At 36.4% G+C, this 72,089-nt stretch overlaps 1 protein-coding gene across 5 annotated transcripts; it reads left to right on the top strand.

Moving 5' to 3' along the window:
• Positions 1 to 31,991: 31,991 nt before the first annotated feature.
• Positions 31,992 to 44,854, top strand: LOC141506638 (phosphorylase b kinase regulatory subunit alpha, liver isoform-like). Of its 5 annotated transcripts, none has more exons than XR_012473933.1 (4): positions 31,992 to 37,398; positions 41,299 to 41,974; positions 42,910 to 43,053; positions 43,585 to 44,845. XR_012473933.1 is itself a non-coding variant. In XM_074213582.1 (4 exons), the coding sequence occupies exons 1-4, from the start codon at positions 37,386 to 37,388 to the stop codon at positions 43,654 to 43,656; spliced, it is 231 nt and encodes a 76-aa protein (XP_074069683.1). In that variant the 5' UTR covers positions 31,996 to 37,385; the 3' UTR covers positions 43,657 to 44,854. The 5 variants fall into 5 exon arrangements, 2 of the variants coding, with proteins under 2 accessions (XP_074069683.1, XP_074069684.1); XR_012473931.1 differs by having other exon boundaries at positions 31,995 to 37,398; positions 41,299 to 41,381; positions 41,878 to 41,974; positions 42,910 to 44,824; XM_074213582.1 differs by lacking the exon at positions 42,910 to 43,053 and having other exon boundaries at positions 31,996 to 37,398; positions 41,299 to 41,381; positions 41,912 to 41,974; positions 43,585 to 44,854.
• The last annotated feature ends 27,235 nt before the right edge of the window (positions 44,855 to 72,089 follow it).

The following is a 72,089-nucleotide window of genomic DNA, read 5'->3' as shown; positions in this document are numbered from 1 at the left end:
TTCTATTCTTTCATTTGTTCTCTCTGGAACATGTGTTCCATAAATAACAAATCTGTTTTTATCTTAGACCTCTCCTTTTCTGTCTTTCTATCTTCTGACTCTCACTGAGAAAACACCAAAAGCTTATCTAACTTTGAAAGTGTACACATAGAATAAGAGGGCTTTTGGAGCAGATGGGAAGCCAAAAAGTCACGCAGGGCAGGGTGACAGGAAAAAAAAAAAACATTAACTTAATGTTTTGAATCGTTCTAATCCCACAATACAGCCCAGAGATTTTCAACTGTAGGTTTTTAGAAAGATAAAATCAATTAACTTAGTTGAGCTTTGTTAAACGATCATGTGAACATCTGTCCAAGATCTAGTAGGTTCCGCTGTATCTAGGGAAGACATCAGAATTAGAGTTTTTCCCTACTTTCCTATTTTTAAGAAATCATAGGAAGCTGAATTTGGAAAAGTTGGCCCAGACACCCCAGAACAGCAAATGTTGAAAAATTCCAGAGCACTTTTCACTTAAGTCCTTTATAGAAAGTCTAATGGTTTCATGACTTATGAATTTATTGCCAAGAATTTTTATTTTGCTTGCGTGTGTACATGTATATATGTATATGTTTTATATATATATATATATATATATATATATATATATATATATATATATATATATATATGAAAATATATGTCCATTCATTGTGACTCTCCTAGAGAGGAACAGAGGGCAATGTGCTAAGAAATTCTCAACGAAATCTACATTCTCACACTCACAATAAAACCATGCAAACATCACTTGTACAAAAATAAAGCAGCCCTGTTTGTAGTAGCAAAGAACTGGAAATTAAGTGAATGTCCTTCATCTGGGGAATAGCTTAACAAACTGTGGTATATGCATGTCGTGGAACACAAATGTTCTATTAGAAACCTGGAAGGATGGGAATTCAGGGAATCCTTGAGGGGATTTGCATGAACTGATGCTGAGTGAGATAAGGTGGAACAGAAATACAGTCTACATCCTAACAGCAACATGGGGGTGATGATCAACCTTGATAGACTTGCTCATTCCATCAGTGCAACAATCAGGGACAATTTTGGGGTATCTGCTATGGAGAATACCATCTGTTTCCAGAGAAAGAATTGTGGAGTTTGAACAAAGACCAAAGATTATTACCTTCAATTTTGGGGGAAAAAACTTATTTTATTATGTAATTTTGCTAACTCATACTTTATTTTTCTTTCTTAAGAATATGATGTCTCTCTCATCACATTCAACTGAGATCAATGTATACCATGGAAACAATGTAAAGACTGACAGACTGCCTTCTGGGGGCGGGGGAAGCAAGAATAGGAGGGAAAATTGGAAAATTCAAAATAAATAATATCTTTCTTTAAAAAAAAAAAAGGGTTGGCTAGGCGGTACAGTGGATAGAGCACTGGCTCTGGAGTCAGGAGGACCTGAGTTCAAATCAGACTTCAGACATGGAATCATTACCTAAGTGTGTGGCCTTGGGCAAGCCACTTAACCCCATTGCCTTGCGGGGAAAAAAACCAAAAAACAGGCAAGAAGGCCTGCTTCTGAGGGCCAGCAGAGGCAGGGCTGGAGAAAACTCCACAGTCTGAAAGGTATTTGCCACCCATCAGGCCTCAAGCCCCAGGGAGACTGGGGGGGGGGAGAGGAGGGGAAAAGTACAATTCTATTTAGGAAGGCTTTTGCTCCCTGGAATTTGCATCTGTTTTGCACTTATGGGATGGACCAGTGGGATTTCTAGGCCCCGGCACACTGACTGGGCTGAGTCCATGCTGACTTCTGTTTCATGACTACAAATGTCTATCCAGCCGCAACCCCAGCCTCAGTGGAGCATGTCTTTACCTGCTCCTGCCCCTGCAAGATGACAGAACTCTTACCATAGTTTTGTAAATTAATTTTCTGCAGGAAAAGTGACTTGACGTGGCTGAAACAGGAGGGAGGAGACAGGTTCCCCTGCCTTCGTTACTGCACAGGTTTAATGGGCACAATGCCTCCCAAAGAGCACAATGGGCACAACACTGCGGGCTCCCCTGCTCTGGGCACCGGGGGGCCTCCCAGCTCCCCGCCCCGCTTTCTCCCTCCTGCCCCTTGTCTGCTCGGCAGTGGCACCTCTGCCTCCTCCTCTCTCTGTCTCTGCCCAGAGCCACACCCGGGGAGGCCTCCACAGTCCTGGGAAAGGCCGGCCTGTGTGCAGCCTGGCCAGGGCCGGGGCAGGCTGAGCCGGGGTGAGGGGGTGCCGAGCCTTGTGGGGGCCACAGAGTCTGAATCACGGAGCTCCCCGGCCTCTCTCCATGGGCCTCATGGGCCTTTTAAACCCTGCCCTTGACTCCTGTCAGGGACCCTGCCCCCCCCCCCCCCAGCCCGGGCAACAAGCACTGTTCCAAGTGGGCTATTTTGGGTTGAAAGAATCAAGGAACCGAATGAGTTTTGCTCATTTTATCCTTCAGAAACCCCTTCATTGGGGCATCCAGGTGGCACTTACTAGCTGTGTGACCTTGGGGGAGTCACCAAACACCTGCGTCACCATACAAAAAAGCCCCAAACACTCACGATTTTTAGATTGCCAGACTTGGGGGGGCCTTTGATGCCAGCAGGCAGCCCCAGTATTTCTGTCAAGACACTGGTAAATTCAGTCATCTTCCGTTTTCCACACCTTGCTGATAATAATTGAAGTAGACAGTAAATTTAAGACTGAACTTCATTTTGAAATAACTTACTTTTAGAGTTGCTAAAGTGGCACAGGAAGACCGGAGATCAAATGTGGCCCCTGAGCTTAATAATAGTACTCTTTGACTCAGAAGGAGTCACTTAATCCTTTGCCTCAGCTTCCTTATCTGCAAAATAGGCTGGAAAAGGACATTGTAGTCCACTCCAATGTTTTTGCCAAATGTAAGAGAACTGAACAACATATTTGTGTGACTGCTTTTTCTGGCTTGCAGCACATGGGGCTGTGGAAGGAATGTTGGGCTCTGGCGTCACCTTAGCACATGCTAGCAAACTATTAGTCTAATAAAATGAATTGTCCAATGAGAACTAAGAGGGAAAGAAAGGCTCTACGAATGTCAGAGCAGAATGAAATGAGTTTTTGTTAAGCTGTGATGTGACCCACGTTTTCTAGATGAAGAAACTTGAGCCTCAAGAAGGCTGAGTACCTTGGAAAAATTGCTCAGGTCTTCAGTGGCAGGGTCTGGGCTCCACTTATACTAGAAGGGGCTTGACTGTATTTGCATGAAAAAGGAATATGTTGATTGCAATCATAAATTTAGATCTGGATAGAAACTTGGAAGCCATTGGTTTCATTAAGATAAAGGTGAAGAAACTCAGGCCTAGAAAAGTGAAGTAAATTGATCAGGGTTGCCCAGCTAGAAACCTTCTAAAGAACAATTTCAGTCTCTGCTTTCCTGACTACAACTTCTCAGTCCTATTCACCCACCATACTATGCTACTAGGAAAGCAAGCAGGGATGTAGGTAGCTGATACTGATGGCATCCTAGTTGTTGCCTAAGCCCCAAAGTGCTGACTCCCTCATAGGCTTCACTAGAATAGACAAGTTGGCTTTGACCTAACCACACCACCTGGCCTTATCATGCCTTTAGATATACCTTTGAAACCAGCCAAGAAGATGTGGACAAAAACTCTAGATCCTAAGTCCCAGAAGGGACTCTCCAAAACCCCACTCTAGCTAGATGCATAAACAATTCCATCAAGGTTACTTAGCTCCCTCATAGTAACAGACTTCTTCCTCTTCTGTAAAATTTGCATATGGTCATAGAAACACAGCACTTCTTGCCCTTTATAACCTCCTAGTTTAACCCAGCTCAGCACCTTCCTAGGGAGCAGGCCAGGAGTGAAACCTCCAAATAAATACCCTCTCCATTCTGTGAGCTGAAATTCTTTGGAGAGGGCTTGAAGCATAATTCTTTAGAGCAAACACCACAAAGCACTCCCCACCAAACCTCATTTTGTAGCCCATTTGGGGAGAATCTCTGACTCCCACTCCATCCTATGGGATTCCCCAATCTCAATTAGGGGAGGATCTTCAGTTTGGTCCTCTCCAGGCAATGTAAGTCTATCCTCTTCTTCGGCAGGCAGCCCTCAAGCATTTAGGAAGGTTTGATGGGACTTTCTGGGTCCTAACCATTCATAGGTTCAAGCACCTTGTAAAAACACCCTATGGAAGGAGGAAATTAACTCAACCTCTGCCCTCATTTTGTCTCTCTTCAAGAGGCTAAGTATTGAGGCTAGTGACCAGGAAGGAATTCCTCAGGCTAATGGCAAAATAAGCCTCCCCCTTCTTCTCAGTAAGGTAAACTCCTCATTGATGAATTGAAAACTGGGGGGAAGCTTGGTGGTGCAGGGGAAAGACCACCGACCCTGGAGTCAGAAGGATCTGAGTTCAAATTTGACCTCAGATATTTATTACTGAGCTGTATGACCTTGGGCGAATCACTTAACCCAGTTGATCAAAAAAAAAATGTTTGGGGTTATTGTTGTAGCTGCTTTTCTTTCTGTCTGAAGCTTCTCCATGGCTAGTAAATGCTGTTTCACTTTGAAACTTGCAGCTATTTCTTTCTGTGTTATTTTATTTGTGCTATTAAATATTAAGCTTCTCTTTGTTTTGGTAGTTAATTTTTGAAGTTTTTCCTATTATTCCCAGCCTTCGAATGACTGGATTATTGTTTTATATCAACAGAAGAAGGTTATTTCATTAATTTTAGAGAGGTAAATTTGGGGTCTGTGTGGGTACACTTAACCCTTTCCTAGGTCATGAAAAGCAGGGAAAGTCTTTTGTGAAGTGTAACTTTTTAAATTCTGGTCTTCCTTATTGGAATAATGAGCAAGGTGGGGAAAATGTATGGCGCAAATTATATCAGTTAGATTTAGACCCCCCAAAATAGTAAAACTCAAAAATGAATAAAGTCTTTCTTTTAAAAAATGATTTAGACCCCAACCAATGATTGGCATGAAGGGTCAGGAACAAAGCCTTTCAAAAGTCTGGATTTTGGTGCACCTCTCCTCTTGAGGGAGGTGTGACCATTTATTAAGATGTCTTAATAAAAAAAAATTTTTTAAACACTCTGGAATAAGTATTCATGAGCCTTTTATAATGAGTTTCAAGGTATCCAGGTAGCATCCTTCAGTTATGAAAGGTCCTACATTCTTTTCTGTACTTGCCTGTGTTAAGTGAAGTCAATTAGATTACTATTTAAGTGAATTAATGTATATGGGAATACATTCAACTGAATTGGAGTTACCTAGTCACTAATGTCTTTATTTTGAGTTTAAGATACATAATATTGTTCTTGTGTTGTTATGCTCCTCAGTTTTCTTATCTTGTGAAATTTGGTAAACAGTTCTATCAGCTATGATTATTAGTAAGGGCAATTTAAGAAATTTTAAAAACTTGCTGATCCTATGCCATAATCTATTTCAAGATAAATTTTAAGTTGGTTTTAAGAAAGAGAAATATTTTTAGCTAGTTTACTGCAGTCATCGTTTGATAATCCAATCATCCAACTTACTGGGGTTAATGGGACTCTTAAGACCCTGAATATTCTTTTTGGAGTTTCATGCCTAGGCATGTTGTACTCATGGACCATCCTTAAATGGGAGCATGAAGACAAACTGAATCAAAAGATAAGCAGTTCACAAGAATGAAGTACTATATCAATATTTGTGTAATCCCTGTATAGAAGGGGTCCTTGACACCTTTCTGGGCCCTGAGAAGCTCCTCAGAAATATACCTTTGGCTAGGTGCCTTTGGATCTGAACATTATCTGACAGAATTCAAATGCTTGACTCTGGGGGTCACAGATATACCATAAATTTGTCTAAGATTCACAAAGCATCCTTGCTAGCCTAATTATCTTGCTGTATCTGTAAAATTCCTGCTTCATCCCAGGACTGCCTCCCCTTCCCCATATGCAGCTGGAACTGTAAGACAGTAAATTTTCACTCCCTCAAAGCATGGGAAGCTCAAGATTGGGTGACTCCCTCCATCTCAGGAAACATGTTTAGACATAGCCCAAAGACCCTGACCCTTTCCCACTGTCTAGTCCCATATCTATACTGAATCATATGTTTACATATGTTTGTAGTAGTTTGACAAGAAAATACATCTAACAGCTGTCTTTGCTTCTGTATCTTGCTTGCTCTCAATACCTCCCCCCACAAAAAGGCACTATAAAAACCCTATCACCTGAACACTCAGGTACTGTCTTATTTGGGTACTCTTCATCCCCAGGCAGTCCCCATGAAATTAAGGATCTCCAAATTTAATAAATTTTGGTCTCCATTTCACTCTTTGGGTTCAGCAGAAGTCCAATGACTGTTCTAAAATGATCTAGGGTCTATATTTAATAATAGGGAAGAAATCCAAAGTAAAAAAGGGAAAGTGCAGAAAATGAAAATGCTGTTGACTTTTTCTCTTCCCCACTTCTTTGTTATGATTCTGTGTTGCCAGAATGCTTTTTTCTCCTCCTCCTCCTCCTCCTCCTCCTCTCTCTCTCTCTCTCTCTCTCTCTCTCTCTCTCTCTCTCTCTCTCTCTCTCTCTCTCTCTCCCTCTCCCTCCCCCTCCCTGCTTCTTTTCTCTGGGGTGCTTGCCTGGTAGTTTTTTCTTTTTGATTTGTTCTTTTGTTTGTTTGTTTTTTGGTTTGGTTTGCTATCTCTGGACCTTGGGAGGAAAATGGGAGCAAAAAGGGAATTTATTTTTAAATTTTTTTCTTTAGTAGGAAATTATTTATTTTATTTATTTTGTAATAAATTTATCTGTTTTGAATTTTACAATTTTTCCCCCCAAATCTCACTTCCCTCCCCCACCCCTCACAAAGGGCAGTCTGTTAGTTTTTACACTGCTTCCATTGTATACACTTAGCTAAATTGAATGTGATGAGAGAGAAATCATATCCTTAAGGAAGAAAAACAAAGTATAAAGATGCAGAGAAAACTGGACTTGGGAGTGAAGAGATCAGCTGGAGACAAACTTTGTAAATCTTTTGTTCTCATTGTAAAGGAAATCTTCCTTTATCATCTAATTTAGACCACACCTGAGGGCCTGACCTTCAAAGTGATTTGGGTTGCATTCTCTTTTGATAGGGCAGACAGGGAGCATAGGTCCTGGAATCCCACCCAAAAGAGAACCCTCATTAAGGGACAAAATCTCCAAGGAGGGACTTGGCTCATGTCAGGTCACTAGGCAGCCCCTTTGACCTTCCAGTCTCCTGTGGACTCCTGGCCAACTGGCCTGGCCAAAATTTAATCAGCAATCCACAGGTTCTTCTCTTAAAACTCTTTCTAACTTTTCTAACCCCTTCTTCATATGTTGTAACTTCCTTGAATAAATCTCTATTTTCTTTCCAAACCTGCATTTCCGAGTCTGAGTCTCGATTCCTCACAGGGTAGAACTGAACCCAAGAAACACATCAGTGGCAACAATAAGAGACAGCAAAATTATATAAGATATTTTCTGGATACAGATGGTATTCTCCATTACAGATACCCCCAATTGTGCTTGATTTTTGCATTGCTGGAATGAGCAAGTCCTTTAAGGTTGCTCAACAACCCCATGTTGCTGTTAGGGTGTACACTGTTCTGGTTCTGCTTAAATTGCTCAGCATCAGTTCATGCAAATCCTTCCAGGGTTCCCAGAATTCCCATCTCTCCTGGTTTCTGATAGAACAATAGTGTTCCTCCAATACCACAGTTTATTAAGCCATTCTCCAATTAATGTACATTCACTTAATTTCCAATTCTTTGCCATGACAAACAAGGTTGCTATTAATAGTTTTGTAAAAGTGATGTTTTTACACTTTTTCATAATCTCTTCAGGGTATAGAACCAATAGTGGTATTGCTGGATCAAAGGGTATGCACATATTTGTTGCTCGTTGTGCATAATTCCAAATTGTTCTCCAGAAAGGTTGGTTGAGTTCACAGCTCCACCAACAATATATTAGTGTCCCGGATTTCCCACATGCTTCCAGCATTGATTATTGTCCTTTCTGGTCATATTGGCAGTCTGAGAGGTGTGAGATGGTACCTCAGAGATACTTTACTTTGATTTTGTATAATAAGTAATTATTTAGAGCAATTTTTCAAGACTATGGATTGCTTTGATTTCTCATCTGTAAATTGCCTTTGCATTTCCTTTGACCATTTGTCAATTGGGGAATGGCTTGTCTTTTTTAAAAATTTGACTCAGTTCTCTGTATATTTTAGAAATGAGTCCTTTGTCAGAAATATTACTTGTAAAAATTGTTTCCCAATTTAGTACATTTCTTTTGATCTTGGTTACAGTGATTGTGTCTGTGCAAAAGCTTATTAATTTAATGTAATCAAAATTATAGTTTAAATGATGTTTTCCAGCTTTTCCTTGGTCATCAACTGCTTCCGTTCCATAGATCTCACAAGTAAACTATTCCTAAATCTTCTAGTTTGCTTATAATGTCTTTTATGTCTAAATCCTATATCCATTCTGATCTTATATTAGTATAGGATGTGAAGTGTTAGTTAATCCAAATTTCTGCCATACTAACTTTCAATTTTCCTAACAGTTTATCAAAGAGAGAGTTTTTATCCCAATAGCTGGACTCTGGGTTTGTCAAACAGCAGATTAGTGTTATCATTTCCTGCTTTTGTACCTAGTCTATTCCACTGATCCACCACTTTATTTCTTAGCCAATTCCAGACAGTTTTGATGACTTTGATGACTTTAGAATATAATTTTAGATCTACTAATGCTAAACCACCTTCTTTTGCAATTTGTATCATTGACACCCTGGAAATTCTAAACTTTTTATTTCTGCATATGAATTTACTTACAATTTTTTCTAATTCGGGGCGGCTAGGTGGCATAGTGGATAAAGCACTGGCCCTGGAGTCAGGAGTACCTGGGTTCAAATCTGGTCTCAGACACTTAATAATTACCTAGCTGTGTGGCCTTGGGCAAGCCACTTAACTATCTGCGTTTACAAAAACCAAAAAAAAATAAAATAAAATCAATTTTTTCTAACTCATTAAAGTAATTTTTTGGAATTTTGATCGATAGGGCACTAAATACGTAGTTTAATTTTGGTAGAATTGTTACTTTTCTTATATTAGTTCAGTCTGTCCATGAGCAGTTGATATTTGCCCAGTCATTTAAATCTGATTTTATTTATGTGAGAAGTGTTTTGTAATTGTTTTCAAAAAGTTTCTGAGTTTGCCTTGGCAGGTAGACTCCCAAGTATTTTATATTGTCTGAAATTACTTTGAATGGGCTTTCTCTTTCTAGTTCATTATGCTACATCTTGCTATACATGTATATATATATATATATATATATATATATATATATATATATATATATATATGACTCCTGAGGATTTATGAGAGTTTATTTTAGATTCTGCAACGTTGCCAAAGTTGCTAATTATCTCTAGTATTTTTTTGGATGATATTTTGGGATTCTCTAGGTATACCATCATGTCATCTGGAAAGGGTGAGAGTTTTGTTTCTTCCTTCCCTTTTCTAATTGCTTCAATTTCTTTTTCTTCTCTTATTGCTGAAGCTAACATTTCTAAAACAATATTGAATAGTAGTGATGATAATGGGCATCCTTGTTTCACTCCTGATCTTACTGGGAATGCCTCTCACTTTTCCCTATTGCTTGTTGATGGTTTCAGATAGATACAGCTTATTATTCTCAGGAACAATCCATTTATCCCTATTCTCTCTAGTATTTTTTAGTAAGAATGAGGGTTGTATTTTGTAAAAAGCTTTTTCAGTATCTATTGATATAATCATGTGTTTAATATAATCCTATAATTCAACAATCTTTAAGATAAGAGACAACCTGAATGAGCAGAGAAAATCCCATTTTTGTTTGTAAACATTTATTCTTCACCATAAGTAAAATTCTTGTCAATAGGAATTTTCAGTAAATATTATAAGATTCGAGAGAATCGTATTATAAACCCATGTCATCTATGTGAAATCTCATTGGTTGGCTGCCTAAAGTTTTATTATTCTTTGTTCAAATTGTATAAAAATTTCCCAATTAAGAGAATTAAGCTTCATTTATAAAATTAATTTTGTCATTTCATTTTAGCCAAGGGAAAATTATGATTAACAGACATTAGAATGAAAGTGAGCTATGAGCGATGAATTATCTTCTTCATAAAAGACAGTTCTATACAGGATCTTGTCTCTACATGCCCATGCTACAACACTGCCTTTGGTATCTGGACTGAATGACTTCCTAGCAGTGAATCTCCCCAGGGACTAGGGAGGAGATGTTAAAACAAGTGCCAAGACCCAGAGAAGGTGTTTGGGGCACCTTTCAATGTATGGCCATATAGGAGCCTAGAGTGGGGATTTGGTGTATTTGGAGCTGTAGGGTAGGGAGGGCTCTGCAAATAATACCATACTTTCTTTCCTTGGTGCCAGTTTTTCCTCTTTTCTCATGTATGATGCATCACTCTCTCTTTTTGGCTCTCTGTTGATCCTTTTATAAAAATCTCTGACTCTTGTTCAAGTTCTTGCTTGAAAAACACATCCAGTTCATCCTCTGAGCTGCTTGACTGTGATTTCTCTTGGTTTTTTTCCCCTTTTGTGACTGGCCACTGCAAAGAGGGAGGATACAAACAATTACCTGCTGTAATGATCCATGGAGATCCCCAAGAAACCTAGGAAAGATTAAAGGGAAATACAGAAAAAAAAATTCCAACCACCTTCAGTTTCTCTTGAGGCTTTGGTTATAGTCCCTGCCCACCTCTCCAAACTTTATATGTGAAAAAATATCAATAGCCCTTGTGTACTCTAGCTTTAAGAAAATTTCATGGTTTGGCCTCTCTTTTCCCACTTGGGGATCTTTCCAAATTTCCATATCCCTTAATTCCAGGACTCAATATTTGAAAGATTTGTCTATGGTGTTTTTATTCGACACTTCAGAAATCATTTTATACAAGAGTTTATCCACTTGGAATTAGCTGTTATATTTTAGAGCAGAATTAGTATTCTCTCACTTCAAAATTGGGGAGAGGCAATTGTTATTAAACAAGATACAGTGAGCACAAATATGACTAGTCTTCTATTAGGACTGATTGATATTATGTTTATTTTTAGGTAACACTTCTTCAAAATAAATGGGTTTGTGTGAATTTGCCAATCATGTATACTAACTTATTAGAGCAATTGCACCATTTACTACTGAGGACCAATGAAGTACCTGAAGACAGAGATGACATCAAAGACATCTATTCTCCTTAGATCATGATATAGGTTGCTTATTTTGGTAATCATTTAACATTACATTGTTTCCCAATATATACCCATCAGACTAACGTTGCATGACATTTTTTTTTCTTGCATAGTATCAGAGTATAATCCTGATATCAAGATTGCATATGGTCACATTGCTATTTTTAGGTAGAAGTGAGATTGGGACCCAGTTCTAATGACTATAATTCCATTACACCAAAATTCTTGTCCATATGATAACCTTATTTTTAAATTAGATTTTGAGTGGTAATGGTCTTAAAACCCCCTTAACCTATTTTCAAGATTCCTTGCTCATTCTATGTTAACTGGAACAAAAGATTAAAAAAAGATGGGTAAATCCTTGAATCAACCCCTAACCAGGTAACAGAACTGTCCACAAACCTCAGATTGTGCTTGTTGTGTTTAATACTTTTATTTTAGCCATTTAAGCATCTTCTGTTTGAAAGTCAATACTTCGACTCTGCTAATGCTGCTACAACAAATTTTCATTAAGATCACATGCTAAATGAAGTCTTTTATTTCTGATCATTTCAACTTATGTACATATTTTAGATCTTTAAGTTACAGATTTCTCAAAGGCAAGGATATTTATTTTGTTAAGACCCTCTCTTATTCATCATATTCTCTGTGCAAGGCTAGGTTTTGGAGGGCAAAGAAGTTTGGATTTCATTTATCAGGAAATAGGAAGTTCTTGGATAGCTATGGAGATGGGAGGTTATTGCTAAAGTTAATAAACTATTGACAAATGACATTTATTTAGCAAAACTTTTCATATCTATGATTTCATTTAAGATTCCTGACAACCATACTATAGAAGACAGATGCTACAGATAATGATATTCATATTTTTTAGAGGAGAAAATAGATTGGGAGACTGAATGATTTGCCTAAAGGCAAAGCTAAGTAAGTGATGGAGGTAGGAGGTAAAGGTGATATTCCTGAACTACAGTGAAATAGCACAGTATCTTAAGAGTAGTTAAGATAGAAACTGCATTAAATAACTAGGAAGCATTTGTGAGGAAGTCAGTTTAGTTCTTAACTGGGTTCAATGAGCTCGGGTTGTTCAATAGAATCACTTTACTTTGAATTGATATGTATTTTACTTTTAATATTTCTCTGAAAAAGGATTCATAATTTTGGCTCAGATTGCCAAAGATCTCCGTGACACAAAAAAAGTGTAAGATCCACTGCTATAAAATTTTGGAGTATGTTCTGCAGTAATGGGAAGAGGAGAATATGTTGGTTTAAATTGAGAAAATATTTTTTGTTCAAGTTTTTGCAAGGCATTGGGGTTAAGTGGCTTTGCCAAAGGTCACACAACTAGGTAATTATTAAGTGTCTGAGGCCAGATTTGAACTCAGGTACTCCTGACTCTAGGGTCAATGCTCTCCACTGTGCCACCTAGCCTCCTCCAAGGAAAAATCTTTTTTTAAGGGATTGAAGAAAGCTATGGTTCCAAATGATCAAATGTCAGGTCTAGGCTATGACCTCCTAGTACAGTCTCTCAACCACATTTATCAATCCAGGTACAAAAACCAATTTCAAAGCACTTTTCTTTTTTTAATTAATTTATTTTCATCCATATGCACACGTCTATTTCCAAGTTATGAAATTTCCCTCCACCCTTCCTTTCCACTCCCCTCCCCTCAGCAGGGAACAGTCAGGTTAGAATTTGACATGCATATTTTGAGAAAATGTTACAAATTAGTAATTTTTGGCATGAGGAATTAGGAGTAACAGAAAGAGATACATAAGAGATAATTTTTATAAAGTGTTCATCAGATTTGGAAGGGGTGTTTTCATGTGTTTTGCATTGTTTTGTTTTTGTTCCTCTGGTGGGCAATAATATATGCCATTACAGTCTAATACAGTTGTCCAAGTTCTCTGGACTGTTGAGAGGAGTTGCTTCCATCTAGGTTGTTCATCTCATAATGTTGTTGATGTGTACATTGTTCTCTTGGTTCTACTCCCTTCTACTCCCTTCTCCCAGCATCAGATCCCAGAAGTCATTCCAAGCTTCTCTAGAGTCTGACCCTTTATGATTTCTTATAGAACAAGAGAATTTCATAATATCCATGTGCCATAACTTGTTTAGCCATTCCCTAATTGATGGGCATCCCCTCAATTTCCCATTCTTTGCCTCTACAAAAAGAGCTGCTGTGAATATTTTGGAACATGTACGACTTTTCCCATTTTTAATAATTTCTTCTGGGTATAGACCTAGAATTGGGATTTCTGGGTCCAAGGGTATGAGCAGTTGTTTTGTTCTTTGGGCATAGTTCCATATTGCTCTCCAGAGAAAGATTGTATCCATTCACAACTCCACCAGCAATGCATCAATGTCCCAATCCTCCCACAACCTCTCCAACATTGATTATCTTCCCTTTTTCTCATCCTGGATAATTTAATAGGTATGAAATGATATCTCGTTGTTGTTTTAATTTGCATTTCCCTAATCAATAGTGATTTGGAGCATTTTTCCAATGATTTCATTTAGCTTTCTTCATTTGAAAACTGTCTATTCATATCATTTGACCATTCATCAGTTGGGAATAATTTGTGAGCTTATAAATTTGATGCAATTCTCTATTTATTTTAGAAATGAGATTTTTATCAGAACTCCTAGTTTTGATTCTTGTTTCCCAGTTTTCTGCTTTACTTCTAATTTTGGCAGCATTGATTTTATTAGTGCAAAACCTTTTTGATGTAATATAATCAAAATCATTCATTTTGCAGTTTAAAATGTGCTCTAGGGGCAGCTAGGTGATGTAGTGGATAGAGCACTGGCCCTGGAGTCAGGAGTACCTGAGTTCAAATCCAACCTCAGACACTTAATAATTACCTAGCTGTGTGGCTTTGGGCAAGCCACTTAACCCCATTGCCTTGCAAAAACTAAAAAAAAAAGTGCTCTAATTCTTGTTTAATCATAAATTTATCCCTTTCCATAGATCAGATAGAGTATTTCTTGATCTATTTATCTATGGCATTGCTCTTTATGTCTAAATCCTGTACCCATTTTGACCTTATTTTAGTATAGGGTGGCACATGTGGATCTATGCCTAGTTTTTGCCAACCTATTTTCCAATTTTCCCATCAAAGCACTTTTCAAGGCAAGAGTCACAAGTAGCTGATTCTGTGTGAAGTTAAACAAAAAATTGGTCAGTTTTGTCCATGATTTAAAAGTTCTTTCCAGAAACAATGCAAAACATATGTATGAAACAGGTACAGAGAACAAAATGTGAAAGCAAAACCCAAACAAAACTAAAGAATACAGTGGATAATCAGAGCTCAGGGAGATGCAAGTTACACTACAGAAAGTCAACCATGAAAGAATTCTCAATGATAGGAATGGCAAAGGAACCCTATCCTAAATAAAAACAGAAATACTAGTGTTTTATCAACTTCTCCAAATATAAAATTCTACCTTAAACACCTTTGCCGAATTGTACTGTGTTGCATATGTTGCATTTAAACTGATACACAATGTGCAACAGTAGGACTATGGGTTTAACTTAGCTACAGACTAAGACACTCAAGTATATTTGGGTTTATTTTTGTCAGATTGTTAAACTTAACTCCTTTCAATATACTAGCATCATACTTGGTATAATTAAGGAAGTACCTTTATTTCGGGTCATTTGATTTTATAATGTTGAATATTCTGTTCTTGACCCCATTTTTTTTAGTTTTTGCAAGGCAAAGAGGTTAAGTGACCTGTAACAAGTGCACACAGCCAAGTAATTAATAAGCGTCTGAGGCCAGATTTGACCTTAGGTCCTCCTGACTCCAGGGCTGGTGCTCTATCCACTGCACCACATACCTAGCAGCTCCTTGACTCCATTCTCATACTTCATCTTAAAGCAGCCAGGGTTAATTTTGACTCACTATATGTTAAAACTGCTACCAGTTTAGTAATTACTTCTGTAATGAGTAGTATCATGAAACAGAAAAATGGAGACCATCATTTTACTGTTTGGCAAAAGCTCTTATTGTACAATGAGGGTAAGAAGGGGCTAGCAATCTTTACGATAAGGCTGATTTTGAAATTTCATTTTTCAACTTTGAGGAAATTAATTTTCAAAATTAAGGATCTGATCCTCCTGTCACACCTCTTTTTTTGACACATGGCTAAATGCTTTATGACTTAAAAAACCTGGGAGATCATACCATGCTCTTTCTCCTGAAGGTCTGCTTTTAAAAATAACAAGAACCAGCAGAAAAACCTTTAATAGTATTGATCTGTTTAAAATACTCTTCAAAGAAAATTTACAGCACAGGTCAATGAATTTGGAATTTACAAGAATGGGGGATTTCTGCAGATTAGGCAGCAGCAATATGGACAACAGTCTTCAGTCTTCCTGCTGTCCATTAGGGACAGCACAGCATCCACTAGTGACAGGACCTAAGGATAGACATGCCCATTTCCCTTGTTGTGCAATATCAGTATAGATTTGTTTGTATCAGAAAGTGCTTCATACCCCTTTGATACAAGAATAAAAATTAAAGACAAAGGGAGAAGACTAATAGACAAGATACCCGGTTAGCACAACAGAACAGCAAGGAAATGTTGTTTACTCAAAGAGTATAGAGCCTCACCAAGAGGAAGGGGAGTAACTGAGAAATAGAAGAAAACTAACTTGCAAGAGACTGATTTTTACTAGACACAGTTCACAGGAATCTGTAAAACCAGTTCCATGAGTGGTCCTAAATATTTAATTTACTTAGTGCTTTTAAAAATATTGCTAAAATTAAAGCTTCTCTGAGATACTACCACAAACCTCTCAGACTGGCCAATATGACCAGAAAGGATAATGATAATTGTTGGAAGGGTTGTGGGAAATTTGGGACACTACTACATTGTTGGTGGAGTTGTAAACTCATCCAACCATGAAGTTACAGTTAACCTGTCAGATCTTTGGAAAGGGGAGCAGTTTATGACCATGGAAGAGATGAAGAACATCATTAAAAACAAAATAGATAATTTTGCTTACATTAAATTAGAAAGCTTTTTGCACAGATAAAAACACTGTAACCAAGATCAAAAGAAATTGAGTAAATTGGGAAACAATTTTTACATCTAGTACTTCTGATAAAGGACTCATTTCTAAAGTATACAGAGAACTGAGTCAAATTGTTAAAAAGACAAGCCATTCCCCTATTGACATATGGTCAAAGTATATTCAAAGGCAATTTACAGATAAGGAAATCAAAGCAATCCATAGTCATATGAAAAATTGCTCTAAATCACTAATTATTAGAAAAATGCAAATTAAAGTATCTCTGAGATACCACCTCACACCTCTCAGACTAGCCAACATGACCAGAAAGGAAAATGATGCATGTTGGAAGGGATGTGGGAAATCTGGGACACTAATCCATTGTTGGTGGAGCTGTGAACTCCTCCAACCTTTCTGGAGAGCAATTTGGAACTATGCCCAAAGGGCAACAAAAATGTGCATACTCTTTGATCAAACAATACCACTCCTGGATCTATACCCTGAACAGGTGATGAAAAAGAATAAAAACATCATTCTACAAAATTATTCATAGTAGCCCTGTTTGTGGTGGCAAAGAATTGGAAATTAAGTAAATGTCCTTCAGTTGGGGAATGGCTTAGCAAACTGTGGTATATATATGTGATGGAACACTATTGTTCTATTAGAAACCAGGAGGGAAGCCTGGAGGTATATGCATGAACTGATGCTGAATGAGATGAGCAGAACCAGAAAAAAACATTGTACACCCTAACAGCAACATGGAGGCAATGATCAACCTTGATGGACTTGCTCATTCCATTAATGCTTCAGGGACAATTTGGTGCTTTCTGCAATGGAGAATGCCATCTGTATCCAGAGAAACAAGTGTGGAGTTTGAACAAAGACCAAGGACTATTAACTTTAATTTAGAAAAAAAATTTTGATATCTTATTGTCTGATCTTGCTATCTCTTATACATTATGTTTCTTCCTTAAGGATATGATTTCTCTCTCATCACACTCAATTTGGATCAATGTATACTATGGAAACAATGTAAAGACTGACAAATTGCCTTCTGTGTGGGGGGGATTAAGATTAGGTGAAAATTGTAAAACTCAAAATAAAAAAAAAATCTTTAATAAAGGAAAAAAAAGCATTGCTGAGGGGTAGCTAGGTGACTTATAAGATAGAGTACTAGCCCTAGACTCAGGAGGATGTGAATTCAAATCTACCTGCAGGCCCTTAATAATTGCCTAGCTGTGTGACCTTAGTCACTTAACTCCATTACTTTAAATAAGTTTTTTTAAAAAAAGATAAAATGTATTGCCAGCCTTGGGGATTGTAGTGATTTTTATTGTGTAGAAGGTCATACTTTCTGCCATCAAAGCAACCACATACTCAGTGGCATTAATTTGTTTTTACCATGTGATGACATTTATAACAATAACTGTGAATAAATAAAACAGGGCCATGCATGCTCATTTCCCCTCATAATTTCCAAATCTGACAGACTTGTCACAAGCATTCCAATCACTGCAAGACACTCAAGATTATCAGAAAAAGGAGAATCAGTTTATTAGTGGAAAGGAAAAAAACAAGGAGAAAAAGTTGATCAGAGTGAATAATTACTTAATTTGGTCTTTCATTGTAATACAATCCAGTAATTTTTCTAACCTACAGATTAACAATGCCCTTGCAAAGATATCTGATACATCTCCAGGAGATATGCCCATCCTTCCAATGTTGGTAAGTAAATGATCCATATTTGGCACTGCCTAAGATTCTACTGTGTTTTCCTGCTGAACTGTTGTTTAGGGTTAATAAACAAAGATGCTTTCAACATTACTTTGAAGTTATTTCATTATATTTTTAACAATATTTAGAAAAGTGAAAACACTTAAGAGTATTTTTTTACCACATACTTTAATTTTCTACATTGCTTTGACTTAAAATAAAAAAAAAACCTAGTACAACATTCTTAACTACTGGAATTTTCATTACAACAAATTCAGAAGCGAGAAACTTACATCTGAAACCCAGAGCTAATAATGGCAAATGATGGACCATGGTCACATCATTAAAACTCAGGACTGTGTGTGTTTGTCTCAAATCAAAACAAAGGCCACAAATTCAAAAGAAAAAAAGGAACTTACAAGAGGATGTTCTTCTGCACCTTTTGTGAAAAAAGTCATGCTAAAAATTTAAAACAAGAAAGAAATGATGGGAAAACCCTCCAAATTGACATTAGTATGGAGAACAGGATAGAGAGAGAAGATCTGTGTAAAAAAAGGAGAAGGAATTTAAATACAATCTGTCTTTTACTCAAAGAGTCTTCCAAAAGCCTAGTCACCCACTTAAGTGTTGGATAAAGGTTTCTACAATTTTGTATTGGTCAGGCATGTGAGTCATCATATTTGTCATTTTATATTCTGTTGTTTGCACAAGTTTTGGACCAAAAATAATAGCTAGATTTCTTGGTTCCATATGAAATAAAGTGATGAAAAAGGGTGGAGAGAGGGAGAAAAGATGCATCATGTTATTTAAAAATATCAGAAGTTTTCTGGCACAAAAATGATGTAACTAATAAGAGGCTTAAATTTAAATTTAAGAGGCTTAAATTTCCAAAAGCAAACCAAACAATCTGAAAGGTTTTCTAGAAGGAAAATACCAGCTTTAGTAAGCCCATTTAACTGGTACTGCCATACTTGCACATTTATCCTCCCTGCCCCCAGCTTGTGTCTTCTCACTGTCATTTCTCCTTTGCTTCAGTACCAATTCTTATCCATTTTATATCCTTCACCTTCTTTAAAATTTAGGTCAAAACACATATTTCAGGAAGGTATTAATATTAATAGTCTTAACTCTGAGTGCTTTCAGCAAATATATACTTGGTACTCTTTTAATTACATTCATTTAATCATTGTTATGTAAAAATTTCTAAGTCTTAGAACTGGGTGGGCTGGTTCCTCCAATTTGATTAATAAGGGCCTCAAGGACATGAATATTGTGTGCAGTTTCTTGGTAGCTCATAACAATGTAAAGATGCACTGCTCAGAAATTAAGAGGACTTGAATAATATTTATTTTATTTCATTTGTTGTTCAAAGAACTTTCCCTTAGAAAAGAGCAACCCTTGAAACCAAATGGAATTGTGTAAATCCAATCAATTTTTCATCAACCATTGATTAAGTACTTATGTTCCAGAACCTCTACAAGGAGCTGAATAAGTCCCTGTCCTCAAGAGCTTATATTCTATCGGGCATAACAGGTAAGTCTACAAAGTCCTGCAGAGTAAATGCATGGTAACCAGACAGTAGCTCAGGAATCATCACAGGACAGATATAATTTAAAACAGAGCTGAGAAGGAATTTGACGCAGAACTGCATTTCAAGAACGCTAGATGACCTGGGCAAAGGCAGAGAGATGGACCAGACAAGGTCTCGTCTCAAGGAGCTAGGATGGAGGTCAGTGGGGCTAGAGTGGCCAGTGCCTGAAAGGGGGCAGAAGGTAGAACAATCAACTGGAGTCAGACTGGAAGGGCTTTCAATGCAGAAGAATTGAGCTTTTGCTTTTCTTTGCTTTTTTTGAGCAGGAGAAGGCCTTAGTTCTACCTCTACTTTAGGAGAACCATTTTGAATGCTGTGTGGAATATAGTGTTCACATGAGGGCGACTATATAACCATAAGGACACAGTAATCCTGATGAAAGATAGGGAGGAGATGGAGATAAGAGATGTTGTGGAGAAAGAGAAGTTGTGATGGATGGGCCAAGGTGAACAGGGCTGTCAGAGGTTTCTGAGGCTGTCCAGGCACACTCTATTCCCAAACTGGATCATCTGCAGGGATATTTGGTCATTAAGACTATAGAAAGAAGAGACTGCCTGGGACTAGAGTGTTGTGGACAGTTTCAGATACTGCAGAGATCAAGTGAGAGCTCCCATTATTAATGAGGCTGGGATGAGGGGAGACACAATATTAAGGAAGATGAGGGAAGGATTCTTGCAGAAGGTAGGATTTTAGCTGAAGGAAGCATGAAGACCTGGAAAGAATTTGATAAACAGGTCACCTGCAACTCTAGATTGTGATGAAGAGGAAAGGATATTTGAGTGCAGACAACCTTTCCTAGGAGTTTGCTTCTTAAAGGGAGCACAGATAAAATACCAATGGTTTTGAGGGATGTTGGGTACAAGTGTTTTTTTTTTTTGTCTCCTTAAGGGGAGGGAGAAGGAAATACATTGTAGACAGGAGATTAAATGAGAAGATTTTTTTAAAAATAACAATCAAGTCTTAAAGTTCTGTGACTCCTTTGAGTCATCAGCAGAATTCAGATTGATACTCAAGTTTTCAAATTAATGCTGTTGTTCATTTTAAATGAAACCAAATTACTATTTTCTGGTATAAAACAGCAGCAAATCAACTTCTCTTACCTCAGAAAAAATTTCATGCACCCAATATGTAAACTGCTTCCATATCTGTATACACACACATATGTGTTTTTATGTGTGTGAGTGTGTGTGTGTGTGAGTTTTTGTGTGTGTGTGTGTACATACCAAATGAAAAAGCAGCATAGTGAGTATAGGCCAGTCAAGTAAAAAAGGGAAAGGAGTTCTGGGAAATACCAGAGACAGAAAGAAAACAAAACTGAAGTGTCCCATGTATCCAGGGTCTGTAAGCATATCATCTAAATTGCAAACTCTTTTTAAACTACTATAATTTTAAGGGTTCAAAGTAATTTATCACCTCACAATTCTTTCTTTCAATCTTTCCAACAGTGACCCTGAAATTTATATGAAGGCAAGGAGAAGAGAAAGACATGTCTGAGGACATGAAGGCAGCAGGACAACTGAGTCAAGTTCTTGCAAAAGAAAACTATCTGAACTATCAGAACTTATTTCCATCTAGGCCCCATCTTTTACTGCTTCTGGATCTGGAGAGCTACTGAAGCATTAAGCCAGGTAGACAAATCTGGACTTGTTCCTCCTCATTATAAGGCTATTTTTTTATTTTGTTACATATACCATAGTTTTCATTAAAAATCTTAAAAAATATTTCTTGACACTTTTACTGACATACCTTGATTTTCCTGAAGTTTTTGCTATTGTCTTCAGATGAGCAGAGAGAACCTTGAGGGTTTCATAATGAGGTTCAGGTAAATCATGAATCTGAAAAATATCATTTCTGTGGTGGATTTAAAATCTCTAAAACTTTTATTTGTAATCCCCAAACACCTAATAATTTATACTTCCTAGCATTTTTAATGTTTTTGAAGTTCTAGGGGATCTTCTTTTCCATTTACTTCAATAAATTCTGCATATTTATCTGTTAACAGAAAAACATTCTTTTCCTAAACTGATTAGGTACATTGTATTCTTTTTATTAACTACATTACTTATATTTTTATTTTTATGGAAAGATTTTCTTTGTTTTACAATTTCCTCCCCATTCTTGCTTCCCTACCTCCACCCCCCACAGAAAGCATTCTGTTAGTCTTTACATTGTTTTCATGGTATACATTGATCTCAGTTGAATGTGATGAGAGAGAAATCATATCCTTAAGGAAGAAAAAATAAAGTATGAGATAGCAAAATTACATAATAAGATAATGATTATTTTTCTAATTTGAAGGTAATACTCTTTGGTCTTTGTTTCAATTCCACAATTCTTTCTCTGGATACAGTTGGTATTCTCCACTGCAGATAGTACCAGATTGTCCTTGGTTGTTGCACTGATGGGATGAGAAAATTCATCAAGGTTGATCATCACCCCCATGTTGCTCTGTGGGTTATATATACCACAGTTTACTAAGCCATTCCCCAAATGAAGGACATTCACTTAATTTCCAGTTCTTTGCCACCACAAACAGGGATGCCATGAATGTTTTTGTACAAGTGATGTTTTTACCCTTTTTCTTAATCTCTTCAGGGTATAGACCCAATAGTGATACCGCTGGATCAAAGAGTATGCACATAATCACACATATTTTTAAACAGTAGAGTTTAAGAACTACTTAAAGTAACTCGGAGAGAGTGAAAACAGGAACTTTGTCTTATATCTATACCTCCCTTGCCTATCCCAAACACCAAGAATAAGGTCTTTTATATCTCTTTGTATAGCTAGATCTAAGAGACATGCTAAGCAAGGATTTCCAGATTTATTAAAAATATGTAAACACAAGAAACGTATACCAACATGTGCCAGAAACAAGGAAGGACACAATAATGTAGTTTAGTTGAATGTAAATAATTTGAATATAAACATTTTCATAGATTCTAATCAGTAAAATTTGACAAAAAGAAAAATAATTACAAGTATAGAACCTAGGATCTCATTTTTTGGGCGGGGCAGTCTTCATTTTCTAGGGAGTAGAAGCTAAAATCTATTTGTACTGAACTCTTTCTAGCAGCTAGTTTCATGCTCGATAATATTTGGACATTGAAGGAATGCCCATCGCTTCAGGTAATGTTTGAACAAATTGTTGTATTTGATTGTAAAGCAATGTTAGGCTAGAAGAAATGGAAGTCCGATGGTGATTTCACAAACATCTGAAGAGACCTAATATGATATAAATGTCAGTAAGCAGAACCATAAAAACTTTTTAAAAATAACAGCGATATTGTGTGAGGATTAACTGGGAATGACTTACTTCATTTCAATTCGATGAATTCTTCTCCATTGTTGAGGATTGTTTTATTTAGGATCATTTAAATTTTTAATTTAATTTTAAGAATTTTTGAACTCGTGGCGAGATTGAATTTACATAGATTGGTCTTTACAGGCCATTCAGCATAGTCTTACCTTCTACCTCCTTCATAGCACTTATATCCTCCCCCAAACTTCTTCTTATGATCTCCCCGTTCGTATTGAAGTTTTCCCCAAAGTCTCCTGAAATTGCGCCTTTCCTATTCAATAGTACAGGGTTTGGTCACATTCAAAATTAGAATTCCGTTTTGGAATTCAAAGATTTGAGAATCTTATGTGATCTTAGGGGAATTATTTAACTTCACTGGGTCACAGATTCTTTATCTATCTCACAAAGTTGTTGTCCAGTTGGACTAATAGGATCCTTTCTTTATATCCCTAATCCAGTGATGTTGAGTTTGCTTGTTATGAGAAATGAAGGAATGGAAGCAGTGACTTACTGAATAGAGTCATTGTATTTAAGGACAAGGCTTCCCAAGACAGAGAATTGATAGAGGAGGAACTGGGATTCAGGGCGAGAAGGAACGAGACTTCTAATTTGCAGAGCCGTTGATTTGTTGGTTTCCGTGCTAGGGAGAGGTAGAAACGGATAGATACATGATAAAGAAAGTCTTTGCGTGTGAAAGCATTCTAAGAAGTCTTGGTTTTCAAGACTACTTCATATGTGGAATCTGTTCATAATGGATGGCAATGATTCTGGAGAAGATGTCTGTGATTTAGGGGCCTACAATCTCAGTATGAGTCAAAACGGTATGACTGTACCAAAAGTTAATGGGATGGATGGGGGCTTGTTTGAGGAGCATAATTGCTGTAGTTGTGGATGCTCAATAGATAGCCCTGCTCGTTAGGGATTGAATTAGAGCACCTGGGTACAGTGTGCCCGGACGCATATGGCTTCAACCATGCTTGACTCAATTTCCTCAATTCGGAAATGCGTCTCCAAAGTACCAATTTCCCATATTTTATTCATGCTGATATTAAAAGAACCCATCGGAGACATGGAGAACTCCCTATTCACATCCATCCTCCTTTGACCTGTTTTGTTTAGGCCCCTTGTCTATTATTGAGTTGAGTTTTTAGAATAATACTTATAGAGGATGCTAATAATAATGTTTGCCCTTCACTTTGAAGAAGACCATGGCATCTGCCTGGTGATGTCATAATGATGCAAGTGACTTGGATCTGAGAACAGGAGTTCTGGTGCTAAGTCACCAGCGTCCTTTCTCCTACAGCATCATCTGCGTCCTTAGGGCAAATATGAATCAGGAAATCTGGAGATGTCAGTGGATGATGGGCTGAGGCAATCAGTGTTAAGTAACTTTTCCAAGGTCACACATCACATCTCGTAAATGGTAGAGGTTGGATTTGAAATCACATCCTCCTTGTTTCACGGCCAGTTCTTTACTCAATGTAACATAGAGGATAGTGAAAAGGTAAAGCCTCTCTGAAGAAGCGAATTTGAAAAGATCAAAGTGGTCCATGAGGATGTACCATTAATGGTCATAGGAAAGAATCTTAGAAATTGAATCTAGAGGGGAGAATGCAGGAGGATTTGTGACAATTATTTTATATAGTTTGAGAGGTTGGCATGTGGAAGTATGTTCGGCAGTGTTTGGAGACACGAGACATATAGAAAAAACAAAACAGGACAGCCTGCAATGAATAAAACGATATGAAGTCAAAGAGAACCTCAAAAATTATTCCTTTCTGTTGGTGGGTGTACTCCCTCAGGATAAATAGTTGATTCCTACTCACTCGAAAAGCATTAGGAATGTTGAGATAATCACTTGGTTGCCTTGTAGACCTGCAGGTTTTGTTATCGGTTGGGTTAAATGAGCGCTGAGGGCTCTTTGACCTCTAACATTCTGTGACAAATTGGTATGCTAGGTCACCAACTTCTCAAACAACAAGATGGAACTGTTGAGGACTCTGTCTTACATCTGAAGGGGAGATATGCTTTCTAGTTGAACCTTATGTAACATATGGGAAACTTTGGAAAATTCTGAGTCTTTCTTCTCCCAATCACTTGAGCTGAAGTAACAATGGTGGATAATTGAGAGATGGAAAGAAGGAATTCAAAGTGAAACAGATTTTAGGGAACAGTGGGGAAGAGAAGGGGCAGAGAGACCTGGTGATGGGGGAGCTGTAGGACCAGCTGATCACATCCAAAGACTTGCTGGTAGTAGCCTTTTCCTTTTACAACTCAACACTTTAGGAGATTCAATTTTATATTAAGGTGAGTATAAGACGCTTCATCATACCCTCCTTCTTTAAATTATTTTTCTTCCCTATCTTCTCCTAGAGCACAATATTAACTTCCACAGTCAATTTTTTCTACCTATCTTAAGTTCAAATATCTTAAGTTACCTCAGTTCCTTTGGTATGCTCCTGTTTTAGGGATTGGCTGCATTTTTTTCAGGCCTTCTTTCTTTTGCTTTCCAAATGTATGACAAGATAATTTTCAACTTCTATTTTTACCCACATTGGGTTTTCCAATTGAAAGGAAGGATAGTTGTTAATATTCTTTTTCGGAAGATTTTGAATCTTGCATTTTTCTCCCTCCCTCACTTCTCGCTTCCCTCCCCTTGAAAGCAAGTGATATAAGATATACTTGAGGTACAGTGTTAAACACAATTCAATGTAAGTGATGTTGTGACCGAAGAATCAGGACAAAAGGAAATCATTGAAGAAGTCAAAACATAAAACGTTTAAAAAGGGTTAATTTTGTGCTATAGTACGTTTTGCTCAGTTTACAGACTCCAACATCCTCTGTATTTGGATGCCATTATCCATCGCCAGTTATTTTAGAATTGTCTTTGATCACTGGTTTCCGGAGAAGAGTTTGATTTCTCATACTGGATCATCACACAAGGTTGATGTTGCTGGGTACAGTGTAGTCCTGGTAAGACTCACTTCACTCAGTATCAGGTCTGCATTAGAGTGCTTTGCTTGCCATCATATATTTTTAGGTTCATAGAACAACCATATGACCAACCTAAGGTTTGATTATAGATTTCATATATTGAGAAGAAACCTCTTGATGGCACTTAGGTCTCCTCTGTGGTTTTACATATTGGGAAATTGAGGACCAGAAATTTTTCGGGTGAAAGGTCTTATAAAATAGCAAACACTGCATTATAATCACACCAAAAAGGGAGACCTTCAGAGCACCCCCATATTTTGGCTTCTGAGCCCCTTGTCTGTACTTGTCCCATGTGATTTCTCTATAAAAGGGTCTTTGGGGCTAGTATATTTCTGGCATTCCACCATTATGCCCAGTTCATCATATCTGTCCTTTTCGTAGTAACATGTGAATCATTGGCAGTTTAGCTGAGAAAGGATCTCAGTGTCTCTTCACTTCTCCTAAGACGGGGTCTTCAGAATCTTCCTAAGACATTCTAAATGGAAGCGAATCGGTTTCCTGACATGAGCCTGGCAGACTGTTCAGATTTCACATGCCAACATGAGACTAACAGACAATACTGATGAACTTGTCCGGGCTAAACAATTTTGACATACACCTGCCTAAACGCTGAAGGTATCTAATGAATGACAATATCAAAGTTCTTGGTGAGATCCACAAATGTTGTATACAGACCCCTGTAGTTGGTGGGCAGCAAGCACAGTGTCTACTGATCTTCCACCCTTTCTGAAGCCACACTGGCTCTCAGGTTGTTGACCATCACCCAGGTGAAGAATCAGCCTATTGACAGGGAATCTGGCAAGAATCTTGCCAGCAACGACTAAAAGAGGACCACCCCTGTAATTGTCACAGAACAGTCTATTCCCTTTACCCTTAGAATCATCAAACATACAGATAACTCAGTGGCATCTTGTGTTGTCTATGAGTGTGTCCCCATGATTCAGTGTGGCAAGACAGAATCGAGAAACCTATGGATGTCTCTGGATGCAGTGATGTCTGAACAAACTCTAAGTGTTTCCTGATATCTGCTTCAGGTGGCTACTTCATGGTTGGTGTAACAAAATTTCCACTTGCACCCATTCCAGCAGTTGAAAGCTTCATAAGCCTAGATGAGACAAACCTCCCAAACTCCGCAACGAGTTTCAGATACCCTTTCTTATCCTAAGAATGGGTTAACCCAAGTAAACTGAAAGTGGCAGAGTGACCGCGGTGGCTCCCACTACTTCCTGGAGCCACAGGTGAAATTTAGGTGCCTCAGGTGGAAATGAAAGGTGGAAATAGCCTTGGAAAGGGCTCAGTAGCCCTCACACTTGGTGTCCATGAGGGAATTCTACATCTCTCAGGAAGGCAGAAGAGTAGAGTGCAGCAGAGATGAGCAGAGCGCAGAAAGAGGGCATCACTTGTCAGCTGACTACTATAGAGTAGAGCAGATTGCAGTAGACGGAAGCAGAAGAGCAGAGAACTGCAGAGGGTAGCAGGGAACAGCAGAGGGCAGCACAGGATTGCAGAGTACTGCAGAGGACAAAAGAAGGAAGCAGAAGAACAGGGAACTGCCAGGGAAGCATGGACCAGCAGAGGGCAGCAGGGAACAGCACAACTCAACAGCTGGCTGCAAAGAAATGCAGGTTTGTTGAGTGTCATTTGGTTCTTGTCCTTCATTGTCGAAGAAAAACAGATTGCATGAAACTTGAGACTAATCCCAGACCAATACGAGCTCAGAATGCTCATCCATTGTTCAGGCACAAATCACCCCTGTGAATACCCATGGTACTCTGCCTAGAACATATATGTCATGTTTCCTTTGAGCTGCTGCCCTGCTGCCCAAAACATAGAGAACAACACCCTCTGTGAGGGTAGCACACCATGCTGGGCAGTCGTGGGCCAGTGTGTCGAAATGTTGTACACACAATTCTTATGTGCTTCAGATAGTCCTTCAGCGTGTCCAGGCATTGCTTCTGCTGCCTTATGAATGTGAACCCTGTTTGAGTTCTCCATAGAATAGTCTTTCTGGCAAGAGTGTTTCTGGCATTCTAACAATATGATAGTCCATTGCCGTTGCACTCTCTGCAGTCGTGTTGGAATGCTCGACAGTTTAAATTAAGAAAGGATAGGAGGGAAGGGGAGGCACCCTGTGTTTGTGCTAGCCAGCAACTTCCTTCTAGCACCTGTGGTTATTGACGGCTTTGCAGCTTCATTGTCAGGCAAAGAGAGTTATGCCGACCTGTTGTCCTCTGATGAAAACCAAGAAGTAGAAGAATTGGGGAAACGTTTTATAATTATAAAGCTAGGTTTGAGGGAAGGGGTAATCTGGAGTGATTAGTGCTATCTAAACTTGGACAGTTCTGTCACTGTCATGGAGTTATTTTGTTCTGGAACTGTCATCGTCAACGAATATGGCGACTTTGTAAATGGAATACTCATTCTCATAACTTTTCTACCAAATTCCCGCTCTCTGCTTCTTGCCAACTCCAAGACCCTGTGATTGTCTAATTCTGCCCTATTTAGCTTTGGAAACGCTAAGAAAACCATGATCTCTCATCTTTCAACTGTTCTTGTCTTGGAGATAATTGTTCTGCCACTTGTGAAAGTTTTGTTATCAAAAGACAGTTGATGCAAATGTTGTTCTTATTGTGTCACCCAGCATGACTTTTAAAAAGTGAATTCACATAGGATCTCATTTTTTGGGCGGGGGAATCTTCATTTTCTAGGGAGTAGAAGCTAAAATCTATTTGTACTGAACTCTTTCTAGCAGCTATTTTCATGCTGGATAATATTTGGACATTGAAGGAATGCCCATCGCTTCAGGTAATGTTTGAACAAATTGTTGTATTTGATTGTAAAGCAATGTTAGGCTAGAAGAAATGGAAGTCAGATGGTGATTTCACAAACATCTGAAGAGACCTAATATGATATAAATGTCAGTAAGCAGAACCATAAAAACTTTTTAAAAATAACAGCGATATTGTGTGAGGATTAACTGGGAATGACTTACTTCATTTCAATTCGATGAATTCTTCTCCAATGTTGAGGATTGTTTTATTTAGGATCATTTAAATTTTTAATTTAATTTAAGAATTTTTGAACTCGGGGCGAGATTGAATTTACATAGATTGGTCTTTAAAGAACTTTCAGCATAGTCTTACCTTCTACTTCCTTCATAGCACTTATATCCACCCCCAAAATTCTTCTTATGATCTCCCCGTTCCCATTGAAGTTTTCCCCAAAGTCTCCTGACATTGCTCCTTTCCTATTCAATAGTACAGGGTTTGGTCACATTCAAAATTAGAATTCCGTTTTGGAATTGAAAGATTTGAGCATCTTATGTGATCTTAGGCTAATTACTTAACTTCACTGGGTCACAGATTCTTTATCTATCTCACAAAGTTGTTCTCCAGTTGTACTAATAGGATCCTTTCTTTATATCCCTAATCCAGTGATGTTGATTTTGCTTGTTAGGAGAAATGAATGAATGAAAGCAGTGACTTACTGAATAGAGTCAATGTATTTAAGGACAAGGCTTCCCAAGAGAGAGCAGTGATAGAGGAGGAACTGTGATTCAGGGAGAGAAGGAACGAGACTTCTAATTTGCAGAGCTGTTGATTTGTTGTTTCCCATGCTAGGGACAGGTAGAAAGGGATAGATACATGATAAAGTATGTCTTTGCGTGGGAAAGCATTCTAAGAAGTCTTGGTTTTCAAGACTACTTCATATGTGGAGTCTGTTCATAATGGATGGCAATGATTCTGGAGAAGATGTCTGTGATTTAGAAGTCTACAGACTCAGTATGAGTCAAAACTGTATGACAGTGCCAAAAGTTAATGGTATGGATGGGGGCTTGTTTGAGGAGCATAATTGCTGTAGTTGTGGATGCTCAATAGATAGCCCTGCTCGTTAGGGATTGAATTAGAGCACCTGGGTACAGTGTGCCCGGACGCATATGTCTTCAACCACGCTTGACTCAATTTCCTCAATTCGGAATTGCGTCTCCAAAGTACCAATTTCCCATACTTTATTCATGCTGATATTAAAAGACCCCATCGGAGACATGGAGAACTGCCTATTCACATCCATCCTCCTTTGACCTGTTTTGTTTATGCCCCTTGTCTATTATTGAGTTGAGTTTTTAGAATGATATTTATAGAGGATGCTAATACTAAGGTTTGCCCTTCACTTTGAAGAAGACCATGGCACCCGGCTGGTGATGTCACAATGATGCAAGTGACTTGGATCTGAGAAAAGGAGTTCTGGTGCTAAGTCACCAGCCTCCTTTCTCCTGCAGCTTCATCTGCGTCCTTAGGGCAAATATGAATCAGGAATCCTGGAGATGTCAGTGGATGATGGGCTGAGGCAATCAGTGTTAAGTAACTTTTCCAAGGTCACACATCACATCTCGTAAATGGTAGAGGTTGCATTTGAAATCACATCCTCCTTGTTCCACGGCCAGTTGTTTACTCAATGTAACATAGAGGATAGTGAAAAGGTAAAGCCTCTCTGAAGAAGCGAATTTGAAAAGATCAAAGTGGTCCATGAGGATGTACCATTTATGGTCATAGGAACGAATCTTAGAAATTGAATCTAGAGGGGAGAATGCAGGAGGATTTGTGACAATTATTTTATATAGTTTGAGAGGTTGGCATGTGGAAGTATGTTCGGCAGTGTTTGGAGCCACGAGACATATAGAAAAAACTAAACAGCACAGGCTGCAATGAATAAAAAGTAATGAAGTCAAAAACAACCTCAAAAATTATTTGTTTCTCTTGGTGGGTGTACTGCCTCAGGATAAATAGTTGATTCCTACTCACTCGAAAAGCATTAGGAATGTTGAGATAATCACTTGGTTGCCTTGTAGACCTGCAGGTTTTGTTATCGGTTGGGTTAAATGAGCGCTGAGGGCTCTTTGACCTCTAACATTCTGTGACAAATTGGTATGCTAGGTCACCAACTTCTCAAACAACAAGATGGAACTGTTGAGGACTCTGTCTTACATCTGAAGGGGAGATATGCTTTCTAGTTGAACCTTATGTAACATATGGGAAACTTTGGAAAATTCTGAGTCTTTCTTCTCCCAATCACTTGAGCTGAAGTAACAATGGTGGATAATTGAGAGATGGAAGGAAGGAATTCAAAGTGAAACAGATTTTAGGGAACAGTGGGGAAGAGAAGGGGCAGAGAGACCTGGTGATGGGGGAGCTGTAGGACCAGCTGATCACATCCAAAGACTTGCTGGTAGTAGCCTTTTCCTTTTACAACTCAACACTTTAGGAGATTCAATTTTATATTAAGGTGAGTATAAGACGCTTCATCATACCCTCCTTCTTTAAATTATTTTTCTTCCCTATCTTCTCTATAGATGCTTTAATTTGCATTTCTCTAATAAGTAGTGATTTAATACAGTTTTTCAGATGACTATGGATCGCTTTGATTTCCTCATCTATAAATTGTCTTTGCATATCCTTTGACCATTTGTCAATTGGGGAATGGCTTGTTTTTTTAATTTGCTTCAGTTCTTTTTATATTTTTAGAAATGAATCATTTGTGAGAAATACTAGTTGTAAAAATTGTTTCCCAAATTACTACATTTCTTTTGATCTTGGTTACAGTGAGTTTTGTCTATGCAAAAGCTTTTTAATTTAATGTATTCAAAATTATCTAGTTTGTTTTTAATGATATTCTCCATCTCTTCCTTGGCCATAAACTGCTTCCCTTTCCATCGATCTGATAGGTAAACTATTCCTTGATCTTCTATTATGCTTACAATATTGTTTTTTATGTCTAAACTCTGTATTCATTTTGATCTTATCTTGGGATAGGGTGTGAGGTGTTGGTCTAATCCTATTTTCCCAATAGTTTTTATCAAAGAGAGAGGTTTTTATCCCAATAGCTGGACTCTTTGGGTTTATCAAACAGCATATTACTTTAATCATTTCCTGCTATTGCACCTAGTCTATTCTACTGATCCACCCCTCTATTTCTTAGCCAATACCAGACAATTTTGATGACTGATGCCTCATAATATAATTTTTGATCTAAAAGGGCTAGGGCACCTTCTTTTGCGCTTTTTTGATTTTTTTAAAGAATGATTTTATTTATTTTGAATTTTACAATTTTCCCCCCTAATCTTGCTTCCCCTGCCCCACCAGAAAGCGGTCTGTTAGTTTTTATGTTGTGTTTCCATGGTATCCATTGATCTAAGTTGAATGTGATAAGAGAGAAATCATATCCTTAAGGATGAAAAATAAAATATAAGAGATAGAAAAATTATATAATAAGGTAATGGTTTTTTTTTTAAATTAAAGGTAATAGTCCTTGGTTTTTGTTCAAACTCCACAATTCTTTCTCTTGGTACAGATGGTATTCTCCATCATAGATACCCCAAAATTGTGCCTGATTGTTGCACTGATGGAATGAGCAAGTCCATTAAGATGGTTCATCACCCCCATGTTGCTGTTGTACATTGTTCTTCTGGTTCTGCTCATCATCAGTTCATGCAAATCCTTCCAGGCTTCCCTGAATTCTCACCCTTCCTGGTTTCTTTCTTTTTTTAAAAAAATTATTATATTTGTTTTTATTTTTGTGCAAATGATGTTTTTTTATACATTACTAAAATATTCTTGTTTAAGAGTAAACATGATACCCCCTACCCCCAAAATAGACCCTCATGAGAAATAAAGTAAAGAGGAAAAAATTAAAATTAAAAAAATAATAATAGGGGCAGCTAGGTGTCATAGTGGACAGAACACCTGCCCTGGAGTCAGGAGCACCCGAGTTCGAATCCGGCCCCAGATACCCCACAATCACCCAGCTGTGTGACCCTGGGCAAGCCACCCCAACCCCTTGCCCTTCAAAAATCAAAAACAAATAAAATAATAATAATAATAACAATAACGATAATAAAAAATGTGCATCGCTCTTTGTTCCACTACCAGCTCTGTCTCAGGTAGATCACATTCTTTATGATAAGTCATGACAAAAGTTACTTCCATATTTTTCCACTGTTGCCATTGCTGATATTTGTGCTAAGTTTTCCTCACTGAATTCAACTTCCTATGTTACGGTATCATGAGTAAGGGAAAACACTGACTTTTGAGAGTTTCTGCAGCATCCAGTCCTCAGTGAAGTAAGAGTTGAATAAAAGCTTCTATGGGTGGGCGAATTTAAACTGACAATAAACCTAGCACTGAGCCTAATCCTGACCCTATCCCTAAAACTAAACCAAAACCACATCTTAACTCTAACCCTAACCCTAAATCTGACTCTAAAGATAACCCAAACCTGATACTAACCCTAACCATAACCTCAAACCTAACCTTAAAACTAACCCTGATAATAACATCAAGCCTCACCCCAACCCCAAACCTAAATCAACCCTAACCAAAAACCCAACCCTAATAGCAACCCTAAGCTTAAGGCCAAATCAAACCCTAACCCAAACCCTAACCCTTTCCCTATCCCTAACCCTAACCCTCACTCTAACCCTAACCCTAAGCCAAACCTTAAACCTAAACCTCATCCTAGCCCTATCCTCAAATCTAACCCCAACCCTAACCCTAACTAACTGAAACTGAACAGGGAATTTCTAATTCTGGCATCAAAGTTGAGATAACAAGGGTGACTAGACTATACAGCAACAAGCACCTGTGGTATAGTATACTCTACCTGTGATAGAGTATGAAAGTGGTGAAAGTCTAGAATGGCAATAGGATTCTTTTTACAAATTATCTACAGCTCTGTGTTCTGTAATAGATTATTATGTCTTTGGGATCTACTATATCTATAAATAAAACAAGAGAGATGCAGACTAAGTAAGGGGTGAGTACCCCAAACCTAACCCAAACCCTAACCATAACCTTAAGCCTATCTCTAACCCTAAACCTAAACCTAACCCTAAGCAGACCAAGGACCTACCCCTGACATTCAAACAGACAAGAATCCCAACCCTAACCCTGGGCCTAACCCTAACCCAAACCGTAATGTTATCTAGAATACCTAAGTCTCCATAAATCCTATATCCGGTGCAATCTCTAAAGTGTAAGAAAACCAAAGGAGAAATATTTTATATGTGTGGATATTCCTGGTGTTATCTGGGTATGAAGTTCTATCTGTTTTCTTCTTGTCTCAAACTGCAACCAAAATCACTGAAAACAATTTTTTCGGGGGCATATGTCTGATTTCAAGGAGAATCAACTCCATGAAGTCAAGGGTCGGACTTCAGTACGTTGACAAGAATGGCGTTTGAATGATAAACTGACTAAGCTGGTGGCTATGGGAATAGACAGCAAGTGCTTAATGTAGGAGATTGGATAAAGGTAGAATTAGCAAAACTGAGCAAGAGAAAAGAATTCAAAATGAATAGTTTGGTAATTACCACTTAATAACTACACTGCGTGGCCTTGGCCAAGGCACTTAACCCCACTGTCTTGTAAAAAAAAGTCAAAAAATTATACTGGTAAATTAGTCTTAAGGGATCTTAATTAAGGTTAGTAGGTTCAATATCCCTTCTCATTTTTTTATGCTTTTTTGAAATTCAGTCTTACTAAAACATGGAGCTACTATGAAGATAATCCTAAGCACAGAGTGTAGAAAATGGAGTCTGCAATTGTAGAATATTTTCATATTCTTGGAAAGAGACAAAAAACTGGAATCAACCAAAAGGAAATCAATCATTTGAAAAAATTCCAAAGCACAATGGGAATATTAAATAATAAATATTTCTCATCTTATTTTTCCTCTGCAAGCCCCTTCCCCCAAATAAAACATATTTGCTTAAAGGGAGTTAATGAAGGAGCTTTCTTATCTTTTCATTGGATCCTAGTGAGAATCTGAATACAGTTATCCATAGAGTTAAACTTAAGTGATTTAATTCCAAGATGAAGTTAAAAATAGCAACGTTTCATTCAGTACTTTTTCATGCAGTGCCTAGATTGTAAACATGAAGACAAATATAACCAGAGTTAATTACAAGGACTTGAGAAGTGAAACATGGAAACAAAAGGGACATGTGCCAGATATAGACCTGGATGTACTACGCTAGGAATTCTCACGGAGTGTAACACAGTTGAGCTATGCTTAGCCGAAAACATGCACCATATGCTGAAACTTGATCCAGTTGAACAAAATTCATTCATTCCACAAATATTCACTGGGTGAGGATAAAAAAAAAAGATTAAAGTGGTCCCTCAGGGCTTGTAGAGTTGAATTGTAGAGATATGTCATGCTCACTTTACCTATATCTTAAATGGAATTCAAATCCCCATCAGTGTGGACACTATTTGCTAATACAAATCATGACCCATCCCCATCCTTCCATAAATCATAAAACCAATGTGCTACCATAACTTTCATCTGAGCTGCCTTTCTGTTGTTTTCCATATTGGCTGTGTGGCTATTCCCATTCCAGTCATACACATCCTTGAAGGCATCTGTCATGTCATTTCCTTGGTACCAATAATCCCGGCTTACATGCTATCCATCTTCTTACATCAATCAACTGATCCACAAGCATGTATGAGTCTTTAACAAGTGTCAGACACTGTGCTAAGCACTTAGAATAAAAAGAAAAAAAACTATAAGATTTTTCTCTGTCTCATAGGAGTTCACTTTTCTTATATAGGAGACAACAGATATGTAATTTGATATATATATATCTCATACTTAGAAAATAGAAGATAGCCACAGAGAGGACGATACTAGCAGTTACGAGGAGAGAAAAGAATTACTGTGGTACACAATGTTGCAGTTTATTGCCCTTTGATTAATAGTTAATAGTTAACTACAATTGACTACAATTCTAATTGTATTCCATGATTGGCAACTAAGACATCTATATTACTACTATATTACTACTGGGAGAATAAAGATGTTAAAAAAATAACTTTTTGTTTAAAAACCGTTTCCAAAGGTCAAATTAGGGTGAAACATTTCATTAATAAGTTGTTTTAGCATTACAAAAGAGAAAGTATGTTTTACTCTGGCACCTTATAAACATGCTGTTTCTAAAACAACTAAAACAACATCACTTGTGACACTTTATTAAAATAATTTCTTTTAGCTTGAAATAACATTTTTATTGTTGTTGATTTAACTCAAGCCTTTGGTATATTACTTCTACCCTGTTTATGGTATAGTCTCAATAATAAACTTTAATCTTTGATAGATAATACTTATGAGTAACTGCTTCACATAGAGGAGGTGTTTCAACTAATAAACATTTTTCAGTGTATCAGCAAATGTAATTTTCATTCATTCAGCAAATATTTTTTAAGTATAAGATAATCTGGCATATTGGGTAGAAAATTAGAAAGAACTGGGTCAAGTCCTACTGTTTTGCACATTCTAACTATGTGACCATGAACAAATTAATTTTTCAATGTCCTCAAAAGTCCCTAGTTTGAATCAGAGTTTTCATGTCAAAAAATTCTCTGAAATCACAAGTCTGGACAAGTCTGCCCTCCCCCACCTCCCATTCCCCATGACCTCCACAAAAGACACTAGGATAAGCACGGAAAAGAACAACTGACTCCATTCCTGCCCCCCCCCCAAACTTAACATTTAGGTATAAAAAATATTGTTGATTAGACTCCTTTCACTTATGGGTTTAGCACAAGAAGCCAAAATATTTTGGACATTATTCCCAGAAAAATAGAATATTCAGTCAGAGGCAACTATATTCTAATAGATAGAAAACTGAGTGTATAGTGAAGAACCGCTAGCTTCAGTTCCTCCTCTGTTATTTTTGTTGTTGTGGGAAATTGGGCGTGTAATTTTTAACCTTGATCTATACCTTAAAGAACCCACTTGCATTTTTAATTATTAAATATAGCCAATGTTCTCTATCCATGCTAATGAAATCTTTCCCGTTTTCTTATAAGTACTCAATTAGTGTTTGTTCAGTCAATATCTGGATTTGGTGATATACTTGAGAAATTCTTAACAGTGACCCAGAATGATAGCTGTGGTATGATTCTCCTACTGGGACAATTAGTTGGCAGTAAGAAAAATTCATCTTCCTGAGTTAAAATCTGACCTTAGAACTAACTAATTAGATGGGTGATTCTGGGCAAGTTACTTAATCCTGTTCTCCTCAGTTCTTCATCTGTAAAATGAGCTGAAGAAAAAAAATGACAAACCAAGAAAATGACAAATGGGATCACAAAGATTGGGACACAACTGAAATAACAATAGTTCTTCCTTCCATGAAGTAATTCATTCATAACTGTTTGCTCTTAAGTGTCAAATGCCCTACCTTTTGGTCCCCAGAACACATTAAATAGAGGTTATTAAATAAAGTGTCAATTCAGTGCTTCTAACTGGGTTTCGGAGAGCGATTCACTTTGAACTATACTTTATCTTTCTTAGGTGGAAAAAGTTGAGAAGTTTAAGAACTCTCAGAGCACCAAGGACAGCTTGCATGCCAAGTACAATCCTGCCACCTGTGGCACGGTGCTTGGTGATGACCAATGGGGACCTTTACAAGTTGATGCTACTTCCTTATTTTTGTTGTTTCTAGCACAGATGACTGCCTCAGGTAAGTAAAGCTTATAGAATTAAACATTCTGCAGGAAAGAACAAGTAATAAATTAACTAAATTGGGACTTTTGTTGAATCGGAGAAGCACAAAATCTCAAGAATCAGAAGAGAACTTCCTATACCATTCAGAAATTTCTTCCACAGTATCCCTGACATCACCTAGTTTGAGAAAATTTCTGGTGACCTTTTATTGTTGTTCAGTCATTTTCCTGGCAGAGATACTGGAGTAGTTTGCCATTTTCTTCTCCAGCTCATTTTATAGACGAGGAAACTGAGGCAAGCAGAGTTAAGTGACTTGCTCAGAATCACCCAACTAGTAAGTATCTAAGACCAGATTTGAACTCAAGAAGATGAGTCTTTCTGACTCCAGACCAGATGCTCTGTTCACTCAGCTACCTAGCTGTCTGTCCTCTGATGAACTAGAAAAATCACTGATTTCCAATCTGTTGTGTTTCCAAACATTCCTCATGTTAAACTGCTACCTTTGGGTTTTATTTTACCTAATGTAAAAAAACACAGAATAAATCCCTATTTTATCACCTCACTTCCTACGTTCTTCAACAATTTCTAATATGTTATGGTTCCTAGACTCCTATCTTTACTGCACACAGAATTGCCACATCATAGATAGATTAAATACAATCTGAAGGTTGATTTAGATAATGTACTAGAGATAGTCTTAGAGATTGGTTGAATCCATTCTAAGGCTGAGTTGGATTCCTTTTTATATCCCCAGTCCATCCTTAGTAGAAAGAGTTCTGGATTTAGAGTCAGAGAAACTGGATTTAAACTCAGTCCTGTCTTGTTTGACCATGGGAACATATTCCAGCCTCTCATCATCCTCGTGTGTAAATGAGGAGGCTGGATGGTGACCTGTAACCTGCAAACCTTCCACTTCCAAATCTCTTATGTATTACAATCTCTTAGACCTTGAAGCTTCTTTATAAAGATTTCCAGGATTAGGATATTAAGTTCTCAGGTACCACATTTCATTTTTTGGACAGCCCAGACTTTTAAAATTGTTTCTTTATAGAGAGCTTCAATCTGCTTCTTTTCTATTTCTACCTAGTTCTGTCCCCTGAAGCCAGGCAAATGAAATGTGACCCTTTCTGATCCCAGACCTTCAGATATTCAAAGACAGTAGTATCACATTGCCCTCTTAATTATCTGCCTCAGGCAAGGTAAATATGCCTGGTTCCTTTAAGTTTTCCTGGGATAAAAAAATCTTTGTTTTCTCACCATTCTTTTTTCCACATGGGCTTCATCTTGCCAACTGCTTTCTAAAAATGTAGTTCTTACAGCTCAACACCAGAAGAGACTAAAAAGCAGCTTTCACTCCTTTGTTCTAGAAACAGTCTTCTGTCTGAGATTTCATGAGGGTGTTTGTGTGTTTTTAATCCACCATATCCTCACTATAATATTATAAGATCAAATTTGAGGTCCATTAAAATCAAGGGTCTTTTTCACATCAATTGTGTCAAACTTTACTTGATTTTACTTAGAAGAACGATTTTTATTTATCATACATTGTAGAAATAATTTGACTAAGTTTGGTTCATTTTTAACCTGTATTCCGTTTTCTATATTCTCTGATTTGTCAGAGATATTTTTAAAAATATGGTATCCAGAACTGACCATGATTTCTTAAATAAAAATCAAGGAATAAGGATTCCAGACACTGCCAGACCTTCAGGAGACAAACACAAAGATCGAAACAACCTGTACTCTCAGAGAACTTAATTTGATTTAAAAAAATTTTGCTTCCAATTAAAAAAATATTTTATAAACATTGATTATTGTTTCCCGTCATTAACTCTTGCCTCAATTGAATAATAAATTACTATTTTTAAAACAAATTTCATAGTCTAGCAAATCAACTTCACACATCGGACGTGTTAAAAAAAAATCTATTGTTCTAAATTTTAAGTACATGACGTCACTGGCAGCAGGCAGAAAGCAAATTTCATCTTTCGTCCTCTAGGCTTATGGTTTCACATTTCATTAAAGAGAATTCAAAGTCATTTTTTCTGTAGGATGTTGATGTCATTGTTTAAATAGAGTTCTCCTAATTCTATTCACTTCATCTTGCCTTAGTTCACAGTTTCCTCTAAAACCGTCCATGTCATCATATCTTACTGTATAACGATACTCTATTACATTCATATATTATATTTTGTGTAGCTCTTTTCCCAGTAGCATTCCCTTAGTTTCTAGTTTTTGACTGCTGTAAAAAGAGCTACAATACATGCATTGTGCATTTGGGTCCTTTTCCTGTTTCATCTGTTTGAGATATCTCTAGTAGTGGTAACTAGGTTAAAGGGTATGTACAATTCGGTAATTTGCTTGCTATAGTTCCAAATTACTTTCTAGAACGGCCGGACCATTTCATAGGTTCCGCAGACAGTGAATCAACGTGCCATTTACCCAAGCCTTTTCAACATTTGTCATTTCCTCTTTTGTCATCTTTAGTAGTCTGATAGTTTTGAGGTGAAACCTAAGGGTTCCTTAATTTGCATTTTCCTACATTTTAGGAATTTGGAAATTTTTTTGCTTTTCGCTAGACAATGGGGTTAAGTGACTTGCCCAAAGCCACACAGCTAGACAATTATTAAGTGTCTGAGGCTGGATTTGAATTCGGGTACTCCCGACTCCAGGGCCAGTGCTCTATCCACTATGTAACCTAGCCACCCCATAATTTGTAACATTTTTATATAGTTATTGATAATTTAGATTTCTTTTGCTGAAAGCTGCCTGTTTATGTCCTTTGACCATTTATCTCTTGGGAAATGAGAGCAAGGGAAACCAATTCAAAGATCAAGAGACTCCCACTCCAGATCATCACCAATAGTCCTGTTTTCTACCAATCAGGCCATGGGGTAGAAGGGTTCTGGAAAAGGCAAATGAGAAGGATGCTTTTGCACAACACTCCCTTTACTATAATAAACACAGTCGTGCAAGTCATGCCATCATACATGTGATGATGTGATCATCTTTGATTATGAAGGACAAACATCATCATCATCTAATGGAGCCTTCCAGATCTAAGTGCCATAAATGGTAGTTTCTGTTTTCCATCTGTTCTTCTGTCCCATCCTTAAACTTATTTTTTTATTCTTTCTGTGATTTGCAGTCATTACATTCCTCTCGGTTCTCCCAATCCGTCACTTCTATTCTGGGTTTACCTCCCCCTATTTGTGGTCTACATCTTGTAGTTGATCCTCCACCCTTCAGCCCCTACCCCTTCATCTTTTTTTTTAAATTAATTGTCAACCCTGGGCCACCATCACCTTCTGTGTTCTCTGTTCCTACTTATGAGCATAGCTGATGGAATCACAAAACTGTATCTGCAAATTCACATTTCAATTGGATTCCCCCTGCTAAATGGCAATCCTATGATTTTTCTTAGATTGACTCCATACAGCAGTTCTGAAGCTTTTTTTTTGATTGCTCCCTGTAATTATCTAGAAAATTAAAACTACCCTTCCTCTTTTTTTCTTCACATTTCTTTCTTCTCTCAATACTCTATGTTGCTGATAAAGTAGCCTGACACCTCTTCTTATCTCTTGCTTTCAGAATTTTTATCATCCTTTTAGGCTTCACTCAGGTGTTGCTTCTTCTATGAAGCCTTCCCTCGTGCTATCACTTGTTTATATCATATACTCAAATTTCCTTGCATTATTTTATACATTTATCTGTGTATCTGCTTACATGTTTTCGGCCCCCTCGGGGAAATAAAAGGTTCTTGAGATGAGGAACATTTTGTCATTTTTCTCTCTGTATCCCTGGCGGTTAGCATCTTGTACATGTTAAACCTTTGGTAAATGTGGGCTCAGTTGAATTAAAGCTGTCAGATATCTTTCTTTTCATACTGCCATCATTATTTATTTTCTTTCATTAGGCTTACGCATTATTTTTACCCCCGATGAGGTGGCCTTCATACAGAATCTTGTTTTCTACATTGAGGCAGCATACAAAGTTGCGGTAAGTATATATCACTTGGTGGTCTTTTCACTTGTCCCAGTAGTAGGAACAAATTTAACTTGTTATTAAAGCATAAATTAGATAATTGTGTTTTGCCTCAAGAAGAAAATTTCTAATCTATTTTTTACATATGATCTCTATATATGTATAGAAAAATAGGAAGAAAGGTGCTCTGTGCTCTGTATAAATTTCATAGGCTCATAAAAATCGGAGCTACATTGAGCGCAACTCTCCCATTCCCCCCCTTCTATTATGTGCTCAATCACCAACATACAGTGTTAAAATATAAAAAGTGAGAATGAAGAAAAAGAACTAAAGAATTCTCTATGAAATTGTGAACTTCTAATACATCATTTTTAAGAAGTTATATTGAATTTAGTAAGACCACAAAATTGTGTTATCTTCTGTATTCTTTTTTGTATTCTTCATACTTTTGAATGTTGTATTAATGTTCTTTTCTTTTTTAAATTAATCACTAACTCTGTATCTTCCAAAGATTTCATAATGTTGAAGCCTTTTGTATGTCTCAGGGAGAGGCAGTCCTTTCAAATTTGGACAGAGTTCACCATCTTTATCATATATTCCTGTGTATGGTAAGGCGGGGGCAAAACTATTAATTTCCCTGGAATTCAATATATATATATATGTGTGTGTGTGTGTGTGTGTATGTATTCTGGCATCCCCTTGGAATTCCCAGTGCTGGGTTTTCTAGAGAATTTCTCTGAAATCATCCTTCCTTTATAGTCATTGCACTATTGGGATGAGTAAGTTTTGCAATCAATAATAGACCTATAAATATGGGTATACATGGAATCCCTATATATATTGAAGAAGGAAATGTTGTTCCATCAGGCAGTGTGACTGCTTGGAGTCTTCTTGCCGCAACTGTGTCAAACAGCTCAGAGACCCTGGCTCCCAACATTTAAGTAATAATCATATAGTTAATTGATTTCTTATCCCTACTCAGACCATGATGACCTTACCCTGTCATTTACCATATTTATTACTACATTTTATAATTGCTAGTTCATTTAGGGTTATTAATTAAGCAATTATTTGTATGGAAAGGTTTTTTTATATTTTATGTGTAGGTAATGTGTTTTGATACACTTCCTTACCAGTCTGTAGTGAGGGTCCTTCTGCTTGTCCACCCATCCGTTAACTCTGACAGTAACCAATTTTTCTTTATGACCTAGTTGGTAGAAGCCACGGTTTCTGTGACTTTTTTATTTTTTCCCGTGAAACTAAGGCTGCTGGAGTTCACATATCGGTCACCTGTACTGACTATTTTTTCAACACCTTTTTCATATATTCCTGTGTATGGTAAGGGAGGGCAAAACTATTAATTTCCCTGGAATTCTATCTGACCCATCTTGTATCTGTTTTCCGTGTTTGTGTGTTTGTGTGTGTGTGTGTGTGTGTGTGTGTGTGTGTGTGTGTGTGTGTGTGTGTGTATTCTGGCATCCCCTTGGAATTCCCAGGCGAAGATTTGTGTTATTCCTTCCTGTCTTTCTCCCTCTCTTTACAGATAAGGAAAGTGGGCCCTATGAGGGACTTCATGATGATGAACTGCATGTATTCCTGTATAGAAAAATGACACTGATAATACTCATATGAACCTTCTCGATCAACAGATGAAGTACAGGAGAAATGAATTCGAAGATAAAATATGGTGGGAAAATGGAGTCAATAGAAAAAAGGGAATTGTAATGGGAGAAAGAAAAAGGAGAGGGGGAATAGGCTGAGATATTTCATATAATGAGATTTTTCTTTATTATAATGAGCTATTGCAATGATCTGGAAAGGGAGGAATATTGGGAGCCAGGGTCTCTGAGGTGTTTGACACAGGCGCAGCAAGAAGACTCAAGGCATTTACACTGCCTGATGGAACAACATATCCTCCTCCTCCTCCTCCTCCTCCTCCTCCTCCTCCTCCTCCTCCTCCTCCTCCTCCTCCTCCTCCTCCTCCTCCTCCTCCTCCTCCTATCTTATTGTCTCATCTTGTTACCTCTTCGACTTCTCTTCTTTAAGGATATGATTTCTCTCTCATCACACCCAATTTGAATCAAGGTACAACATGGATACAAAGCAAAGACTGACAGAGTGCTTTCCATGGGGGTGGGGGGGGGGAGGGAAGCAAGATTGGGTGTAAAATTGTAAAACTCAAATATCTTTTTTTTCTTTGTTTTGTTTTGGTTTTTAGGTTTTTGCAAGGCAAACGGGGTTAAGTAGCTTGCCCAAGGCCACACAGCTAGGTAATTATTTTAGTGTCTGAGACCGGATTTGAACCCAGGTGCTCCTGACTCCAGGGCCGGTGCTTTATCCACTATGCCACCTAGCCTCCCCCTCAAATAATATCTTTAATAAAAATAAATTAAAAAAAAACAAGTGATGTTTTTACCCTTCTTCATGATCTCTTCAGGGTACAGACCCAGTTGTGGTATCGCTGCGTCAAAGGGTATGCTCCTTCTTGTTGCCCTTTGGGCATAGTTCCAAATTCCTCTCCAGAAAGTTTGGATGACTTCAGGGCTCCACCAGCAATGTCATAGTGTCCCGGATTTCCCACGACCCTTCCAACGAGGATCTTTATCCTTTCTGGTCATATTGGCCCAAAGCCCATCTTTAGGCTTCAGGGTTCCCCCTTCTGGTTTTCTCCCTACCCAGAGGTCAGTCACAACAGCAAAAGCAAGACTCTGTCACTTGCCCCCAGCCATCTGCCTGCCTGGCATCAAGGGTGGAAGAGTTGTGACGGTAGCTATGATGTCTGGTGGGTGGGAAAGAACTCTTTTCCTTTTTTTTCCTGCATCTCCTTTTTCTGTCCTCTTTCCTCCTCTCCCTTTCTGCCTGAGGAAGGAAAAGGGGATTAGGTATAGGGAGCATGCCTTCACCAACAGGACCTCCTTTTCTTTCTGTCCTCAAGTGTGTCTCACTCTCGAAATTCTTGAACCCAGGTTAGGTCAAACCACGGTCTAGGTTGCAGAGAGATGGCCAGAGTGTCACTCCCTTGGAAGGAGTGGATAGAAGGGGCAGGGTCGGCTAGTTAGTTTGAGGCTCAGATGGATTGGTGGTAGTTGGTGGTAGTCCCTTTGCAGCTCTGCCTCCACCCTCCTGAGAAAGGGAGCAGCAGACCGGCCCATGTGGGGGGTCAGAGTGGGCTGGGTGGAGGAGGGTGGCACTTGCCAACTTTCCCGGGATGCCCCCCCCAAAGAAAAATCCTAAAAGGCTGAGAATTGTGCATTTCAGATGGCAGACTTCCTCTATACAACAACTCCACCTCACCTAGCCCATGTCCATGAAGGCAATGGATGTCCTGAAAATCTAGTCTGCACTTAATAGAAATTTAAAAAAAGAGGAAATAGTAACTAAGCATGTAAGTCAAAATATGAATGAATGGGGGGGGGTGAGAACTCTAGTTTGAGGTGCCCTTGATGGAGACAGGAAATTTGGAGGGTAGGGAAAGGACACAAACCATTAAAAATGTGGTTGATGTGTAATTTTTTTTAATTTAAGGCGGGGGGGGGGGGTGTTAAGTAACTTGCCCAAGCTCACACAGCTAGATAAATATTAAGTGTCTGAGGCTGGATTTGAACCCTGGTCCCTCCTCAATCCAGGGCCAGTGCTTCTGGATACCATGCCACCCACCCCCATTTAAACAACAACAACAACAACAACAACAACAACAACAACAACAACAACAACAGACCAGCAACAACAGCAACAACAACTTTATTTTTCAATAAAAAGCAGCTTGGCTTTGGCCCATTCGTTATCAGGATGAAGGCCACTCTCAGCAATCAGACTGTGGACATTCTAGAGAATTTCGGGACCCAGAGGAATCCTCCTCAGGGATTTCAACCATATCAGTGTGGAGCTCAGTCTCCTTGAAAAGAAGGGAAGAAAAAAAGGGACAAGGAGTGGGGGGAAATCAAAAAGTAACTTGGGACCTCTCACCAAATCTGTAGTCGTCAGATCTCGGATGAATACTGCAAAGTAATCAATTTCAATAATTTAATACCGGTTAAAAATAGATCAAATTAGTGGAACAGCTCACATACATAATGTACAGAAATAAGCGAATCTAAAACTCTCATATTTAATAAATACAAAGACCCCAGCTTTCGGGATAAGCGACTCCTTATTTGACAATAATGGGTAGGAAAAATGTTTGATCAAATATGGAATAAAGGATCACAGAGGATGAAATGACATTTCTGATTACAGGAAAAAAAAGTTTTTGTGCAACAAATCCAACAAAGTTAAGATAGAAAGGGGAAACAGTTGGAAAAAAAATCTTTATATCAAGTTTCTCTGATAAAAGTATCATTTCCAAGATAGAAGAACTGACTCAAATTACTCAGATTTATTAGAATAGGAGTCATTTTCCAATCGATAACTGGTCTAAGGATACAAATAGGCATTTCTCAAAGAAAGATCCACACTATTGCCCTTTTAAAAAAAGCAATTTTGAGATTCCACTTCATAGCCATCAGAGGGGTAAAAATGACCAAAAAAGGGAAATGGTGAGTATTGGAAGAGCTCTGAGAAAACAGGAATATCGAATACCATGTTTTTGAATCTGTGAATGGGTACAGCTACTTGGAAAACAATTTTAAATCGATGCACAAGATGCTACTAAGCGGTGTGTGCCTTTTAATGCAGCTATACTATCGTCAGGTCTGTATGGAAAAGTTCAAAGAAAGGAAGAAATCCTATAAGTACAAAAATATTTCCAGCACTTTTTTTGTCATGGCAAAATCATGTAAACTTAGGGTTTTCCCATAAACTGATGAATGGTTGGATGGGCTGTATTTTAGGAACGTGCTGGAGAATGGATATGCCGGAAGAAATGAGGAAATTGATGATTTCAAAGAGACACGGACAGGCTTACATGAGCTAATGCAGAGTGAAGTGAGAGGAATTAGAATGATTTATACTTTAACATATCTATTATAAAAAGTGAGCAATTTTGAAGATTTTTATAAACTAATGAAGAAAGAAATGAACATAACCAAAAATTTATACAATAACCACATCATAAAGGCAAATGACTTTAAAAGCTGTAAGAATATCATCAGTATCTGACCATCATTACAGAAGATATATAATGAAACATGCTATCACAGCCTTCAGACAAAGAGGTGATGGATTTAGAGCGCAGAAGGTGGCTTTTTTGGTAATGCAGACAATGAAGATATTTGTTTTACGTAATGTTGAATATTTATTATAAGGCTTTTTTTCCTCTTGGTCTGGGTGGGAGCTGGAAAAGAGAAAATTGTTCTTTATTACTTTTAAAAGTAATTTGGAAAAACAGAGACTTGAGTGATGTTACAGATATGAAATATTGTATTCGCTTTCAGATGAAGTCACTGATTATTAGTTTCCCTAAATCGTTTTGCTGGGTTACAAGCAACCTTGTTGAATTGGGGGGGGGTCATCTCTACATGTGTTAAATGTAAAAATGAAACATCAATAACAGTTAAACTGAAAACAGCATTAAAGACTATAAATTGGTTAATTGCCTGATGTAACAACATCTCCTTCAATAATATATAGAGGGATTTCATGCATGCCAATATTTCTAGGTTTATTATTTATTACAATATTTCCTCACCCTAATACTGGAATGACTATAAAGGAAGGATTTCAGAAAAAATTCCTTGAATAGAACAGATTGTAAAAACTCTGTCTAAATTTAATTGGACTGCCTCTCCCTGAGGCATACAAAAGGCTTCAACATTATGAAATCTCTGGAAAACCCAGTACTGGGAATTCCAAGGGGATGCCAGAATGTCTACATACAGGGAAAAACAGATACAAGATGGGTCAGATAGAATTCCAGGGAAATTAAGTTTTGCCCCCCCCACCATACACGGGATTATATGAAAAAGATGGTGAGAAAATAGTGAGTGTACAGGTGACCCTTATGTGAACTCCAGCAACCTTAAGTTTCACGGGAAAGAATAAAAAAGTCACAGAAAGCGTGGTTTCTACCAACATGGCCAGAAAGAATATTTGGTTATTGTCAGACTTAACCGATGGGTGGACAAGTATAAAGACCCTCACTACAGGCTGCTCAGGAAGTATTTCAAAAACATTACCTACACAGAAAATATTAAAAACTTTCCATGAAAAGAATTGCTTAATTAATAACTCTACATGGATTAACAACTATATGAAGTAGTAATAAATATGGTAACGGACAGGTTAAGGTCATCATGGTCTGAGTAGGGATAAGAAATCAGTTAACTATAATTATTACTTAAACTCGCAATCACATGATTAAAACTTGTAACCATATGAACTATATGATTGTTGATGTAAATCGTACACTCTTGTAACCAAGGAAATGATCTCAGCTTGCTTGCTTGCTTGAACCATACATGATTCTGAAACTATAAAAATAAATCCAAGCAGCTGACAGTCAGTCAACCTGCTTCTGTCTATACCCCCTTTTTGACTCAACTCATTTCGCAGACTCTATCCATCCTATCAGGTTCCAAGAACCCAGAGGCTGAACCCCCACAAATCACCTAGCTGTGTGGCCTCGGGCAAGCCACATAACCCCATTACCTTGCAAAAACTAAAAAAAAATATGATCAAAGGCATCACTCCGGGTTTTTGTTACAAGATGAGGTCTGTGTACGCTCACTCGCTTCCCCATCAATGTTGTCATTGAAGAGAATGGCTCACCCATTGAAATCAGAAATTTCTTGGATGAAAAATACATCCGAAGAGGGCCCCTGAGACCAGGTGTCCCTTCTGTGGTTTTCTCAAGCCCCAAACGATGAGTCGAGTCTAGAGGGAAATGATATGGAACTCGTACCGAACTCAGCTGCCCCGATCCAACAGGCCACTACAGTCAAAAACAAGGACACGAGAAAGTTTTTGGACGGTACCTATGTTTCCGAGAAAGGTACAGTGCCACAACCTGATGAATTAAGTTGCAAAAGATGCCAAAGGCCGCGTCCCGAGGAATCGACACATTCAGATGACAAAATAAAAATACTTTTTGCCATTTTGAAAGAATAAAAAGTAGACTGATGGAAATGCATTTAATTCTCGGGGCGGGAGGGGAGGGGAGGGAGGGAGGGAGGGAAGGGCGAGGAGCATAGTACAAATAGAGTTCCCCTTGAGTGAAAAGAAATATTCCACATCCTAGGTGCCCACACCCATAAACCTGAATTTCTAAATCACAGAAGATTCCCCAAGCATCAGACCAAACAGGCTAAGGGCTTGTGTTGGTGATGGGGGGTAGGGGGAAGGGGTAAATTGCCTCGGAATAGGGACTAGCTGGAGGGGGAGGGGAGAGAAGAGGGAAGGGGGGAAATTACAGGCCTTGAGAGTTTCCTTCCTCGAGGCTGGACCCGAGGCAGAGGAGAGAGCAAGATGGGAGACTTCAGGGGCCCCGATTCAATACTCCCTTCTCCCCTGACCCAAGTTCTTTTTGTGGGAGATGTCCTTTAGCGTGGCCCAGTGTTGTACCGGTGTCAACTAAATCAAACTGCGTGCCTTTCCTAAGGGGAAGAACCTGGGCAGAAGACAGGATAAGCATTCCCCCAGTGAAGTCTTTCAGAGAGAGAGAGAGAGAGAGAGAGAGAGAGAGAGAGAGAGAGAGAGAGAGAGAGAAAGAGAAGGACTGACCAAACCGGCGTGAAATGGGGGGGGGGGAATACCCGGAGGGCAGCGGTCGAAGCGGCAAGGGAATTACACTTGGGCATCCACCTGCATTTCATCCATCTTTGTCTGGAGGTGCCAGAGAGGGAAATGCTCCCCAAAGGGCCATGTATGCCTGTCTAATAATACGCATCCCAGGGAACCTTTAAAAAAAAGACCCTGGTGTTTGATTCCCTGTGAGTGGGGGAGGGCCCGGAGGAGATCGGTGGGGGCACACCTTTTCAACACACCTTTTCAACACCTCTGCTGGCCCTGAGTCTGCTAGATCAAATTCTTTGGCTTCTTAAGGGAGGGAGAGGGGAGGGGGGGAAGAAGATGTTAAAAAAAAATCACCCAGAATCACGGGTGAGCGTTATCAGCATTACTGTTCAACCTGGCGTTAGAAATGTTAGCTTCAGCAATAAGAACAGAAAAAGAAATGGACGGTGAGTAGGCCACTCCTTGCAGATGATATGATGACCTACTTAGAGAAGCCTAGGAAAACCAACCCCCACACTGCTTAAAACAGCGATTAACTTTAGCAAAGTTGCGGGACAGGAAATAAGCCCACACGTTCAAAAAGTTTAAAGCAAAAAAGAAAAGGAAATGAAAGAAACCCACAGAAATCCTCAGAGTTTCTAGAGATGACCAACAAGTCACAGACACATAAAATCTTCGGGGCAACTCAGAAACCATATTAAAACAGTTCTAAGAACTTGGCACACCCATAAAATCAGGAGTAAATAAATAGCAAATGTCAATTTCTCCTTGGTAGATGACAATTCCATCTAAAGTCAATGGCTGATGATTCGTGCCATACCAATGAAACTGCTATAAATTACTTCCATCGACCCAGGAAAAAACAGAGTCAAGAATAGGAAGGAAGGGACAAAGACCAAAGAGGACTACTACTACTATTACTACTACTACTACTACGACGACGACGACGACGACGACTACTAAAACTGGACTACTAAGACTGCTACTACGACTACTACTACTACCTTCCGCTTAAAAGGGGGGGGAGGGAGCTGTATGTACTACATAAGTGTGCTATCTCTGCTATTTCGTTTTTCCCTCCCTCAAGGATACGTGTCCTCTCTCAACACATTCGGTTTCGATCGGTGTATAGCATGGAAAGAAGGTAAAGATTGTCAGACTTTCTCCAGGGAGGAAAGACTGGGACAGGCCCTTCCCGGGAGCATGCATATGAGCCATGATGGCAACTGTTGCGGGCAGCAAAAGAGAATATATGAACTATTTTTAAAAAATCAGGAGAGGAAAGAATTCTCTTTTATGACAACAACACGGTGCCAATAACTTAAACCAGGAAGAACCTACACAGACCAAGAAATTTGTAGACCAATCTCCCTAATGAATATTGAAGTAGAAATCTTAAATAAAAATTTTAGCAATGAGACCACCAGAAGGCATTACCAGGATAATACACCATGCATGATAAGGTTGGATTTATACCAGGCAGGCAGGCCGGGATGATTCAACATTAGGAAAACACTCAAATTCATTGATCAGATCAAGAGGCTTTGGTAAAATACAACCATTCTTATTAAAAACCCTAGGATGTTTAGGAATAAATGGAGCTTTCCTTAAAATAATGAATAGCATCAACAATCAGCAAATATTAATATCTGAGGGAAAGAAAGTCAGAGCATTTCCAGTAAATTCAAGTGTGAAACAAGGATGCCCACAATCACCATTTCAATTCGATCTAGTATTGGAAACGCTAGCAGTAGCAATAAGAGAAGAAATAGAAATCGAAGGAATCAGAATTGGCAATGAAGAAGCCAAACTTTCACCATGTGCAGATGATATGTTACAGCTAGGGAACCCAAGAAAAATCATCTAAAAAACTCCTTGAAACAACAAATTCAGAATGTAAGTAGCAGTATACAAAATAAACCCACAGACATCATCAGCCCAAGAACAAGAGATAGAAAGAGAAATTCTATTTGAAATAACTGCAGAGAACATCTACATTGAGTTCCTTCTGTGCTTTTCCCCTACTCAAAAGTCTTCTGTTTCCTATTACCTATAAATTCCTCATTCTGCTGTTTAAGGCTCTCATTATTCTTAACTCAAGCTACCTTCCCAGTCTTACTTCACATTATTCCTCTTTACATGCTCTTCATTGTTGTCCAAAGGTGTTACTAGCTTTACTTAGACTTAATAGTTCATTTTCTACTGACCTGAGCAAGCAATCTTATACCTCCTATAAGGCAGGACTTTTAGAACCTTTATCTCCTTTGAAAATATTACCTACTCCAGCAAGCATTTTCTTATGTTCCCAGGTAAGCATGCTATTTTATTCCTCATAATACTCTTCCCTTATTTAGATTTATTTATATTCCCAAGTGGAAGCTGAGGTCTTTAATAGAAGACATTTTTCATTTGTGTTTTGTACCACAAGAGTATTTCACACAGCAAGTATTTAATAAATATTAATTCTATTCTGTTGAAGTATAAAAAATTAATCTGAAAATCATGGTTTTATTGTTTACTTTGCCAGTCCTCTGAAACATAGATGATTTTGACCATAGATATGTTTAAGAAAGATCCACCCAAACTTTTATGAAGTTGCCATCTTTTAAGTGTAGTCACAAGACAATTTAGTTTCCTGAAGACTCTCCTTTACCAAATATTCCAATACATCTAGCTATAATCCCTTGAATTAGTGTATGAATTAGTCTTTCATGAGACCAGATAGTATAGAAACCCACAAGAAGACTTTCATATTGGGCCTAAATTGCTATTCATCAAGGAATTGGCAGTTCTCTAGGGAGTAATTCTTATGAAACTTATTAAGCAATCATTTACTCCAGAGCTAAATGCATCTTAGCATAGATGAGCCATTCTAAAAGAAGTGTGAGACCTCAAGAAAAATCATCATTATTTCTGGGTTAGATTTTTTTTAATCACTTCCCTAAATCAACCAGTAAGAATTTATTGACCTTCCATTAGGTACACAGGACCTGGCTCTATGGAGCACAAAACAAATGTGTGACAAAATGCTTATCCTAATAAACATAAAATCAGATCAAAGAGGTATATTGCAAAGTCCATCCCAAGGAACACGACCAGAATTGAGTTTTAGGTGAGAATGTGGAAGCTTTAGGACATTATTGATTATCACTGGGGACTTGTACTTCTAGATGAAAATGAGGTCCTTTGTTGGGTATTATGTAGCACAAAAAGCTGATCACTTAATGAAAGTTTAAAAAGCCAGTGACCCCATGCTCTATTCTTTCCTCCTTTTCAGTTCATAGTAGTGTGAATAATGTTTCAGTCACATTCTGAGAAGGTGGTGGGAGTATATTCAGCTTATTTCATTCTTGACTTACTTGAAATTGTGAGTAAATGGCATCCAAACACATATCCTATGAAGGTAAGTCTGAGTGTGCGTTTAAGTTGACTCCTTTTTGTTTGTTTTTTAATGATCTTAGACAAAAGAAAATCTATACTGAGAGGAATGTGCCCAGGGTTGGAAATAATGACATTATGAGTTTGAAAGAGCCAGATTTTTTGGATCCAAATGAGTAAGAGCCAAATGTCAGCAAGGGAACAGACCCTGTGAACTACTTTGTTTAAAACTATTCTGTTACAAAGTGTGAGGTTTTTAGTTAGCTTTTTTATAGTGTAGAAATAAACTTGTTATTCCATTCCTGGATAATATTGTACAGGAAGATTTTTTAAATGACTTCTATTTTGGAGAAATCATATTGTGGGTAGGATAGAAATCCCCACCTCCAATGTAGTTACTATGCCTTGCATAGGAGAAAATTTAATATGAATATAGAGTCTGTATATCTTGTTGAAAAATTATAAGTCATTGGATGAGATACAAGACTGTACCCAAAGAAATTCACATAAAAATGAGAGGCTATCTCAACCTGGAAGAAAAAAGAAAACATAATTAGCATCTGGATTAGTAGAATATTTGGAGCACTGAGTTGGGATAGAGAAGAGTAATAAAGAGGAGAATAATTGGTTCTACAAACTGAAGAAGAGAGAAACTGGAGGTTGTTACAGACCATTTTATTTTCTCATCCTTTAAAATGAAATAATTTTGTAACAACTTGTTATATCTAAACTATGTAAACGACCTGAAGCCACTAGAGGTAAGTGCTTATCATACTGAAGGGTGTGAGAAAAAAACTTACCCTTTGTTCAATCTTAATTATATGTCTGACTCCCCAGGATGAATGGATTCTGGTCCATATTTCATGCTTGATTACAGAGCAATGAGTAGCACTGTTTTCCAAACCCAATAGGACCAGCAGAAGTTCTTAAATTTATAACAGGGGTGTGCTGGGTTAATGTTTAATAACTAACTCTCTGAAAAGGCTTGCCATAATATAAAGTATAATCTGCATTATGCACATTATCTGCATAACAAAACTATACAGTAAATCAACAAAATAATAAATCAAGTCCTTATCTATTGTGTTCAGCCAATATAAGGTGGCTCCAACATACTGAGTTTAGAGACAAGATGTACAGAGAGAAAAAATCATTATATACAATAGAATTTTTTTAAATAATAGCACTGTGTTTTAGTAGTTTTAATAGTTCAGTTATTTTTCAGTTGTAGCCAATTCTTCATGACCCCATTTGGGGTCTTCTTGTCAGAGATACTGGAGTGGTCTGTCATTTCCTTCTCTAGATCATTTTAAGAATGATGAAACTGAGACAAAAAAGGGGTAAGAGACATCCCTGAGATCACACAGCTAATAAGTGTCTGAGATCAAATTTGAATTCAGGAAAATAAATCTTGACTTAAGGTCAGCATTCTATTCACTGGGCCACCTAGCTGCTCATGTGTATTAATATACTCAATGAAATACCTCAAAAGATAAATAATTCCATTTCTGTGAGCTTTTTTTATTTCCAATCTAGATCAAAACCCTTTTTGAGCTTGAGGGAGCTCTTTCTATGACCAAAATTGTAAGCCATCATACTATGACTAACATTCTTATCATGAACTCAAATAAGCTAAGCTGGTTTCTGACTGACGAACACATATTTCTCTATACCTTCATATAAGCTTCTTATCTTGGTAGATATTTTAGGGACCATAGGTACCCTCTAAACAATAAAGAGGTAAGAGTGATAGTAATTGAGTAAGAAAAATGTAAAATACAAATTTGACTTTTAAAAAATAATCACCTTCTTAAGTAAAAGATAAGGGAGGCAAATTTGGAATTTTATGTGAGGAACAAAAAAGATCTAGAGAAAGGTCTTAGTGATCTATAAACTCAGTGAACAGTATAAAATAGCAGCAAAAGAAAAGAAATAAGCTTATGCAACCTTGCATACAATTGATGCTCAATAAATGAATAGATGTTATTACTCTGCCGTCATCAGGCCACAGGTGGAGTATTGCTTTCAGTTCTTGACCTCATAATTTGGGAAAGATATTGAGAAATTGGAGAGCTTCCATAGTTCATGGTGCACTGTGTCATATGAAAATGGGTTAAAATAAATAGGATTAGGCCAGAAAAGTTGTGATTCAGGGGCATATAATGGTTGCCTTCATTTGATTCAGGGGATATTCCTATTAAAGAAGACAGAACCAGAAGAAGAGGGTTAAAGTTATAAAGAAGAAAATTTAGAACTGTTAGAGAAAAAATATTCCTGAGAGACATTCCAGAAGTAGAATGGGATACTTTTGTAAATAACTGAGTTCTTTCTCATTGGAGGTCTTTAAGGAGATTTTAGTCCACTATTTTTTCAGGTGAGTTATAATGAGAACTTTCTGGAGGATATCGGTTAAATTAGATAACTACTGAGATCCCTCTAATGGTAAAGTTCTATAAACTCAATGAACACTATTATAAGATGATATGATACAATAAAAATAATATATAACATAACAATGTTCAAAAGTGTAGTAAATATAATTGGAGAAGTAATGTATTAAAATGTTAATTATGTGTTATATACAATACTTACAAAAAGAGTTGGAGATCAAATAAATCATTTAGGTTTTTATACCATAGCAAGCTTTTGGAGAGAGATGAAACTTGATCTGACCCTTAAAATATGACTAGAATATAGGTAGAATTGAAAGAAGCAGTGATGGAGAAGCAGAGAGAAGAGACACTAAGAAGTTTAGAGTAAATATAATAGATAATGAGGTAGACTATAAGTTTGAAGTGATGACAAGGATGTACTTTTATACAACTTCTCTTTGGGTTTCATATCACTTCCTTATTATCTCTTTCAACAATGTGCTTACTGTCTATAAAGAATTGCCCTGAGCATGAGGAAGGGATAAAAAAGAGCAAAGGAAAAAAAAGTAGACTGTCTTCAGCTTCCCAAAAGAAAGATGAAGATACATGACAGATACATCTGAAAAAGTCAAGGTCATTTAAAAAATTACATTCAAGTGAGCAGTGGTGAAAGCAGTGCAAAGTACAAAGACAGTAATAAGGGCTGGAGACAGTCTAAGAATCTTCAGAAGAGCAGGGTTGTAGGACTAAAAAAAAAAATAACAATGCTTCCTAAATATAGTAACCTTTAAAACATAAACATTATATTCACACATATTTTAAACATTACCATAGAAACTTTCTTTTCCTTTCCTGTCACATATCTCCTATCTATAAGTGGAAAGAACTATGGACTAGGAGTTAGAAAATTTGGGATCTGAAGCTGTCCTAGACATTAGGTAACTGGGGACAAATCACTTTACCTGCTTGGCTTCCTTAGATGTAAAAATTTGGTATTGGGTTGGAATTTTTATAAACTCCTATCCATCTCTTTCTTTCAAGGAGTGTTAAAAGAGAAATATTTCTTAGAGGTCTAAACTCGGGTAACTTTTTGTCAAAAGAGACTAAGATTTAGAACTTGTAAGAATTATTTTTTTGTCACCGGCATAAGAGATGAGGATTGATCAAGAAGTTTCAGACTATTTACAACCCATATCAGATAATCATTGCCATGGGGAGGAGGGGAGGGAAGAGAGGGTGGAAGAAAAAATATGGAACTCAAAAACTTACAAAAAAGATGAACACTGAAAAGTATTTTTGCATGTAATTGGAAAAAAATAAATAACATAAAAAGAAGCTTTAGACTTGGATATAACAATCATAACAGAAACTTCAGACAAGCATAACTAGAAAGAGAGTAATGACCTTGAGTATAGGAGGGAAGTTTAGAAGATGAGAGGAGGGTTTAGGGGAAAAATAATGACTGTTATTTAGATATGTTAAGCTCGAGATGACCAGGAGACATCTGGTTTGACATGTTTCGAAGATTATTGATGATATGGGTCTAGTTCAGGAGAGAGAATTTTGTTGTGGTTGTTGAATAATTCAGTTGTCTCAAACATTTTGTGATGTCATTCATGGTTTTCCTTCATTTCCTTCTCCAACTCAGTCTACAGATGAGGAAATTGAGACAAAAATGGTTAAGGGACTAGCACAGGATCTCAAAGCTAATAAGTGTATTAAGACTAAATTTGAATTCATGAAGATGAGTCTCCCTGATTCCAAGTTCAGTGCTCTACCTGCTGAGTCACCTAGTTACTTTTGAGAAAAATGAGTTAACTATATAGATCTGGGAGTTATCTGCATAAACTATAGTTTAAATGGAATTATGAAGTTAGAAGTCAGTTTTGAAAGTGTTGAGGAATCAGTGAGAAAAGAGGATTAAAAGACACCAAATGAAAAAAGGCTTTTTTTTTCCTGAAAATTTACCTAAAAAAGAAAAGAAATATAAGATAATAACTTTAAAGGGACTGAGGATAATATTATTGAGCTTTTTAAGATTTGGAGAAATGAGAATATTTGAAGATTAGAGGGACAGAGGTAATGATTTAGAGGGCAATGTATAGGGGAAGCTCAGAGGAGATTGTGTCAAAGTCCCTTATAGACATGATGTTCTTAGCAACTAGAAGGATTAAAATTGTATCAAAAGCTGAAGGAAAGGAGGGAAGAATAGAGAATTATAAAGAGTTTTGAGATAAAGAGAAGTGGGAAAAAATGAAAACCTTCAGTTTTCTTTGTAATGTAAAGATGGCAGCAGCTGAAAGGAAGTTATGGTTGAAATCTTTCCTCTTTGACCTCATATAATACTTTCTTTTAAAATTCTATTTCATTTTACTATGCAACCTTGTATGCTTTAATTTCCTACATTTGAATCTTATCCTGCTATAAGCTCTATTGGCAGAAGGATCATGTCTCATCTAAACTGAGAGTCTCTCTTAACTCTTAGCACAATGCTAAATAAATGTTAGCTGAATGAATGAATGCCTTTTCAACCCTCATTGGACTAGATTCATCACAAAGTTTAATAATAGCACATATGAATATTTCTGGGCCAATTCCATTCTCTCAACTACCAATTATTGTGTGTTTGTCTATGATCAAGTCTCTGTGCTATGTTGTCATAAAGAAAACAAAATAGGACAACAATTGTCCTCAAAGAGCTTAAATTTGAATAAAAGAATCTAACCTTTCTAAAAATGAATAAAATGTAAATATAATTTTAAGATAGAGAGAGTACATATAACTGAAGGTATTGGGGAAAATTCAAGTACAAGAAGATACCTGAAATTTGCATGGATGGAAATAAAGGATTCCAAACTACAAAGGCAAAGAGACAAAAGAGAGGGTATCATCAATAAAGAATAGTTAACAATGAAGCTAATTGTAATTGAAACTGCAGAAAGGAGAATGACATAAAATGAAACTGAAAAGGTAGATGGTAATCATCTATTAAAGTGAAGGGTTTTCAAAAATTAGACTGAGGATTTTCAGATTTAGTTTAGAAACAATCGGTAATTATGCAATATTTTTGATGGTCAGGGAGTACATAATGCAAAATATTACTGTAATAATGAGAAAATAGATTTTAAAATAAATGTATTTGCCTCTTTTTCTATGTGCTATCTTCAATACCTAAAATTTGCTTTTAATTTTTATGAATAATTAATGGTATTCAACTACTTCACTAGAATTTATTATGTGGTTGAAGCTCATTCATTGCTCTCAAACTCTCTGAAGATTCCTGGGATTATATAAAATTCCTTTAAAAATTATACATGTATCCTCAGCAACATTGAAGGCCTTGTGTCTGTATTTTATTTTCAAATACAGCCAAAAATATGTTTTTATTAATATATTTTAGTGATTTCATTCAGAATAATTAAAATATAAATCTCATCAAATAGAACACATAAAATTTTATTTAAAAAAAAATTCCTACCACAAGCCTCCTTGGAACATTGTAGATCTGATATAGCAAATCAGTTCAGATCTTTCTACATGAATCTAAAAGAGTGAAGGAAAAAAGAAACTTCTTTTCTTGGTATTTTGAATTAGTCATTTTTAAAAATTATATTTTTCTAGAAATATTCTTGTTGCATTTCATTAACTTAAACTTTGAATTTATTCTAGGAATAATAATGTTACAAGTAACTGGTCTTTTACATATACTGTTTCATATGAGAAAGCAATTCGGTGGAGTAAATGCTAGCAGTATTCTCATTTTATAGATGAGGAATTGAATGCTGAAAGAGGCTAAATAACTTATAAGGATTTACAAAACTTGTATGTGTCACAGGTTACATTTTAATTCAGATTTTCCTATTTCTACATTTTATGCCTTATCAACTACAAGACCTACTTTCCTCTTGAGGAGATGATAATGTTTAGATAATTTATTGTTGTTTTAGAAAAATCTCACTGTGCTGGAGCAGGCATGTTTCAGATTGGTCTATCTAGTAGCTAACAAAATAAGATTAACTAAACTACTATAGAGGAAGGGCATTCAGGATAGAGAAAGGATATTTAGCAAGGATGAAGTGTTCATCCTTGGGAATCTCACCTGTCCCAGCTTTTGTCATGATGCTAGTCTGCCAATCGAAAGTCTCAGAAGGAATCCTTAATTTTTATTTATTTTTATATTTTTATTTGTGTGTGTGTGTGTGTGTGTGTGTGTGTGTGTGTGTGTGTGTGTGTTTTCTGTAACCAAAAAGTTCTGGCATGCTTGGACTCAGACTGAATTTCAAAGAGAATTCTGTTCATGGAAAAACAAAAACAAACAAAAATCCTTAAAAGGGTAAGTCCTTCAAAATATAGTTTTAAAAACAGCAGGACTTGGGAAAAATTTACATTAGTTTACACGTCTGACCCCTTGGAAATATTGCTCCTCTCAATTAAAGAATAATAGAATGCTAGAGAATCAAATCCTAACTTTTTAGAGTTAAGGAAACCTAGTCCAATACAAATAAGGTGATTCATCCCAGATTAACCAAGGACTAGGATAGCTCTAGATCCCAAATTTTCTAACTTCTGAGAACAAAGCTTTTTCCACTTATAGACAGGAGATATGTGGCAGACACAGAATGGAGAGTATCTATGGAAATAAAGCATGGGAGCAAATAATTCTCATATTTTTAAAAGTTACTACCTCCCCATCTCTGGAAAGCATTGCTTGTTGAGTCCCACAGGCCTGCTATTCTGTTCATTCTTAGAATGTATCTCTACCATCAATTACTGTCTTTGTATTTTACACTATATTCACCACTACTTAAATGAATGTGATTTTTTAAATGACCTTGACTTTTTCACATTTTTGTCACATATCTTCAACTTTCTTTTGTGATGATAAAGCAGTCTACTTTTTTCTTTGCTTATTTTATTCCTTCCTCATGCTCAGGGCAAGTCTCAAATGACAGAAAGTACATTGTTGAAAGAAATAATAAAGAAGATAAGACTGGTGAGTTGGAACCCAAAGAGAAGTTGTATGGCATAGATCCTTTTTATTTTTTCCAATCACATATAAAGATTGTTTTTAACATTTGTTTTTATTAAGTTTTGAGTTTCAAATATTTTTCTCCTTTTTTTCTCACTTATTCTCCCTTTCCAAGAAAGAGTACAATCTGATATAGGCTATGCATGTACAATCATGAAAATATATTTCCACCTTCATGAAAGCCAAGATCAAGATAGATAGATAGAGAGAGAGAGAGAGAGAGAGAGAGAGAGAGAGAGAGAGAGAGAGAGAGAGAGAGATTTGATTGCATCTTACATCTTTCAAGAAATTACCATGGAAAACTGGTATCCTAGAAGGATGGAACAAAATAAAGTATTGAAGGAATCCATTGATCACCTTTTGAAAGAGATCCCCACATGAAAGCTCCAAGTAATACTATAGCCAAACTTCAAAACTTCAAAATAATCAAGTCAAGGAGAAACTACTGCCACAGCCAAAATGAAACAACTCAGATATCAAGGTGAAGGGAAAAATCAGTTTACCCATTTTATAAGATCATTTCAAATACTAACCATCTAAGGCCTGATTGACCGATCCATGAACTCTACTGGTTATTGGCAGCTGTAATTCCAGGAACTAGCCATTACAGGAACTGTTTATCCTCGAAAGAAGTTGGCTACCTCCTTCAGGATAAACAATTTAATTAAGAATATGCCGTTTACGAGTACATGGCCTTCAGCCAGTCACACAATCTGCAGATGGTTTCTAAATTTATTACTGAATACTGGAACTTAGCCCAAGCCTTGGCTTCATGCCTTCTTTGTCCTCTAATGTATAAAAATCACTTTCCAGTTGAAAAACACTGAAGCCTCTCCCATGGAGCTGACGAGTTGCCTGGGATTCTCCCCTTCGGGTCTCACGCTGGACTGATCTGGGGCTTCCCCAGCATTGACTTTGAGAGACGGTGTTCCCCCGAAGTGGTGATGTTTTCTTTTTCTTTTTCTTTTTCCTCTATCTTAATAATTATTGTAATAGTTTTAATACTCTGTGTAATTTTGTATTGTTTCTGTCAGTGTCGTTTGTCTTATTGTCCTATTCCTTCTTTAGTTTAATAAATCCCTATTAAAATTTGCTCTATGAGAGCGTCATTTTGTGGGAGCAGATCCAGGAACACTTAAAATCACAATACACAAGGAGTCACAGACAAGACTGCACAAAATTTAACAGCTTCCTCATTAAAAGATTGAAGGATTGGAATATGACATTCTGGAAGGTAAAGAAGCTTGGATCACCACCAAGAATCAACTCCCCAGCAAAATTGAGCAATGCAACAGGGGCCTTTCAAACTTTTCTTATGAAAAGACCAGAGCTAAACTGAAAATTTGATCTTCAAATATGAGACTCAAGAGCATCATATAAAGGTAAGCAGGAAAAAATGTTATTCAATAAAGTTAAACTATTCACATCCCTACTTGGAAGATATTCAATTATATTCAACTCTTGAGAACTATATCTCAATTTTTTTTCAATCGCTATTCAAAGTATTATTTTGGTATGAAAATGATAGAAAGGATTTGGCTCTCTCTATACACAAACACACACACACACACACATACATATATATATATATATATGTATGTGTGTGTGTGTGTGTGTGTGTATAGACAGGGTGTGTTTATAAATTGACCTTGATGTAATGGCATAAATAATTAAAGGGTTAAAAAAAAAGGATTGTACTGGTAGAACAGAAAATAATATGGAAAGGAAAAATAAAAAGAAGGGATGCTGATAAAATGATGGGCACAAAGGAGAGCTGAAATAGAAGGGTAAAGAGGAAGAAAAGGGAGCAGGGTTAATAGAAGGGAGGGCAGATTGAGGTATGCCCTGTTTAGAAAGCAAAAACCTGATGAGGAGAGAAAGGGTGAAAGTAGAATGGAAAAGTAAAAACAGGGAGAAAATTATATATATATATATATGGAAATACTCATTTAGCAATCATAACTGTTAATGTGAATGAGATGAACTGTCCCATAAAATGGAAGCGGGTGACAGAGTGGATTAAAAACCAGAATCCTATAATATGTTATTAACAACAAACATGTCTGAAGCAGAGAGATCCAGTTAAAGTAAAGGTGAAAGGCTAGAACAAAATATATTATATACTTCAGCTGAAGTTAAAAAAAAATCAGGAGTAGAAAACCTGACATCAGCCAAATCAAAAGCAAAAAAAGATGTGATTAAAAGAGATAAGGAAGGAAACTATATCTTGCTAAAACAATGAAGTAATATCAGTACTAAATTTACATGTACTCAAGTAGTAGAGCATACACATTCTTAGAGGAGGAATTAAGTGGTTGGTATATGCCAGGCACTATGTCAAATATTTGGAATATAAAAGAGGTAAAACTAATAAGCCCTGCCCTCAAAGAACATACCTTTCTAATGAAAAATATTGACATGTAAATGACTGGAAAGTATTCAAGATGTTGAAAGAAAATAGTAGATAATATGAAAAGTTGAGGCACTAGGAACTGAATGAAGGAAAGAATTGGGAAAGGCTTCTTCAAAAAAATTGAAGGTTAATTTGAATTATAAAGGAAGCAAAGGAAACATGTGAGGCAAAGGAAAGGAGGCAAGTTATTCCAGATACTTAGAATAGTCAGTAAAAGACATGGAGGTGGGTGGTAGAGTTTCATCTTTAAGAAATTCCAACTGGAAAAGTATGATTATATTGTAGAATACGTGAAGAGGAGTAAGGTATAAGAAGGAAACAAAAGGTATAAAAAGGAATGAAAAGAAGAAAGTATAAAGGGAAAAATTAACTAGAAAATAAATTAAGAAATTTTACTTTTATTTGCTTCAATTAGAAAAATAACAATTAATGAAATTGTAAAATTATATTAAAGGATCAAAATAAATAGGAAAATATAATCAATAAAGACAAACATATTAATAAGTAGTAAAAATAAACCTGAAGAACAAACATTAGAATTAAAAAGAATACAATGAATCTGCAGAGCAGATTTAGAAGAAGCAAGAAATAGAAGTAGTTTAATTAGGAAGATAAAGTCATTGTTTCAACTTGTGAAGAATTTTTTCTACTTTTTTTCAATTTTTTTCAGTTGTTATTCAAAGCATTATTTTGGTATGAAAAAGATGAAAGAGACTTGACTCTCATTTGCAATTGTGGCAAAATATTGAATTGCTGGTCCATTATCCTGGCCCCCTCCTTCTTTACTCCACATATCTTATTAGTTGTCATTTCTAATTTCATAGTTTCTTTCATCTGATCCCTCCTTTTAACTCATACAGCTGCTACCTTGGTTCAAATTTTCATCACTTTTGAACTGGATTGTTGCAAGACTCATAACTGATCTCTATTATGCTTCATAAAAAGGCAAGCATAGCAATCATGGTCCCAAAGCAATAGTAAAAATACACAATTAAAGGACATAATCAAGAAAGTTATATTATCCTAAGAGCTGTCACAGCAAAGTAACATCAGAGCTAAGCATATATATGTATCAATTGGCTTAAGCATCTAAATGTTGAAAGGAAAAATTAAATGAGTGATAGAAATAAAAACTAGAGCTATGATATTGGTGGGCTTCACAATAAATCCCTTTCGATCTACAAAATCTCACTTGAAAATTCACATGAAAGTAGTTTAGGATCTGAATAGCATTTTCCAGAAGTAAGATGAAGTATTCATATTATTCAATTATCTATAGCACAAAAATGGATCATAAATTAGTTGAAAAATATTACAAGCAAATGCAAAAAGGAAAAATCATAATTGCATGTTTATGAACTACAATAAAATTATATTTTGAAAAGGAAGCACTGAAAATAATTTAGAGATTGAATAACAATGTTAAAGAAGGAGCTAGTCAAAGAACAAAATCATGGATACAATGAATAATTTCATTAGTTATTGAAAACAATGTGAAAACTTGCCAAAATTTTGGGGATATTGTCAATGAGGTTATTAAGTGAAAATATTTGTTCAAATAATTTTATCAATAAAATAAAGGAAAAGCAGAGTAATAAATTGGAAATGAAATCACATAAATTAAAATAAACATATCAAATTAAGAAACCTGAATTAAATACCAGCACAGAAATTTTGAAAATCAAATTATGAATTAACCAGATTTAAGGAAAAAAATTGAATTAAAAATAAAAGTGTTTTGATGGTGAAAATGATAATACAGGTACCATCAAATAACTTAAAAAATAAAATAGGTAAGCCAAATTACTAGCATAAAAAAATAAAATGACAAATTAGCTACAAATGGCATAGAAAGAAAATCATTAAAATCTATTCCATCTAATTAGGTTCTCAAAATTGTTAAACTAAGTGAAATACACAAAACATACAAATACTCAGGGTGACAGAATTAGAAATAAAGAATTTAATTCATTTTGAGAAAAAAGAACAGAGAAATAAATTCAAAATGAAAAACACATTTAAATTCTGGGACCAGTAAGTTTTACTCCTGACTCCAGGGCCAGTGCTCTATCTACTGCACCACCTAGCTGACCCCACCATAAGTGCTTTTAAAAAATTAAAAAGTGGGGCAGCTAGGTGGTGCAGTGGATAGAGCACTGGCTCTGGAGTCAGGAGGACCTGAATTCAAAACTGGCCTCAGGCACTTAATAATTGCCTAGCTGTGTGATCTTGGGCAAGTCACTTAACCAAACTGCCTTAAATAAATAAAATTATAAAAAGTAAGGATTCTACCAAGTTTTCTTATCTGATATAAACAGATCTTACTACCTAAATCAGCGAATGTCAAATCAAAGAAAGAAACTATAAAGAAATATTCCTAATGAACATTGATAGAAAAAAGCTAAAATATCAGCAAGAAAATCACATTAGTGATTCACAAAGATTATATTCTATGATTAGATTAGATTTAAATTCAGAATTAAGGCAGATTAAATATCAGGAAAACTATTATATTCCTAATAGCAAGAAGAATATAAAAGTACATGATAATATCAATAGATGAAGGAAAAGTACTAATAATATAGAAGTGACTGAATCTTACCTTAATAGGATTGATAATAGCTACCTAAAACCAGAAATGAGAATTATATATAACAGGCTTTAAATTATGGATTGAGGAAATAAGCAAGGTTGTCTGCTTTCAGTGCCATAATTTGAATTTGTGCTAGAAATAGAAATAAAGGGAATAAGCAAACAAAAAGAGCAAACTTTTTTTTGCAAATGGTATTATGGTTTTCCATTTTCTAATTTCATCAAATAATTGGTGGCATATTAATTGTTATTGAGAAGACTAAGTTAGTACTATAAAAGTAACAAATACTACCTAAATAGATTTACTTTCAATGCCACAACAAACTATTAAATGAATATTTTATAGAGTCAAGTAATAATAATAAAATTCATACAAAATAACAAAAGGCCAAGACTATCAGGAGGAATAATGAAAAAAGAAGAAAAGATTTAGTCATAATTGCTTAATATGTTGATAGAGAAGCACTAAGTACACTTTTTTAACAGGTTAAAAGTTAGGGTATGACTTGTTACAGTAAAAGTTCGAGGTTTTGGTGACAATAAGAAAAATCAGTTTAAGGATATGGTTATTTCTACTGGTGATGCAGTGTAGGAGAAGAATTTGTCTCTGAATGTTAAAGATATTCAACCTCATGACTTTGGAAAAGTTGGAGAGCTTATTGCGATTAAAGATGATGTGATGCTTTTGAAAGGAAAGGGTGTAAAAGCCCAAGTTGAAAAACATGCTCAAGAAATCATTGAACATTTAGATATTGTTGATAGTAACTATGAAAAAGAAGAGTTAAATGAACATTTGACCAAACATTCTAATGGAGTAGGTGTAATAAAGGTAGATGGAACAAGTGATGTATAAGAAAATGAAAAGAAAGACTAGGTTATAGATACACTAAGTGCTACATTTGTTGCTGTTGAAGAAGGCATAGCTCTTGGAGGTAACTCTTCATTGCTTCTATGCTTTCCTGTCTGGCAAGCATTAACCCTATTTAATGAAGGCCAAAAAATTTGAATAGATATAATTAAGAAGACATTGAAAATCCCTTCAGTGACCATTGCTAAGAACATGAAAGTTGGAGCTCACTGAGAGTAGAAAAAATTTATAAAACCCCACAGAGATAGATTATATTACCATGCATAAAGATTTTGTAAATATGGTTGAAAAAGGAATAATTAACTCATCTCAGGTTGTTGGAGGATGTTAGCATAGGTTCTCTATTAACAACAGAAGTTGTTGCTACTTCACTTCCTAAAGAAGAGAAAGAACCTTCAATGTGAAGGATGGGTGACATGAGTAGAGGCATAAGAGGTGGCATGTTTTAATTTCTAGAATAATGCCCTATCATTATGATCTGTGATGCAAACATGAATCAAAGCAGTGTTCTTCACTAAATTTAAGAAATCAATTGAAGAGAGGACTGAAGTAAAAGCTGATGTTAAAAAAATTCAGTTGACAAATTATGTAATGGCTTATTGCTGTCATTATCCATGCCTACAGATAATTTATTTTGTATTTTTTGAGTAAAGATATTTATACATTCCTAATCCTTGAAAGATCCATGTACTTTTCAATTTAAACCAAATGAGGCATTTTATTATTATTCTGTTAAATCAAAATTTTACTGTTTTTCATCACCAGAAGGAAAGTTCAGAGGCAGACTTTCTGTTCAGACACAGAGTAATTAAAATTCCAAAGTTGAGAAATATCAAAATTTATGATAACCTTTGTGTAATGAAGTTGTTTGAAGGTACATAGAGAACTAATTCAAATTTGTTAGATAAAAGAATTCCCAAAATAATAAATGGTCAAATTTTAAGAACAGAATTTTTAGAGAAAGTAATTCGTGTTTTGAAAAAGGAACATTCCAAATCATTAATGATTAGTGAAATAAAAATTAAAGAAAACCTGGGATTTTACCTTACACCCATCAGATTGACAAAATTGCTGAAGAAAATATGTCCAGTACATTTAAAAATAAGGTACCTTAATGTACTATTCATGGAATGGTGCTTTGGTTCAGTTATTCTGGAAAGCATTTTAGAAATGTGCTCCCCAAATTGTTTAACTATTCATACCCTTCTGCTCAGCAATACTATTCTTCAGTCTGTACTCCAAAGAAATAAAAGAGAGAGGAAATAAATACATCAGAACAAATTTATTGGAACTCCTTTTGGACTTGCAAAGAAATGAAGGAGTTGTTCATAGCTGAAGTGCTCAAAAATTTGGGGATATGACTGTAATAGAATACTTTTTTGATATAAGAAATAAAGAAAGAACCATTTATATAACAACTTGGGAAGACTTGCATAAATTAATGAAACATGAAATAAGTAGAACCAGAAAATAATTAAAGTATATATATATATATATATATATATAATATATGTGTGTGTACACATACATATATATTAATATGCATATATATGTGTATATATATATATATATATATATATATATATATACACATACACAATGTAAAACCAAGCAACATTGGAAGATTTAAGTACTCTGATTAAAGCAGTGACCCATCATGACTCCAGAAGACACATGATGAAACATTCTCTTTTCCACCTGACTTAGAGATGATAGACTCAGGGTGCAATTTGAGAATCTATTCTTTTTAACATGGACAATGTGGGAATTTGTTTTCTTTGACTATGTGTATTTATTACAGGGGTTTTGTTTTCCTTCCCTTTGGACTCATTCCAGGAGGAAATGGGAGTTTGGAGGGAAAGACCATAGATTCTTAATGATTTTTCTAAAATTTCATTTTGCAAGTTCTTTAAGTATTTATTGGTGCAATTTATCCTGGCAAGGTTAATTGAATTTATCCATGTGATCACTTACTATTTCCTTAATTATTTCATGCCTCAATCTCTTAATATTATTGATCTTATCCTTTCCAAAAAGAAGATAAAATGAGATAATAAGTAAAATGATTTGGAAAGTTTAAAGTGCTACCTCTCATTATCATGATCATCATCATCAATGACAGAGAAGAAATGTGAAATACTGGTAGATTAGCTATCATCCATTATTAATGCACTAATCTACACTAACTAGTGGGACCAAATATTTTTTCTTCCTTTATTAAAAATAAAAGATTTTGTTTGGGTTTTTTTTTTGTGAATGCAAGACATTCCCCCAGAAATACTGAACTGACATATGTTGGGCTATGGAAAATTATTTGTTTGTAGATATTGATTTGTTTTACTATGAGTTAAATTTGCAGGAACTTTTGATTAAGAGAACCAAAGGAGACAAAGGTATTGTCTTCTTGACAGAAACTAAAGAGTGTCTGAGAGTTTTTGACATTAAGAAACATACATCCAAAAAAGTGAGATGCAATGAGGCAGGGCAAAAGGAATTGACTGGATTCAAAAACAATAGACTGTGAACCAGCTGCTATTGCAGTTAAAACTACCTCTACAATCTCATCCATTTCTTTCCTTCACCTTCCTAGAACTACAGGGAAGGCAGGGAGAAGGGGGAAGGGGAAGGAAGTGCTGAAACATATACTCCTCACTTTTTATTTCTCTTCTAATAATGAAGTGGTAATGAAGAGGCCCAATGATCAGCAGCAGATATTGTTGCCTATAAGTAGAAGCTTTTAAGTAAATCCTTTAAATGCTTAGATGTATTTGTTGCCCAAAATTGACAGTGAAGTGTAGGACAGTTTAGAACTATTTGTGTCCCAAATTATAATAGTCCAAATTTATATTAAGAGAGAGACAGTTTACTTAAAAGGGAAAGGAGATTTATCCTCAATTCAGGTTGGGCAACCCTGAAGCAAACCAGTTAGAGAGAGATGTTTTACAAAGTTGGTGATGTCTTTTTCCATACCTGATAGAAAGTTAATGAACCAGAGAGAAGCTTAACAGGGAAGTGAGTCTCTAATGACTCATTTAATGACTCAAATGACATTTGGTGTTCTAATTCAAGTAATCAGAACCCCAATGAGCTATTTTTATTTTAACACCATTTATTTCTTACTTGGTTCCTTAATTCATTTCTGTCTTTCTTTCTTTCTTCCTTCCTTTCTTTCTTTCCTCATCTTTCTCCCTTCGTTCCTGAATGCCTTCCTGCTTTCTTTCTTTCCCTCCTTCCTTCCCTCCTTCCTTCCCTCCTTCCTTCCTTTCTTCTTTCTTTCTTTCTTTCTTTCTTCCTTCCTTCCTTCCTTCCTTCCTTCCTTTCTTTCTTTCTTTCTTCCTTCCTTCCTTCCTTCCTTTCTTTCTTTCTTTCTTTCTTTCTTTCTTTCTTTCTTTCTTTCTTTCTTTCTTTCTTTCTCCCTTCGTTTCTACCTGCATTCCTGCCTTCTTTCTTTCCTTCCTTCCATCCTTCCTTCTTCCTTCCTCTTTCTTTCCTTCTCTCTCTCTCTCTCTCTCTCTCTCTCTCTCTCTCTCTCTCTCTTTCTCCTTCTTTCATCCTTCCTTTCTTTCTAGGTCTTAGCTCATTCTGGCCTTGAAACTTCTCTCAATATAATGCCTATCAAATATATCTTTTTATTTATATATTTCTTCACTTGACTTATGTTCATTTTCTATACACCAAATAATAACCCATATAGTTAATTAATCCAAAAAAAAATAAATATTGGGAACAAATTTTGGGAGAAAATAGTCAAGATAAAAGAGAATGGGAGAAGCAGACACAAAGGTGAAACAGTAGGTTCAAGTCAAACCCACAATTAAAGATGAAGAAATTGAAAAATTGTAAGAGCAAGTTAGAGTGGGATCATGGTTAGGTACATATTTAAGGAAGCAGGGAATTCATAAAAACCTCATTTAGAACCCAGATGTCAAGAGTTCAAAACCAAGTAAGCAATCAGAACAATAGAAACTAGAAGTCCTTGAAAATATCTGACTCACATAGGAAGTCAGAAACCAAGACTGTTTAAAGCAAGCAAGCAGTCATACCTAACATATTACCAATGAAAGTTATATTGCTTCAGAAAAAGCAGCCAGCCTACTGTGATGTTCATATTGCATGAATAATATTGATAGAATTACAAAATTGTTAAACATACAGACTTAATTACACACTGAAAACTAGAGACAGTATTTACAATTTAATAATGTTTCAAAAAAAGATAATGTCTCACATGGATGAATGCTATGTGGTAGGTGCTGCAAATTCATTTTACTGTCTCATCAAACCTATCAACACAAAAAAACTATATATATATATATATATATATATATATATATATATATATATATATATACACACACATATTTAGCAAAAGTTGCAAAGGCTTATTGGTTTTCCCACATTATAGTTGCTTTTAATGCCAAATAATTAAAATAGTATAATTTTTTAGGTTTTTGCAAGGCAAACAGGGTTAAGTGGCTTGCCCAAGGCCACACAGCTAGGTAGTTATTAAGTGTCTGAGACCAGATTTGAACCCAGGTACTCCTGACTCCAGGGCCGGTGCTTTATCCACTACACCACCTAGCCAATCCTAAAATAGTGTAATCTTTTGCCTCTTTTCTGATTAATTTAGAATCAACATTAGCAAATTAACTGCCACCCAAGTTGAAGAAAACTCCTTAACTTATATGTCAATTGTTTTAAATCATACAATGACTAAATTTCATTTGAATTAACATCTGTTCAACATGTCTGTCCCTCATATTTCATTATTTAGGATATAAAATTAAAACAACCATTAAAAGGTCCTCTTTAACCCAATCTTAAATTTAATAATTTCTACAAACTGAAATTTTGAAACAATTTTCAAGATATTTCAAGGAATGGGGAAAGGAGAAAAGATTATCTAACATGAATAATATGGATTCATATATCAAATCTTTTTTTTTTTACTTTGACTATAGATAAATATTTCATCTACTTCTTAAACAATTTGGACTAAGACCAAGTAGAGAAATAATATTGCCCATGGAAACTCGATTAGATATTCCCAATGAAGTTAAATTATATGTAACGTTTATAGAGACCATGAATAAGAAATACATGATTTTTCATAATGGACAGAACACAAAAATCTAAAATTCTTCTATTCATATCTTATAACATACCAGTTTCTTTTCTGCAAACATAGGCTAACAAAAAACATATCTATTGGGAGTGGGGGAGCATCTAGTGACACAGTGGATAGAACATCAACCCTGGAATCAGGAGGACCTGAGTTCACATTTGACCTCAGACACTTAGTAATTGCCTATCTGTGTGACCCTGGGCAAGTCACTCTTAACCCCATTGCCTTAAACAAATTTAAAAAAGCATATCTATACAACACAAAGGCAGGTTGTATAATTTTTTGTTCCTCTCTACATCTTTCATTCTTCTCTCCTACTACAAACTAAACTTGATTACTCCTACTTTCCCCTCCTTTCAACCTTATCTTTGTTTTTCTTTCCTCAGTTTTTAAAACTCTTTCCTTCAGCTGTCAAATCACCAAATGACAATAATTTAGATAGGGTGGTATGTTCAGATTTGGCATATATGTTTAAGAACTGAAACTTTCAAAAATTATTTTCACCATTTCAATTGTTAAAATTGTCAAATTTTCTTATCACATAAGTATTTAGACCAATTCTTCTGGGATCTCTGAGGCATAAATAAACTACTTTGATGCATCATTAAAAAAATCTATAAATATTTTAGGCTACCTTAATTCAGCCATTGTTAAGTATAAAAGTCATTTTTCCAGTTACCACACAGTTCACATTTCTTTGATCTTTGATTAAAAAAATTATCATTCTGAAAACAACTATTTAGCGAAGGAAAAATAATATTTAAGCTGTGTTGTGATACAGCTGCCAAAATATTTTTTCATTTTTATCTGAACTCAGAATTGAATAGTACTAAATTGTTTTTGGAAAATTTCAAGATACATTTAAGGATGTCATGTTGCTAATTAATACAGAACCCTTTTAAAAAGAATACTAATATTCTTTTTTAAAAACCCCGGAGGCAATGTAAAAATATATGGTATGGTTAGGAGATTGCAATTTGTTTTTTATGATCATTCTATTACCACCTGTAAACTTCTTTGATTCAAAAATATTTTGATATATCCAAAATCTTGCCTTTTGTTAATGATCTCCTTAGGGTCTATGTGTAGAAACTCTGGATCAAATGATTTAGACATCTTAGTCTAATTATATTATTCCAAAGTGCTTTCCAGAATGGCTGTTCTATTTACATGAATAATATGGATTCATATCTCACGTCTTTGTTTTACTTTAACTATAGAGAAATATGCCATCTACTTTGCACAATTTGAGCTAGGACCAAGTAGACAATGCATCAG

The sequence above is a fragment of the Macrotis lagotis genome, chromosome 1 (assembly GCF_037893015.1).
Source record: "Macrotis lagotis isolate mMagLag1 chromosome 1, bilby.v1.9.chrom.fasta, whole genome shotgun sequence".
NCBI lineage: Eukaryota > Metazoa > Chordata > Mammalia > Peramelemorphia > Peramelidae > Macrotis > Macrotis lagotis.
Note: the sequence above shows the minus strand (reverse complement) of the source record. Positions and strands in the feature narration are given on the sequence as shown.

Bases quoted from the DNA above. Each gene is read 5' to 3' on its own strand.
- LOC141506638 (XM_074213582.1), top strand. The intron at 41,382-41,911 runs GTAAGTATATAT...TGTATGTCTCAG, and splicing joins AGGCAGCATACAAAGTTGCG to GGAGAGGCAGTCCTTTCAAA. The intron at 41,975-43,584 runs GTAAGGCGGGGG...TTTGGTTTTTAG, and splicing joins ATCATATATTCCTGTGTATG to GTTTTTGCAAGGCAAACGGG.